Here is a 72089-nt window from a genome sequence, read left to right on the forward strand (position 1 = left end):
AAATAATGACATGAACATAATGGAATATTATATAGATGTTTCAGAAGTGAGAAAGTCCTCTACATACTGATATAGTAGATATTTAACACTATACAGAAGATACATAATTCATATTATATGAAAGTGAATGGATTTTTTATAATATGTGATCTATATTATATATTCATAATGCACAATATATAAGTTTTTTATATATACATATATATATGTGAGTAAGGCAGCTTGGAGAGAGGTTAAGAGCACAGACTCTGGAGCCAGACTAAGTCAGAAGCCTGTCTCTACCTCTTTCTATCTGTGTGATCTTGAGCAAGTCACTTAATCTCTCTGTGCCTTGACATAATCATCTATCAAACAGAAATAATAATAATACTTATCTCATAGAGTTGGTGAGAGTATTAAATGAGTTAATATGCACAAATGCTTAGAACTGGGCCTGGCACACAGCAGAGAAGAACCATATAAGTGTTAGTTACTTTTATATTCCATTAAGTGAAAACAGCAACGTTTGGAGGTGTATAATATGCTACATTTAGCATATGATAAAGAAATGAGAGAATATAAGAGGCCCTATTTGCATTTGCTTTTCTTTGCACAGAGCAGCATCAGAAAGATACTTATGGGAGGAAGGGGAGTGGTGTTAGACATAGATCAGTTCAGTTCAGTTCAGTCGCTCAGTCGTGTCCGACCCCATGAATTGCAGCACGCCAGGCCTCCCTGTCCATCACAAACTCCCGGAGTTCACTCAGACTCAAGTCCATCGAGTCAGTGATGCCATCCAGCCATCTCATCCTCTGTCCTCCCCTTCTCCTCCTGCCCCCAATCCCTCCCAGCATCAGAGTCTTTTCCAATGAGTCAGCTCTTCGCATGAGGTGGCCAAAGTACTGGAGTTTCAGCTTCAGCATCATTCCTTCCAAAGAAATCCCAGGGCTGATCTCCTTTAGAATGGACTGGTTGGATCTCCTTGCAGTCCAAGGGACTCTCGAGAGTCTTCTCCAACACCACAGTTCAAAAGCATCAATTCTTCAGTGCTCAGCTTTCTTCACAGTCCAACTCTCACATCCATATGACCACTGGAAAAACCATAGCCTTGACTAGACAGACCTTTGTTGGCAAAGTAATGTCTCTGCTTTTCAAAATGCTATCTAGGTTGGTCATAACTTTTCTTCCAAGGAGTAAGCGTCTTTTAATTTTGTGGCTGTAGTCACCATCTGCAGTGATTTTGGAGCCCCAAAAAATAAAATCTGACACTGTTTCCACTGTTTCCCCATCTATTTCCCATGAAGTGATGGGACCAGATGCCATGATCTTCGTTTTCTGAATGTTGAGCTTTAAGCCATAGATAGGAGAAACTTTTTAAGTGCAGATCTTTGAATGTTCTTCTGACTTTTTGAGGCTCATGGATTCAATGCCTATTCAAAAAAAAATACGTTGTTAGTTTTTGTTTTGTCTTTTTTTAAGGAGTATGAACCTCAGATTCATGAGAGTCTGAACTCTGGCTCCACCACTCACTAGTTCCAAAGCCTGGAACAAAATTACAAAAGTTATGACTTCACCAAGGCTGAGATTTCTTTCTCCATAAAAATCATACCCATCAGTAATTGAGATATACCAGTAACATGTCTGATGTAAGGCAGGCTCATGATATGTGTTCAGAAAGTGTTAAAGGCCCCTGATTACACTTGCTCTTCACTTCTACTTTCTTCCAGGTGCCCTCAAAGACACTGATTCTTCTCCTCCAGCTGCTGGCTTTCCGGAACTAGAGACCAAATTACATGGGGATGGAAGAGGAAGGCCAGACTCGGGAGTGAAATTAGAGCAGAGTTCAAATCCCAGCTAAGCGGATTATTACCAACAGCATGGACTTGAGCAAGTGGCCTCAGTTTCTTCACTTGTAAAACAGAGACCATAACAATGTCTGCATCTTGTAGGGTTGTTGGGAGAACTAAAAATGATATTTGTGAAGCCCCCAGCTTAGCACAGAGGAGGCACTGCATCCATGGAAGTGATTGTGAAGCAGAGGGTTGGAGAGGCTGGGAGAGATGGGGAATGACTTTTATTCCCAGCTTCTGCTTTTCCAGTGTTGTTGGTGGCTTAACTACTGAAGGTCCATTACTAAATCTTGACCTCTTCAGCCTCCTGGGGAACCAAGAGCATCTGGGTTAAGTGGTCACATTATCATTCTCAGTGATGCCAACAAGGCAGATGAGGCCCCAGTTCTCAAAAAGTCTGTACTCTGGTGAACCACAAACAAGCAAGCACAGAGGATTAGGATCGTGTTTCTGGGGTAATGCCAGAGTGAGATGATTACGAAGTTAAATTGGGGAGCTCAGGTCATTGGTTTAGGGTTTGACTATGCTTTTTTCATACTGAAGATGTCTTAGTCTCCAGTTTTTTGAAAGATTGAGGACTTCGGACATGATTTTCATCTAAGGAGGGGGAAGGGAGAGGTCAAGTTAGAAGGCCATTTAAATCCTGTCTCCAAAGAGACACATGAAAAGATGTTCAACATTGCTAATTATTACAGAAATACAAATCAAAACTGCAATGAGATATCACCTCACACTAGCCAGAATGGCTATCATCAAAAATTCACAAACAATAAACACTGGAGAGGGTGTGGAGAGAAGGGAATTCTCCACACTGTTGGTGGAAATGTAAATTGGTACAACCACTATGGAGAACAGCATGAGTTTCCTCACATGTATACCTGTGGTGGATTCATTTTGATATTTGGCAAAACTAATACAATTATGTAAAGTTTAAAAATTAAATAAAATTTAAAAAAAAAGAAATTAAAATAAAAAATCTAACAGTAGAACTTCCATATGACCCTGCAATCCCACTCCTGGGCAAATATCTACAAACATGTTCCGAAAGGATACATGCACCCCAGTGTTCACTGCAACACTGTTTACGATAGCCAAGACATGGAAGTAACCTAAATGCCCCTTGTCCATCTACAGAGGAATGGATAAAGAAGATGTGGTACACATATACAATGGAATGTTATTTGGCCATTAAAAAGAGTGAAATAATGCCACTTACAGCAACGTGGATAAGCCTAGAGACTGTCATACTGGGTGAAGTAAGACTGAGAAGGAGAAATATTGCATGACATCCCTTCTTTGAGGAAATCTAAAAAGACATGATAAAAATGAACTTACTCACAAAACAGAAAGAGACTCACAGACTTAGAGACCGAACTTATGATTACCAGGGTGGGTGGTTGGGGGAGGATGGAGAGAAAGGATAAGGAATTTAGGATGGACATGTACACAAAGGGCCTACTAAAGGGTGTGTGAAACTCTGCTCAGTGTTACGTGGCAGCATTGCTGGGAGTAGCGTGTGGGGGAGAACGAATACAGGCATATGTATGGCTGAGTCCTTTTGGCACTGTTCACCTGAAACTATCGTAATACTGTTTGTTAACAGCTATACATGAATACAAAATAAAAAGTTAATAAATAAAGAAATCCTGTCTCCACCTTTTGCCTGGGCCTGGTCTCTCAACTGATGGAATAGCAATTGGGCTGCAAGGTGGCTACTTTTCCAAGTTCTGACACCGGGATCCCACTGCTCAATTTAACATTAACCATAATATTGATGTGATGTCATTGCACAATATGATTTTTATGTCTTTGTGGACTTCTTATTTTTTTTACTCTTCCTCTTGCTGAGAGCCATGTGCAGCTCCATGTATCATGGAGTCAGGTTTTTACTATCCTGAACGTGAAAGGTCACAATTTTGGCAAGAGGTGGATAAGCAAAACCCCATGTGTGTCTATAAAACTAAACAGTAATTCCAAAGTATCTCTTAGCATGAGCCTGGGATGTTTCCCAGGTTTTAAAATATATAATTTAAAATTCATGATCCTTTTGAGAAAAAATGCAGGAAAGTCAAATAAATCTTCTCTTTTATATACACATACCTCAGGGAAAACAGAATTTTATGTAAATAACTGCAGGTGGTGATGTAACAGTATTACAATAGCCCCTATAAATTCTGGAGTTTTTCAGCTGTGCTCTGAGCAAAAGCTCTGAGTCTCTGCAAATTCTGTTCCTTCTCCCTGGAGTACCCTTTTGCTTCCTCACTACTTATACCTAATTCACCTGAAAATTTTCTAATTTTCTTTTAGTTACAAGGGAGACAACCCTTTGTCTGGGAAGAGGTCTTTCTGTAATCTCTCTAAGACTGGTTAGTTGCCCCTCCATTGTGCTCTCTCAGCTACCTGAGTCTTTATGAAATGACTTAAATAATCTTCACCACACTATTTAAAGTTCTTTGCCCTTGACTTCATAGGCACAGTAATGGTTGAAAAATAATCCTTGGTTTGTAATGCATTATCATTGCTGGTTTGTACTTAACCCTGTTTTATCATCATGTTCTAATTTATTTTATTTTTGACCACACTGCATAGCATGTGCGGAGAAGGCGATGGCACCCCACTCCAGTACTCTTGCCTGGAAAATCCCATGGATGGAGGAGCCTGGTGGGCTGCAGTCCATGGGGTCGTGAAGAGTTGGACACGACTGAGTGACTTCACTTTCACTTTTCAGTTTCATGCATTGGAAAAGGAAATGGCAACCCACTCCAGTGTTCTTGCCTGGAGAATCCCAGGGACAGGGGAGCCTGGTGGGCTGTTGTCTATGGGGTCTCACAGAGTCGGACACGACTGAAGCAACTTAGCAGCAACAGCAGCATAGCGTATGAGATCTTAGCTCTTGGACCAGGGATCTAGCTCATGCCCCCTGTAGTGGAAGCCCAGAGTCTCAATACTGGACCACCAGGGAAGTCCAACATGTGTTTTGTTTTTTCTCTTTACTTATTTATAACCATACCACCTAGTATAAATATAATGGAAGATACATATGTAGCTTTAAATTTTCTAGTAGCTCTATTTTAAAAAGCATAAAGTAACAACTGAAATTAATTTTAATAATAAATTCGTTTAACCTAATACAGCCAAAAGATTATCACTCCAACAAATAATCAATGCAAACATTACTAATGAGATATTTACATTTGTTTTTTTTCCCACATGAAGCCTTCAAAACTTGGTTTGTATTTTACATTTAGAGCATATATTAATTGTTTCTAGTCATATTTCAGATGATCAGTAGTTATACATGGCCAGTGGCTACCATATTAGACAGCACAGATTTATAATATAGCCAAATTCCACACACACATGACCAAAAACAAGAACTAAAATATTGCCAATAACTTATGTCTACCTATAGATGCTTCCCTCATCCTGCTTTTTGTGAGCTGCTCAGTTGGCCCAGCTAGAGGTTAAGATCATGGAGGACAGAATATGTATTAATATATTATATAGATGTTTATGTTTCATGGTCTTCTCAAAATGTGATCTCTAGACACAGAATTCCCAAGACACTTTCAGTTCAGTTCAAAGTGTTTTTATAATAATATTAAGATGTCATTTGTCTTTTTCATAGGCTGACATTTGCACAAATCATGAAAGCAATGGTGTGTAAAACTGCTGGCACCTTAGCATAAATCAACATAGTAGCCGCATATAGTATAGTATTACTATACCACACTGGTAGTCCTTGTAATCATCAATGCCATGCACTGTTGGCTTTTTTTACAAAAAGAGAAGTTTCACTTTAAAAGTCCTTAAGCATTAAAATGCATTTAATTTCATTAAATCTTGACCCTTTAATGACCATCTTTTTAATGTTTTGTGTAAGTGGTGATGTGCATAAAGCACTTCTGCTGCACATCAGCGTTCAAGTGCTGTCCCAAAAAAGCATTTGTGCAATTGTCTGAGCTGTGAACTGAGCTAGTGGCTTTTTTTCATGTAACACCATTTTGACTAGAAATAACAACTGACAAACCATGGCCATTCAGAACTGAGACTTCAATGGACACTTTTGTCAAAATAAACAAAGTAAACCTGTCATTTCAGAGAAAACAACTTGCAATGTTTATTGCCAATAATTAAAATTTGAGCTTTCAAATGAAGACTCAAATTTTGGAAAATTTGTATCTACCACTGTGAACTTCACAGCTTCTCAATATCTAAACACTTTTCAGAAGAAGTTAGGGGGGATATTAACAAATGTGAAAATTTTTTTGGTTGTTATATAAAGAAGTAGCAACATTAGGAAGACAGGTATAGCTCAGGGTGCCAATATTTTCCAAATGACCAGCATATAATGTTAACAAAATCATGCATGGGTAACAGATCCAATCAAAGTACAATATAAACCAGAATTTTAACCTAACAGAGAACAAAATGTTCACTGATATGGTTTCAAGTTTCATACTGCAAATGCCTTTAAGAAATTATACTCATTGAGTTTTAGTATAGTATCAAAGATTATCCAAAATCAACTGAAAAGGCTACTAAGATACTCCTTCCTTTCCCAACTGTGTATATATGTTTTTCTTCTTCTTCATATACTTTAAGCAAAAAACATCCTGTAAAAAATTGAATCCATTGTGCAAGGAGATATGAAAATTCAGCTGCTCTCTATTAAGCCAGACATTAAAGAGGTTTGCAAAAATGTATAAGAGTGACACTCTATTTATTTTTATGCTTGGGAAAATATAGTTATTTTCATAAAATACATATTATTCATGTTTCCATGTAATGGGTTCATTATTATTATTTTAAAATGATAAGTCAATATTTTTAAATTTCTGTTTTAATTTCTACTACAGTAAGTATTGATAGACATAATGAAAATAAACAAAAGCTCTTTGAGACTCTCAATAAATTTTAAGAGTATAAACTATTTCTGAGATGAGACCAGAAGGTTAAGAATAATGAGCCTAGCACATTTCCTATTATATTATACTAAACTATATTTTGCTTACATATTCTTTTTCACTTAGATATTATACTTCTATATTATACGTGTTAATATATATTTTATAGTTTTCACACTATGTTTACTATTATCTTAAGTTATCGAAGTTAACACCGCCAGTGATGGGACAAATCAACATCACGTGCTTTCCATGTAATGTACTGAGAAAGACACAACATCATTTCTGTGGTATTCTTAACAAAAATGCACATCCTGAATCTAATCATAAAGTAACATCAGACAGACCCAAGCATTGACATTCTACCAAATATTTTACTTGTATTTTTTTAAATATGTCAATATAAAAACACAAAGCTAACAACAACAAAGCAAAACCAAGAAATGGTTTCGGTTAAAACTAACCTAAAGAGGTATGACAACAGAATACCATCTAAATCTGCTGGTAATATTAATGGCAATTGGAAAAATCTGAACAAAGTCTGTAGATAAGAAAATAATAGTCAAAGTTAATTTCTTGATCTAGCTCATTGCACAGCGATTATGTCAGAGAATGTTCTTGTTTTTAGGAAATACACAGTTAAAGGGGGAAAGGTATCATTTCTGTTATTGACTCAGATGGTTCAGAGAACAATATGAGAGGGTGAAGAGAAAAGAGCAAACGTGGTAAAACAATATTTGGAATTTGGGAAAAGGAAGTTCAGAAATTCCTTGCCTATTTTTGTCATCTAATGGCTCAGATGGTAAAGAATCTGCCTGCAATGTGGAAGACCCTGGTTCGATCCCTGGGTCAGGAAGATCCCCTGGAGAAGAAACTGGCAACGCACTCCAGTATTCTTGCCTGGAGAATCCCATGGACAGAGGAGCCTGGCGGACTATATATAGTCCATGGGGGTGTAAAGAGTCAGACACAACTGAGCAACTAACACACACATGGTTGTCGTTCAGTCACTCAGTCGTGTCTGACTCTGCAAGCCCATGGACTATAGCATGCCAGACTTCCCTGTCCTTCATCATCTCCAGCAGCTTGCTCAAACTCAAGTCCATTGAGTGGGTGATACCATCCAACCACCCTCTCTCAGTTGTCCCTTTCTCCTCCTGCCTTCAATCTTTCCCAGCATCAGGGTCTTTTCCAATGAGTTCTTCACATCAGATGGCCAAAGTATTAGAGCTTCAGCATGCTTCCAATAAATATTCAGGACTGATTTCCTTAGGATTGACTGGTTTGACCTCCTTGTTGTCCAAGGGACTCTCAAGAGTCTTCTCCAACACCACAGTTCAAAAGCATCAATTCTTTGGTGCTAGACTGGAAGAAACACAAGCTGGAATCAAGATTGCTGGGAGAAATATCAATAACCTCAGATATACAGATGACATCACCCTTATGGCAGAAAGTGAAGAGGAACTAAAAAGTCTCTTGATGAAAGTGAAAGTGGAGAGTGAAAAAGTGGGCTTAAAGCTCAACATTCAGAAAACGAAGATCATGGCATCGGGTCCCATCACTTCATGGGAAATAGATGGGGAAACAGTGGAAACAGTGTCAGACTTTATTTTTTGGGGCTCCAAAATCACTGCAGATGGTGACTGCAGCCACGAAATTAAAAGACGCTTACTCCGTGGAAGGAAAGTTATGTCCAACCTAGATAGCATATTGAAAAGCAGAAACATTACTTTGCCAACAAAGGTCTGTCTAGTCAAGGCTATGGTTTTTCCTGTGGTCATGTATGGATGTGAGAGTTGGACTGTGAAAAAGGCTGAGCGCCGAAGAATTGATGCTTTTGAACTGTGGTGTTGGAGAAGACTCTTGAGAGTCCCTTGGACTGCAAGGAGATCCAACCAGTCCATTCTGAAGGAGATCAGCCCTGGGATTTCTTTGGAGGGAATGATGCTGAAGCTGAAACTCCAGTACTTTGGCCACCTCATGCGAAGAGTTGACTCATTGGAAAAGACTCTGATGCTGGGAGGGATTGAGGGCAGGAGGAGAAGGGGACGACAGAGGATGAGATGGCTGGATGGCATCACTGACTCGATGGACTTGAGTCTGAGTGAACTCCAGGAGTTTGTGATGGACGGGGAGGCCTGGCGTGCTGCGATTCATGGGGTCGCAAAGAGTCAGACACGACTGAGCAACTGAACTGAACTGAACTGAACAGCCTTCTTTATGGTCCAGCTTTAGTTCAACTTTTCTGTTAGTCCAAAATTATGTCAAAACAAGGAGTTAAACAGAAAAGGTTTACTCAACAAATACACGAGTGGATCATTTTCTAGATGCTCCACTTTCTTTAGTTTCTGGATTTAGATGTAAGAAGGATTATATGAAGGAAAATCTTACAGATACAGAGAACAGACTTGCAGTAGCTATAGGGGGTGGGAGTTAGGGGAAGGAGGGATTGGGAGTTTGGGATTAGCAGATGCAAACTAGTATATATGGGATGGATAAACAACAAGGTCATACTGTATAGCACAGGAAACTATATTCAATATCCTGTGATAAACTGTAATGTAAATAATATGAAAATGAATATATATATATATAACTGAGTCATTTTGCTATTCAGCAGAAATTAAAACATTGCAAATCGAATATATTCCATAAAAACTTTTTAAAAAACAACAAAAATCAAAAAGCCTCTTAATGATTATTATATCCTTAATTTGCTTTAACAATGTGTGCTAAAAGTACCTCCCAAATTTACCTCCTTTTGTCATTTTTTCTTAAAAGGGCCTTTGGATCCCAGAAATTGAGGTTTTCATTACATGAACTGCAAATCATTTTTCTCCTACTTTGATGTGGAGGGAAAGAGGATCGTTTGCCAGCCTTTAACACAAAATGAAGAGTAAAGAGTAATTAGAAAATTACTCTTGAAATAAACTAGAAAGGCGATTGAGTCCCATGTTAGCTTCGGCCATCAGGAGTTCGTACAGCTGGGAGGGAACTTAATCCTCAGCGGCTCTGGACAGCAGGGCCAGTGGGTGGGACGAGGGAATCCGTGAATCTTCGTTCCACTCCTCTGGTCTGAAAGTGCATCTCTTGTGGCTTGACTGCTCTTAGGGTGAAAAAGGAGTCTAGGCCGTCTAGGATTGGCTGAAACGTGTGTGGTTAAGAGTCTAGCCCAACGGATAATTAGAAGCAGATTCTGGAAATGAGCAGAGGATTTTTTTCTTTTTAAAACAACACACCCTCCGTCTTTTCTTAATTCAATTCTGCACAGGTTGCCTCGCCGGACTCCCTCTAGTGGCCCCGAGGAGGATAGTCACGGCAGGAGGAGCCTTTGTGTTTCCGACCGTGGCTTCCCTGTTCAGACAAGAGTCATGAGACTTGGTTTCTTGTTTTAAGAGGAAGAGCCTTATAAATTAGTTAATTCAACCTTAGTTGAGGATGTTAAATCTAGAGAGGTTAAAGAAATGTCCTGAGGGCACAGCAAATTAAAGGGGTAACCCAGGACAGGAACAGCAGACTGACTGCTGTCCCTAGCCTTTCCCAGGACAATTTGAAGAGGAGCCCCACTGGCTTCCCACATGCACGGAGAATCTCCAAAGCCATACTTAGAAGAAAATACAGAGCCCTTATCTCCTTATCATTTAGGGCCTGCAGAGTCCTGCACACCTTGCCCAACTTGTTTTCTGCCCTTCTCCCAGGTTGCATGGGCTCCCACCAATGGCTTTAGTGTAGAGCCAGCAGAACCCTGACATTAGATTGTTCATCCATGTATCTGTTCATAATCTGTGTTCCAAGGTAGAATGTAACCTCTACAAAGGCTGCTTTTTCTTTCTTGCTGTTTCCCCAACACCAGTCACAGGATACGTATATTAGATTCCGATGACTGACCTAACAAATCACCACAAACTTGGTAGCCTAAGGCAATAGAAAATTATTCGTTTACCTTTCTGGAGGCCAGAAGTCTAAAATCAATTTCACTGAGCCAAAGTCAAGGTTTTGGCAAAGGCCACACTCCCTTCCAGGGGTTGTATGGGACAATCAGCTCTTTTTCTTACAGTCTCTGGTGGCTGGTGGCAGGTCTTAGCTTGCGACTCTATCATCCAATCTTCAAGGCCATCTTTAAGTTTCTCTCTATCCTTCTCATAAGAATACTTGTGATGACATTCAGGACCCACCCAGTCCCTTCGCAAGGCAGGAAATTGAGGTTCCTGGAGACTTAAGTGATGGCCCTGGTCAGACAAATAGGAGTCGCAGACGGGTTTGAACCAGGCAGTCTGACCCCAGGGCCCCTCCACCACCCTGTCCAGGAGTCTGAGGGCACCTTGTGCTTTTATAGTTCCTGCTTTACAGTTAAGCCCAATCAACTATCCTAAGTCCTATTCTAGACTGCAGTGATACCAGGAGATCTAGGGTCGGTCCTTATTCTCCAGGATATATCCATTTATGCGGAAAGAAAAGGCATTAAGTCAGAGTGGCTACCCTTGTGTGGCAAAGTGACTAAAAGAGCTTTAGAGGGCTTTGAGAGGGCTTTAGAGGCACTTTGAGAGGGCTTCTGGGAACCTGTAATGTCGTTTCTTGCCCTGGTGCTGGCTACAATAGCGTGTGAAACTGTTTGGAAAAGTTGATCACTGTACACTTGTAACTTACGCACTTTTGTCAGTGTGTGCTATATTTTGAAAAAGACCAAATGAGGGCATAAAGTCAGGGCTCTAGGAAATGTCAAGAGAGGCCATAGGCAGTCTCTCCCACAGCGCTGGATATCTAGGCCATTTCTTAGCCTTCTCACTAACTACCTGACTAATAAAGGGCTGTGAGGTAGGAGGTAAGGAAGTGAGGATTTTTCAGGGTCTTTCCTATCAAAATTCCCAAGGTCAGCCCACCTCAAATTCAGTTTGGCTGTAAAGCAGAAATGAACAGACATTTTTAAATAACATTTAAAATGTTGCCAATAAGGATTAACTCCTCTCCCCAAAGAAATCTGTTAATATTAGGACATAAACTTTGACAATCCTAGGCTAAACAAATTTTGATCCCTTTTTGACTGCAGGACTTATCAGAGCCTTTAATATATTAACATGAAATGTAAGACTATCCCTGGGTCAGGAAGATACCCTAGAGTAGGCAATGGCAACCCACTCCAGTATTCTTGCCTGGAAAACTCCATGGACACAAGGGCCTGGCGGGCTACAGTCCATGGTGTCACAAAGAGTAGGATACGACCGAGTGACTGAGTACACATGCACATGCAATGTTCAGTCTCTCAGTCGTGTCCATCTCTTTGTGACACCATGGACTGCAGCACGCCAGGCCTCCCTGTCCATCACCAACTCCTGGAGCTTGCTCAAACTCATGTCCATCAAGTCAGTGATGCCATCCAACCATCTCATCCTCTGTCAATCCCTTCTCCTCCCACCTTCAATCTTTCCCAGCATCAGGGTATTTTCCAGTGAGTCAGTTCTTCATATCAGGTGGCCAAAATATTGGAGTTTCAGCTTCAGCATCAGTCCTTCCAATGACTATTCAGGACTGATTTCCTTTAGGATGGACTGGTTGGATCTCCTTGCAATCCAAGGGACTCTACAATGCCACAGTTCAAAAGCATCAATTCTTTGTTACTCAGCTTTCTTTATATGTGAGAGTCCAACTCTCACATCCATACATTACTACTGGAAAAACCATAGCTTTGACTAGACATACCTTTGTTGGCAAAGTAATGTCTCTGCCTTTTAATATGCTGTCTAGGTTGGTCATATCTTTTCTTCCAAGGAGCAAGCGTCTTTTAATTTCATGGCTACAGTCACCACCTGCAGTGATTTTGGAGCCCAAGAAAATAAAGTCTGTCACTGTTTCCATTGTTTTCCCATCTATTTGCCATGAAGTGATGGGACCGGAGCCATGATCTCAGTTTTTTGAATATTGAGTTTTAAGCCAACATTTCACTCTCCTCTTTCACGTTCATCAAGAGGATCTTTAGTCCCCTCTTGTGCACATGCAAGAGGGAGATGTATTTTGCTTTTTTCACAGACTTATTTTACTATGGAATACTTTATTCGTATTCTTAACATTTTCATGATTAATGTTCTAAGGGACAAATTTTGGGAAGTTCTATTGTAGAATCCTAATTCATAGATCCAGTTCACCCAAAGATTGTGCAGACTGATGTTTCAAAGTATTCCCTGAGGCCTGTCTAGGTTACTCTCACTGTCCCTCCACAAGCCAAAAGTGTTGCTTCAAGTGACCAAATAAAATATCCCATAACCTAAATGTCTGGATAAATGATGGGGGGCAGAAGACAGCTGGAGGGCAGAGAAGGATTGGAGTGCAAAGAGAAAGAATTACAATGACTTGAGCTCCAGATTATCCTGAAGAGTCATAAGAGTGTTTTGAACAAAATGATTATTTACTGGGAAGATGCAGGGTGTTCTCTCATTAAAAACAAACAAAAAGAGTGGACTCTGGACTCAAGGACAAGATGGAACTGGAAACCTACTGGAAACCTGGATGCCACCAAGGCTTCCTCTCTCTCAGTGGTCCTCAGGATCCCCTTCATCATCCTCTCTCTCTCTGTAGACTTCTGATTTTGCTTCCTGGCTGGCAAGATGGAAAATATGGTGACCAACATTTCCAGAGTTTGTCTGTCATTGTCCAGTCATTAGGAAAGAGAGTCAACTGACTTAATCCCAAATTCCTAAGAAAGGGATATTGGTCAGGCTGCTAGCACTGGTGAGAACACTGGGTGGGTCACAGAACACGCCAGTCACACCATGACTGTGGGGTATCGGGTACAGTGTGGATGCCCATATACAGGTGGGGAGCTGGGCAGACCACCTAAAAGATGGCTGTTCAAATACAAGATGTGTTCTGTGTACAGCTGGTTTTTAAAAGCACTTTCTCGCTTTCTATAAATAAATAAACAGGATTTTTTTTTAATATAATTTTCCGTTCTTCAGAATCATGATCCAAAGCAGTGGCTCTTCTCCGCTGACCTGTAGATGTATCCTATGGAGGGGATGCTACAGTCTGTGCTAGCCATTTCTGAAAATCATTTCACCCAAGAAACATGAGAGATTGCATTTGTTTTAAATGATTTGTTTCTTTCCTCTAAAATCTGAGTCCATGGAGGGAAATTTGGTTAATTAACAATATTTGTTTTGAGAAACTGGTTATTTAAAGCTTCACTGGGCAGAATTTCAGTTGTTTTAGACTATTACATCCTCCATATTTAATGCCATCGTTTCGAAAATGGATTGACTTCAGAAGTACTTTTCTCTTGCTTTGGAGATTTTGCACATTGGCCCAAATGGGTTTTATTTTCCATTTTAATTTATACAGTATAAATAAAATGTTGGACTTCTTTGGAGTTAACAGTTTCACTGTGCAGATGTTTCTTGAAAGCCTTTTCAATTCATGTGTTGGTTTAAAAAAAAATTTTTTTTATTAGCCTGGCAGGCAGCCAGAAAAAAAGAAAATTCCATTTTGCATAGAACTGTAAGATTTTCTTCCTTGTTCTTTTCCCACCCCCAGCCAGCTACAGGATTATGAGGATTAAAGATGCCATAGTGACATCTTGTGGTCAACTGCCAGAGACACAGCAAAAAGCGGTGGGATGACAGAAGTGATCTAGTTCATTCTCCCACAAGTATTTCTTGATTAATGTTGTTTGCTTTTTATTTACTAGTTGGCTGAAATCACTCTAGAGTTCCAGGTTGTTTTGCTCTACGGGAACTACTCAAATTTACCCCATAGAAAGGATAAACATGCTGTGTTCTGGAAAGGAAAAGGACATAACTCTTGCTTTTGCCTTTTGTTGGACTCTCTCATGCAAACAGTATTACACAAGCTACTCAGTAATAACTCTGAAAAATACTCAAATCTTTTCCCAAAAAAGAGACGAGAAACAGTGATTCTAAATGAGCTCTCATTCTTTCTAATTCTAAGCTTTCAGCAACTAACAGATTGTTCATTTAGCTTGTTTAGTATTTAGATGAAATGTATAAATAATAACCCTCCAAACTTTATTTCTCCACCCAAACTAGTGTCAATGGAGATTAAAAACCTGCTTGCATAATTCTTGACTTTTAAAAAATAAATATAGCAAATAATATACAATAAAAAAATTATTACTGGAAGCTTTGTAAAATATACCAAAAAAGATATGATATAGTGTTAAAAAAGCAAAACACCAAGTTATATATCAGCTGTGATCCTATATGCACATCAGTGTGACAATCTGTAGAGTGTAGCAGTCTACACAAGTAAGGATGCAAATGTCAGTATCAAGGTCTATGTGGAGAAGGGTGTAGACACAGAAATAAGCCCAGAAAGAACACATATACTAATAAGCATTTCCTGTTTCATGATACTATTGTTGTTGTTGTTTAGTCGCTAAGTTGTGTCCAAATCTTTGAGGCCGTATGGAACTGCAGCAAGACAGGCTTCTCTGTCCTCCACTATCTCCTGGCGTTTGTTCAAATTTATGTCCATTGAGTTCACATACTGCTGAAGCCTAGCTTGTAGGATTTTGAGCATTATCTTGCTACCATGTAAAATGAGTGCAATTGTATAATAGTTTGAACGTTCTTTGACATTGCCCTTCTTTGGGATTGGAACAAAAACTGGCTTTTTCCAGTTCTGTCTGAAAAAAAATAATAATTACCAAATTTCCTCCAAAGCAGAAATTAAAGCATGTTATAAAACTATAGTGATAGGCTTCGCGGAGAGTCGCCAGGTTGTTGCTTCAACAGTGCTTGAACCCAAGCGGCTGCTCATCCCCCGCCCCTGCCGGCCACTCAGAGCCAGCCCTCCTCACCGCCTGACAGGGCCCTCCCACCGCCCACGGTCCCTGCGGCCACTCCAGCAACGCGCAGCGCCGCAGGCCACCGCCGCCTCTTCTCAGCCACCCGCCCTGACAACCGCATCCCCCTTGCAGGTGCGCTAGAACTACCACCAGCACTTGGAGGCCTCCATCAGCTGCCAGATCAACCTGGAGCTCTACACCTCCTGTGTCTGCCTGCCCATGTCATACTATTTTGACCACGATGATGTGGCTTTGAAGAACTTTGCCAAATACTTTCTTCACCAATCTCATGAGGAGAGGGAACATACTGAGAAACCGATGAAGCTGCAGAACCAACGAGGTGGCCGAATCTTCCTTCAGGATATCAAGAAACCAGACCGCCATGACTGGGAGAATGGGCTGAATGCAACGGAATGTGCGCTGTGCTTGGAAAGAAGTGTGAATCAGTCACTACTGGAACTGCACAAACTGGCCACTGAAAAAAATGACCCTCAGCTGTGTAATTTCACTGAGACTCATTACCTGAATGAGCAGGTAGAAGCCACAAAGAATTGGGTAACCACATAATCACATTGTGCAAGATGTGGGCCCCTGGGTCTGGCATAGCAGAGTACCTCTTTGACAAGCACACCCTTGGACACATGAGAGCTAAGCCTCAGGCTGCCTTCCCATAGCCACAGGGGTGACATTCCTGGGCACCAAGGCAGTGCATGCATATTTGGGTTACCTTCACCTTTTCTATAAGTTGTACCAAAACATCTACTTAAGTTCTTTCTTTAGTACCATTCCTTCAAATAAAGTAATTTGGTACCCCCAAAAATAAATAAATAAAAAATAAAACTATAGTGATTAAAAATATATAGTGCTGATACATGAACAGATTGAGAGACCAATGAAAAAGAATAGAAAGTCCAGAAGAGACCTAAGAATACATGGGAATTTAGTATGTGATAAATTTAGTATATCTTAAAGAACAATATCGCAAATCCACAGAGAAAAGGTAGGTTACTCAATTAAAGACTTTAGGCTAGCTGGATGGCCATCTAAAAAGAAAGTTGGATCCCATACCGCACACTTTACACCCAGAAAAATTCAAAGAGGTACAAAAATTTAAATATAAAAAAGAATAGTGTATTATAAGTGACATAAGAAACCATGAGAGAACTATTCAATAATCTCAGAGTGCAGAATACCTTTGCATTTATGCACACATGAAACACAGAAGCCATAACATTGTGCAGAAAAAGAAAAAAATCAAAGACAAACGACAAAACTGGAAGGAAGAAATATTTGTAATAGATAGCATGCTCATTTTTCTAAATATATAATGAATTTCTAAAAATCAATAAGGAGCAAACCAATGACCCAATTGAAAAATAGGCAGTGATGTGCAGCAACATGGATGGGCCTAGAGATTATCATACTAAGTGAAATAAGTCAGAAAGACAAATATCTTATAATATCACTTATATGTGGAATTTTTTTAAGTGATACATTCATTTTTTTAAGTGAACTGGTTTACAAAACAAAAATGTACTCACAGACCTAGAAAACCAACTTATGGTTACCAAAGGGGAAAGGTGGCGAGGGATAAATTAGGAGTTCGTGATTAACAGATACACAATACTATATATAAAATAGAGAAGCAACCAGGACCTAATGTATAGCAGAGAGAACTATATTCAATATCTGGTTATAACTTATAATGAAAAAGAATCTGAAAAAGAATGTGTATATATATACATATGTATAACTGAATCACTTCACTGTACACCAGAAACTAACACAACATTGTAAATCAACTGTACTTTAATAAAATTAATTTTAAAAATAGACAAATGATATGAACCAACTCTTCCCAGCAAAGAAAACCCAAGTAAGTCTTAAAACATGTGACATGGAATTCAACATCACTCACAACTGGAGAGATGTACTTTACTATCTGATAGATGTAGCTATCAGAAAATGCCATTTTGCATCTAGCCCATTGGCAGAAATCAAACTTTGATAGGAGACTGTATTGGTGGGGGTGTGGGGATAAAGGCCTTCTCCTACATCACTGGTGGAAGTGGAAATTAGAACAATCCTTGTGAAGGACAGTCTGTGAATGAACATATCCTTTGATATAGCTATTCCACTCCCAGGAATTTATAGAACAAAAGATGCTTCCATATGCAAAATGACTTATGTACATGGTCATTCACTGCAGCAATGTTTAAACAAAAAGTTTAAACAGCAATGTTTCAGCAAAATGCTGAAAACATCATCAGAATATCGGTTAAGGAAATTATAATACATCCACATAAAAGAATACTGTGCAGCTCTACAAGAAGAAAAGGGTGACATTCTTTATGGATGGATGCAGATCATCTCAAAGATATATTGTTAAGGTGAATGTCAGGGCTTAAAAATGTATAGATTGTGCTATCGTTTATCTTACAAATCAAAAAAGAAATACACTGAATACACATATCTGCTGATGCTTACAAAATCTGTCACTTGAAGAAATCCTAACAATGTTTAACTAAAAATCCAGAAGGAATGACCTCTGAATGTCCAGACTCACTCAACATGCTGAGACCTTGGTTATGCTCAGGGCTATACACTCTTCACTGGAAGGTCAGGGAAGACTAACGGCAGAGATGTGAAGAGAACCCTCAGGGAGGCCTGAGAGCTCCCTGAAGGTGTCCTCCCCAAAATGGGATTGTTTCAAACCATGTGAATTCTCATTTTTTTCTTAATCAATTGATATAAATCTGACATTCTCATCAACAACATATCTACATTTGTTTTAAGATAACAATGATTTCTTTTCCCCCAAGGAAGGTGCACTGTATCGGGCTGAGGGCTCAGACACCCAGATACATAGTGGCCTTCACTCACCTTTGGCAGCAAGAGAGATTTACCTAGGATCATACTCACATCTTTAACTATCCAACTTGTATGCTTGGTCTTTCCTCCAGAATTCCAAATAACAACAAAAATAACAGATTTGTTGCACACTTGGCATTCTACTTAAATGCTCACAGTGATCCTAGAATGTGAAGATGATTAATATCCTCAGTTTAAAAATGCAAAAGCTGAGGCTCGGAGGGTTAAATGGCTTGTCCAGCATCACACAAGCTAAAAAGTAGAAAGGCTAACATTCTGCCACAAGTGAATCAGACACCAGCATTATTTCTCTTTCTCTATATCAAGCACTTTCCAATTTTCTCTGCACTCTTCTTCAACACCCTCTTTATTTGGTTCTCTTTCTAGTGCGCCTCCTTGATTTATTAAACATTATAATTTCCTCTGGTTTCAGAGTCTACAAATTCTAGTGATTCTCAATCCTAGCTGCACATTGGACTCTCTTGAAGGGATTTTAAAATACACCCATGACCAGAGAATTCCTGGCGGTCCAGTGGTTAGGATTCAGCACGTTCACTGCTGTGGCCAAGGTTCGATTCCTGGCTGGGGAACTAAGATCCTGCAAGCCACCCAGTGAGATACATACATACATACATATATATATATATATTTATATATATTTATATGTGTGTGTGTGTATATACACACACATATCTCCATACCTATGACCAGAACTCACCCCTAGATAGTTTGTTTTCATTTGTCTGGGATGAGATCTAGAAACAGTGTTTTCAACCACTTATCTCCACTCCTAGTGTCTAGTAGACATTCACTAAATATTTGTAATCTGAATGAATGAATGGATGATGAAAGAATAAAATAAAATTAAAAAATAATTTAAAAAAAGAATAAATGAATGAATGAATGAACTCTTGAGAGTCCCTTGGACTGAAAGGAGATCAAACAAGTCAGTCCTAAAGGAATTGAATATTCATTGGAAAGACTGCTGCTGAAGCTGAAGCTCCAATACTTTGGCCACCTGACACAAAGAGCTGACTCACTGGAAAAGACCCTGATGCTGGGAAAGACTGAATGCAAAAGAAGAAGCGGGTGGCGGAGGAGGAGATGGTTAGATAGCATCACCAACTTAATGAACATAAATTTGAGCAAACTCCAGGAGATAGTGGAGGACAGAGAAGCCTGGCATGTGGCAGTCCATGGGGTCGCAAAGAAGTGGACACAATTTAGCGACTGAACAACAAGATGCCAAAATTGTTTTTGACGATAAAGCAAGAGCAGTTTTGAAAGCCCTAGGCTAGGTGGTAAATACAGAATTGTTTTTCCGTCTCCTTCTGGGATGCTGGGATAGAAGGAAGCTGCATCCCTGTAACCCACTCCATTTCCACACAAAGGAAAACTATAAATAGGAGCTCTGAATCACATGAGGGTTATGTAATACAAAGTTCACAGAGCAGGCTGCCTTTATCACTCAGGCTTAAGTTGCACTGAAATGGAAACTCAGCTGATGCCCTATGTATTAGTTTCTCCAAATGATGAAAGTCTGCGACATTTGTCCAGACCATCTATTTCCATCGCCCAGGTTTGAGGCTAGTCGCCAGGACCCTTCTTGCCAAAGAATTCCTTCTGTCTTTCCAGATAACAAGTAGGCAATTTCAGCAGAATTATTTTTATTTGCAAAGATAAGGCCAGAATTTCCCCTGGTCAGATGAAAAGGCCATGAACATTAGCTCTTCAGACACTTGGGAACACTAGATCACAGCCTCCAGTGAGGAGGTAGATATAACACACTTCTGATTATGGTTCCAGAGAGGTCACCCCTGCTTGTTTCTGTAGAGATTTACTGATCATCTGAAATCCTTTGGTGAAACTCAAATCCACTGTGCACCATTTAGAAGGGGTTTGCCATCCTCTATGAAACAACAGGGTTACCAGCCTGCGTAGGGAAAGGATTCCACTACCTCTGAACACACATTTGACTCTCACTGGCTGATACGGGGGACTTTGGAATAAATGTTTCCATGAGTCAAAACGCAAGTATTCAGTGGCAGAGATGGGTACCCACATTCTCCTTTTCTTTTTTAATGCCCAACTAGCCCTTATTTCCCAGCCTGGCTTGCAGTTAGCCTGGCCATGTGACAGTGTCCTCGCTGATGGAATGTGAGAACTGAGGTGTACTACGTTCAGACCTCTCCAGGCACTTTGCTCTGATTTTATCTGCCTTCTGGACAGTTGGTATGGAGATGCCTCCTAGGCAACTCTGGAAGCCATGGGTTGAAGATGCTAGAGCATCACCAGTCTGGGAATTGATAAGCTCAGAATTCTTGTGTGAAATTAGGTGAGGATGTTTGCAAGGGTCACCTGGCTTATCTTTACAAGGATGGGCAATTTTTCCAAATTTCATCTCAAAACACAGACACTCTATTACAAGCCAAGGCCTGAACTGGAGGAAAGGGATACTTCAAGTAAAATTCACACTATATTATGGATGGGTCTCTGAAACAGTTGATCAAAATTGAAATCTTTATCAAACTGTAAGTCAAGAAGATAAAAAAGAGTCTTTTAAGACCTTTCTGTAATTCAAATCATAATCCACATTCCCGACCTAAGTACTTTTTAAAATATCACAGACTAGTAATTCTTTTAATAAAACACAATTTATATTTTTCAGAAGCTGTAATGACTTCCATGATATCACTGAAGTGAGAGCATAGGAAGAATGGGGAAAGAAGAAAATACTAATTGAACACTTAGATGAAAATGAAAAATAAGCCTCAGCCTAGACATTGACTATGGTACAGCCGAAAGGATTCCTGGGCAGAAAGCAGGCAGAGTGTTCAATGCACAGACAGTGAGTAAATAAGCAGAACTTGTTGGTGAAGTTGGTAGAATGCTCTGGAATTCTATTCCAGAGACAGAATGATCATGATAGATGATGCTTGCTTAACATCTATTGTCAAATGTAGATGTCTGGCAACAGAAGAGAGGGGAACTCTGTCCCCAGTCGATGCCCTTCCAACCCATATCAGGGGCAAGGAGTGAAGGGGGTTGATAAAGCTTGGTGCTTATTTGGGAAAATAAGTGAAAAGTCACTCTGGAGAAGAGCTCCAACATCAAATAAACATAAAAAGAATTCTTCAAGTATGAGGGGGGGAAGTAAACTCTTAAAACTTAAGATCTTGGCAGGAAGGAAAGACTGATTGAGCTAAGAAGAAATCTATCCTTCCTTTGTCTGCATTAGAGAGATTTGGCACAGACTAAAGGACCTTACTCAAATTTTACCACTCGCCCTAGAAACCTTGTATGAAGTCTCTCCTCAGCCATCAGGACAAATCTGAATGCAATGACTTTAAAAAGCTTCCCAAATGAGCCTTTCAGCAGTTTTATATACTGTTGAGAAAGGAGAGGGAGAGTAGCTATATGGCTAGAGAACAAAGAAAACCAAATTCTTGACTGCCCACTCCATAGATAAAACACTATCAAGCACATGTATAGCTATGAATTAAAGTATATATGTGCACTACTGCATATGATACTATGCGGCTTCCCAGGTGGCTCAGACGGTAAAGCATCTGCCTGCAGTGCGGGAGACCAGGGTTCGATCCCTGGGTTGGGAAGATCCCCTGGAGAAGGAAACGGCAACCCACTCCAGTACTCTTGCCTGGAAAATTCCATGGACTGAGAGGCTCCTCAGAGCCTGGTAGGCTACAGGCCATGGGGTTGCAAAGAGTAATACTAACATTAATGTTTTCTTCTTGCACTCTATATGGGTTGTCTTATATATGTTGGACACCAACACCTTCTATCTTAATACTTAAAGAGACTTCTTTGTAAGAGTGGCTGTAGTATCAAAAAAAGATGAAAAACAATTCTTGGCTTGGGCTTTAGCTAAGCGATACTTCTACAGAGCTGTCCCTTAGTCGTGTCTAGGTTGAAAGTACAGATTGTGTGTTATCTAATAATGCCTGAGCAACCAGAAGAATCATGTGGAAATGGAGCTCCTTAAGGGTATAACTCGTGTTTTATTTATCTTGCTCTCCACTAGGGCTGGCAGGGTGCCCTAGGACACCAAGGACATGCTGGTTCCTCAGTGATGCTTGTTGAATTCAAACATGAGTGAGTAAATGATTGAACAATCAAATGAATGCATGATAATATTTTTAAGCTACAGGAAAAACACAATATTTAAGTGTAACTCTCACTTGTCAGTGAAAAAATCTCCATTGCTGGAGGAATGCACATTTTCTGCCTGGCCTACAGTCTGATAATCTCACAACCGGAATTTAGCTAAAGTTCTACCCAATTTCTCCACAGGAGCTCTTCTGCAAAGGCCTCTGAGGTCTAGGTAGGTACCACAGAGTCCAGAAGAAGTCCAGTAAAGCAACAGGGAGAAGTGATGGAAACTGGCAAAATGGAGGATGATGCATTGGGCCTGATGAGGGTGACCATTTTTGCCTCCATTAGGCCAGCTGTTGTCTTCTCTGGGTGTCTAAGGGTTTTGTGACTTGTCTCATCAACTACATTGTAAACCTAAAGACGTCTGGGAATATGAGGTGTTCCTCCTTTCTCCTTTCTGTCCCCACCACAGTCTGGTGGGATAAGAACTAGACTTGGAATCCAAACTTGCAAGTCTTCAACTCAATTAGCTAGGCAGCCTTAGATAAGGAACTTAACTCCTGTGACCCTCAGTTTCCTTAGCCAGCCAATAAGAATAGTACTACCTCACTCAACAGGCTGTTCAAAGAGCAGACAAGACTTTTGCCAACTGTAATACTGTACACAAATGTGAGGATTACTATTAATTTTATTATTAGAGAATGAATACTTATTGAAACCCATTGAACTGAATAGAGAGGTGATGCAATTCTATATACTTGGCAAAAAATCAATATCTGCCTCTACTTAACTCCTTTTGAAAACAACATGTATAGAGAATACTAAAAAATATATGTAGAGAAGGCAAGCTAACATATATATCAACACATCACATTATTGTTACTGCACGGTTGGAAATAGTGAACACTTGTAATTTTATGATAAACAAGTATTGGGCTTCCCTGGTGGGAGTCCACCTTGCAATGCAGGGGATGCGGGTTCAAACCCTAGTCTGGGAAGATCCCATATGCCTTGAAGCAACTAAGCCAGACTGCCACAACTACTGAGCCCGCTCTCTAGAGCCCCAAGCCACAACTATTAAGCCCATGCACTGCACTACTGAAGCCCGAGGAACTAGAGGCCATGCTCTGCAACAAGAGAAGCCACCGCAATGAGAAGCCTGCACACCACAACTACAGAGTAGCCCCCACTTGCTGCTACTAGAAAAAGCCCATGCATAGCAACGAAGATCCAGCACAGCCGAAAATAAAATAATTTTTTTAAAAGTATTGATAAATGCTTTCCCACTTTACAGTTTAAAATATATTAATTGTACATGTGCTTTATTGGGACATGCACTGTATCCATTATAAAATGTATCCTAAGCACTATAATTGTTATCACTTGAATATTTCTGTGTAGTAGAATTACTGTTAAATTTTGTTTTCTTCTCTGTGCTCTTCTATATTCTTCAACTTTTCTTTAATAAACACATCACACAACATTTTTTCTGACTCTGAAATATTTAAAAAGAAAAAAATTGCCCAGTTTATTCCTGACTTACTTCTGTCTCAGATTGGTGGGTGACCACAGATGTTCATAAGAATATTTTTAAACTGTGGTAGGAGATTAGGAAAAATTTATCAAAATAACAGAGTTATTCATAGGAAAGATCTAATTAAATAAAATCTGATTTTACAATTCTTTATCTAATGCCTCCTAGATCTGTGGTTTAAAAGAAAAAGCTGTCTGTATATGCTATTTTTGTATAAAAATGGAGACGTATAAGAGCATACATTCACACCTGCTTATTTGTATAAAGAAAACATTAGTGGGGAGAAATGGAGACCGGAGTGAAAGGTGGGAATTTGGATGATGAGAACAAGAAAGAAACAGGACTTTGTGTACTTTTTGTTATATTGTTTGAATTTTTAAAATGTCATACATATATCATTGTAAATCAACTATATTCCAATAAAATTAATTTAAAAAAATAAAATAATAAAAACATAATGTGCAAGTAATAACAAGTCTAATATGCAAATGTTACAAGTGCTCCTGACCTTTGTTCTAGGGAGTCAGGCCTCACACTGGGTCTGGGCTAGAGGCCGCCCTCACCAGTGGAGAGATGGATGTGGACGCTTATGTGGCCAGGGAAGCACGAGGCTGGTCCTGGGCTCACTCTCCTCAGCCTGCTGTGTCGTCCTCCTTAGATTTATCTGCTTCCTCTGGCAGCATGAAACCCTGGCTGCACACTGCCTATGTTCTCTGCTCCAATCCAGGAGGGTTCTTGGTTGCCAGTTGGTCACATTGAGCATAGCCGGTTATGTTTCAGGGGCTCTCTCTGTTCAACAAACTTTATAAACCAGGCTCAGTAAACTGAAAACAACACATGCCGATTATAGTCTTGTGTTCAGTGGAGTCTGAGATACAGTTGGGCGAGAAAAGCCCAGAAGGTGTCCCCTAGTGCAACCAGGCCCACTCCATGCTCCCAGCTAGGATCTGCATCAAATGGAGCCTCAGACGGCCTCTCTTGAGTCCATCCATTTATTCTAATGGGAAATGCTAGCATATGGTTCCTTGATTATCCAACTGCAAGCTGCCTCATGCACATGTTCTGTGGAAGGGATCTGGGTTGCAGAAGTTTGTCAAAACAGGTAGTCTAGGCGCATAAGTTGGCTCACAACTGATTAGCGATGTTCCATGCAGCTCAGGGAAATGTTAAAACTTGGTGAGAACTACCTTAAAATGAGAAACTTCAGCTCACGAGAACATACTACTGAAAAAAAGACAACACAAGGAATGGAAGCAGATATTTACCGCATATATAATCAACAAAGAATTAGTATGTATAACATAAGTAACTCCTATAAATCAAAAAGACCCAACCAATCAATCAATAAACAGGCAGTGTGCTCTGCAGTTCTGCAGATCTGTCTCTTCAACAGTATTTGGATGGCACAGACCCAGAGATACCCCTTGCTCCAACCTCCCACCACCCTCCAACCCTTTTAACAGTCGAAACCTTCAGAATGAGCCACTGAGCTATCCCAGGCCACTGGGACAAACACCATTTTTTGAGTTAAACTCCTTAATAATGATCAACCATGAGCTCCCAGATCATCAGAATTATTCCTGAGGTGGAAGCTGTCATCAGCTGCCTGGTCAATATGCATCTGTGGGCTTCTGACACCTACCTCTTTCTGGGTGAGTGTGTGTGTGTGCATGAGTGTCTATTTCCACTGGGAGGATTTGGCTCTGGAGGGTGTGAGCCACATTTTCTGCGAACGGGACCAGGAGAAGCAGGAAGGCGCCAAGTGTCTCTTAAAATGCAAAACCAGTGCTACAGCTGAGCTCCTTCCAGGATGTGCAGAAACCACCTCAAGAATGAGTGAGGTAGGGACTTCCCTGACAGTTCAGTGATTAAGAATCTGCCTTCCAGTGCAGGGGGGATGAGTTCAAGCCCTGGTTTGGGAAACTAAGATCCCACATGCTGCAGGACAACTAAAAAGCCCAGTCTGCAACTACTGAGCCCCCTCACCACAACTAGAGAGACGCCAATGTGCCACAGTGAAAATCCTGCACCCCAGAGCTAAGATCTGATGCAACCCAAAATAAATAAATATTTAGGGAGGGAAAAAAAAAAAGAGTGGGGTAAAACCCAGGACGCTACGGAAGCCGCCATTCTCAAGGAGAACCTGAACCAGGCCTTTTGGATCTGCATGTGCTGGGTTCTGCCCACACAGACCCCCACCTCTGTGACTTCCAGGAGAGTCGCTTCCTAGATAAGCAGGTGAAACTCATCAAGAAGATGGGCAACCCCCAGATCAACCTCCACAGCTCAGATCAACCTCCACAGGCTGGTGGGCTCCCAGGCTGGGCTGAGTGAGCGTCTCTTGCAAAGGCTCAACTCCAATACAACCAGGAGCCGCTGTAGGCCGGTGGACTTGGAGGTGCCCCTCTGGTGTCAGGGCTTCTGCTTGAAGCCCCTCTCTGCAGCCACCAGGCAGCTTTTCAACCACCCTGGAATCCTTGCCCAAACCTTGGACCAAATGGAAACAATAAAGCTTTTTGAAGAAAAAATAAATAGGCAAATAATTTTATACCTCTTAGGTAGTTAGAGGTGGTGTTACCAAAACACAAGTCCATGTGCCCGCTGCACACTGAGGCCAAACAATACCAAAACATCAGAGTTTGGAGAAGAGAAAGGTTTATTGAAGGCCATGCAAGGAGACAGGTAGCTCCTGCCTTAAAAACCCCCAAAGTCCCAAAAGCTCTCAACAAAGCTCTATTTTAGGAAAGGTGAGGGAGGGATGTGCTTAGTTGTTGCAAACTTCTTGGTATCAGATCCTTTGTTTCTGAGGTCTGGTCACAGGTCCTCCACCAAGAAAAAAAAAAAAAAAAAATGTTATTCTCTGTTCTGAGAAGAAAGGGCAAGGTCCCAAGGCTCAACTTTCACCCTGTGAGGTCCAGGTCCTGGCTAAGAGGAAGCAGGTCTCAGTTGGCAGCTCCCTCAGTGCCAGATCCCCAGCCCCCCACCCAGCTGTCATCCCTGAGAAAGCCAGGAGCCCAGGACCCAACTGGCCCTCAGGCTCCTTAGGCCACCCAAATCGCAGAGGCTGGTCCCAGGCAGACTGCTGCTGCCTTTGGGTCACAGAGGCAGGGATGGGGAAGAGCTTCACCGCTGCCTCAAGGCCTGGACCTGGCCAGAGGGCAGCCTTGGTGAGGGCTCTGGAGCCCTGCAGGGCACAGCCCCCAGCCTGCTCGCCTGGCCCCAGCTCAGCTCACCCACTGGCCAGAGGCTGGGTGAGCTGGAGGGTCCCAGGGAGAAAGCCCGGATCTGCCTCTTACCTCACCTCCACCTGAGGACCTCCATCCGCAAACAGTTGGCCGACTGACGCACCAACGGTCGCTCATTGACAGTTGGCTGCTTGGGGGAGGGGCCCACTGGAGCGCCAGCCAATGGCTTAGCAGGACCACTAATGGTCTGGCGGTAACCCTGCCTGGTAACCGGGTTGGAGGGTAATGGAACGCGGGAAGGCATACGAAGGGTCGCGCAGAGCGGCCGCACTGGTGTCTCCTGGGTTGAAAAAACTGAGAAGCAAAGCCGCAGACAGTGAGACAACCAATGACCTGCCGCTTCAGGAGCCCACTGCCACCCCAGTCTATAGAGACAGAAGAGTGAGGCTGTCAGAAGACCAGGAGTCAGTTGAAGTATCTGGGTAGAAGCTAGAACCAGGGTGGACCTGTGAGGTGGGAGCTGAGGTGCAGAGGCAGCACTATCTGAGTGACAGAGAGATAGACACTCTGACCTCTCTCTCCCCTCTTTCCTGCCAATGCCTCCCATTGGCTAAGCCCAGAAGCCAGACAGGGAACACAGGAATCTGGGAAATGCAACATGAGATACAGAACAGAGCAGGGGAGGGACACGGAATGGGTCTGTCCCCACTGCCCCAAAAAAGCCCTTGCACGGGAGCAGATGGAGACATACATAACAAAACTTATAGCACCACTGTTCATAACAGCAAGAGAAACAAGTGTCTATTAATAGGAAATGTGAATAAATTATAGTACAGTCATACAATGGAATATTCTACTACGGTGAAAGCAAATGAGCAATAGCTACATTTATCAACATGGATGAGTCTCACAAAGCCAAACAAATAAATGTTAGAATTTTATATATTTATATAAAGCATAAAAGCGTACAATGATGATGATGATGATGAAGAAGATAGATATGTTGTAAAAGTACACAGAAAAATTGAAAAAAGTATAAAGGAATGCATCTTTTGGAAAAAGAAAGGGAGATGTGAAGAGAAAGAGACATGCCGAGAGTTTCAAATGTAGTAAAAATGATACTGGGTGATGGGTACACAGGACCACTGTATATTGCTATTGATGGTTTATACAAAATTTTTTCAGAGTATGCTTAACTTTACAAAGGCGCTTGAAGGACTGTGAGTCAGAGTGGCTATTCTAAATGTCAGGAAGACTCCATTCTTTGTCTGGAGACAGAACTTGATGCCATCTGGCAAATGCAGATTGGCCCAAGAGAAACCCCCTCCTTGCCTCTCCCCCTTGGACCCAGTCCAATTAGGCAAACACCACTTGCCCCATGAGTTCTAGACCCAGTGGCATTCTCCTGACTGTTCTGCAGATATCGTGGGTAGGAGCTATGCACCTGGTCAGTCTTCAGTGTTAGTTTCTCAGGCCTCCAAGAGGCACTGGTTCTGTGTCTCTTCATGACAAGAAACACATTTCAAAGCTCTTCAAGAGTCCCTTTGAACCACTTCCCCACTAGACTTGGGTGAGTTAGATAGTAGCATTCCCAAAGCAAAGCACAGTTTTCGGAAGATCATAATCCCCCAAATCCCTCTTCTCTACTCTAAGCTTTTCTGTTTTTATTTTTTTGGCTAAAGGATCTAAGCAGGGCCAACTTCGTAGGCATGTGACCTGTCAGACAAGCCCCCACACTTGGAAAGGCCCTGTGCCTGATTTAATGCTCTGTTGCTGTTGTCTGGAATTCAATAGTTTAACAGGAGGTCCCACATTTTCATTTCATTTTGTACTGGGCTCTGGAAATTGTGTAGCTTATCCTGGACCTAAGACTTGTGGGACAGGTTCTTAGAGTCATTTCCTTGTAAATCTGCATACCAGGTATGGAATTCTGAGAACTACTCTGACAACTACTTTAATGGCCAAAGTAAAAACAGGGAGAGTCCCTTCCTAATATCCCATTACATTTGTTTACTTGTTTGTAACCTGTCTTCCCAACAAGGGGTTGTAAAGTCCACCAAGGTAAGATTATTTAGCTGAACACTGTCCTCATGACATAGTATCTGGCTTATAATACCTTTCAATAAATACTCATTGGAAGAACAAACATTTACAGAATCATTAAAACTGTGCTTGTCCTAGACTTGTTTTCTAACAACTGTTTATATGAAAAGCATATACCATATTTTAGAAGATATGTTCTTAAAGAACATGCATAACTCAATACTGATTTTTCCACAGAATGAGACATGCTTCCTCAAAATGTACAACTATAGTACATTTTGGCTTTCGTGCTGCTTTCTATTTTCTCAAGACTAACACTAACATTTTACTCTAACTAGAGACTTGCTCTAAAATGTGTCATAGGCACTGTTTGGCCTTCAAGACCATTAAAGCCCATCTAAAGTTCATTTCAAAAACCAAAGTTTCAGTCCGTTTTTCAGCCCTAACATTGTCACTCCCATTTAATGAATGCTCAGATAAGATTGCCTCAGAATGTAAAAATATCTAAAATTATAAAATGGCCAATGTGAGGGACCTCCCTGGTGGTCCAATGGTTAAGAATCTGCCTTCCAATGCAGGGAATGCAGGTTCAACCCCCAGTCCAGGAACTAGGATCCCACATGCCTTGGGGCAGCTAAGCCCTCATGCACAACTACAGTGCTGGGCACTGCAGCTAAGACCTGATATAGTCAAAAATACATATAAAATTTTCTTTAAAAAAGGCAAAGAAAACAACCTCCCAAAGTCCCATCCGTTCCTAGTTAAGTTCAACTGCACAATTAAAATACAACTATATAAGGAAATACTATGCAGCCATTAAAAAACTGACAAGGTATGTGTTAATGATACAGAACATATAATTAAGTTTAAAAAATGGTCAATGTGAAAATAAGGAAAGTCCTCACCATAGGCACCTACCCACAGAAGCTCTAACTCAGGGAAGCCACAGCCTGGTTGACAACACTGACAAAGGGCTGCAGGTCTTTTGTTTTCCGGCCAAACTGCCCAACAGCAATGCATATGCCAGTGCTACAGTCCGCATGGCCTGCCAACCTCAAACGAATTTTCAAAATCTGGTGGTATTTCCATTACTTCTGATCTACATGTGAGCTTAAACACACTTATATTACCTGACATTTGCATAATTTAACTCCCACAAATGCCACCACTCCATGTGTCACTAGGTCACCTGTGTTTCAGTGTGTCTATAAACACACTGCTTTACACCAAACAGAACAACTCATGGATGGTGAAGCAAGAAAGCAATGGAGGCTCCGCAGCACCAGATGACCTCAAGTGGTTCTGGCAGCAAAATCAAACACAGGGATACTTTAATGCAATTCGCTCCACATGGCAAATGAGTGAGGAAGTGAAATATCTGACTAATACCTAATATTTAAATCCTAGACAAAACATTTCTGTGCAAATAGGGAAGTGCTTTATTTACTCTGATCCAAGTCAAAGGTAGCTGGATAATTAGTTTTCTTTAAACAACATTCAGCTTTGCTGACATCTCATTTTCCAAAAGCAGCTGTTAGCCAAATATAGTATTGTTTATTTGCTCCCTGGAAGGCTGTTTTTAAAAAGCACTTCTTCTGGTAAAAATATTGCATCACATAATTGGAGATAACAGGAAAAGTAGGAGTTGCTGTTTGTATTTAAATAAACATTTGCTCAAAGGTCCAGTTTTCTGTTTGTGAATACCTCCTTTATTTTGTGCCATTAGGCACACTGAATTATTGCTGTTTATTCCTTGCTTTTCAGCCTTGCTAGGAGATATTCCAAACATGGTAACACACGAGACATTTCTCTAAAAAAAACAATATAAGAGATAAGGCTGAAGTTCTTTGCCTTTTTCCTTTATACATGAGCCAGCTATTCCATTGACAGAGACTTATGAATATATAATACTAACATCACAATGTTTATTATCTGATATATACTTTTATACAATTGTATTTGGATAAAGTTTACTTTTGGGTTATGTTTCAGAATGTGACTATTTAAAATACCTGTAGATCTGAGTTAAACTCCCTATTACCCTCTGAGGGGAAGTGAAGAATGGAAATCACCATTGCTCTTCCAAACACTCCATACATCTTACAATGTGCTTGGCTTGCATGTGCTGCATGTACTGTTAGCTATTACACTTTTAATTTCTAGGAACTGAAAATCTATGCAGCATTCCCTGATCTGACACTTCTCTTCACTGATCACTTGGGTTCTCTCTTATATGAACATTTTATAGTTGGAGTGGTTTGCCATTTCCTCCTTCATGGGGCTTCCCAATCCAGTGACCGAACCTGCATCTCCCATGTCTCCTATATTGTTCAGTTCAGTTCAGTCGCTCCGTTGTGTCCAACTCTTTGCAACCCCACAGACTGCAGCACGCCAAAACTCCCTGTTCATCACCAACTCCCGGAGTTTACTCAAACTCAAGTCCATTGAGTCGGTGATGCCATCCAACCATCTCATTCTCTGTCGTCCCTTTCTCCTCCTGCCTTCAATCTTTCCCAGCATCAGGGTCTTTTCTAATGAGTCGGCTGGCTCTTCACATCAGGTAGCAAAAGTATTGGAGTTTCAACTTCAGCATTGGTCCTTCCAATGAATATTCAAGACTGATATCCTTTAGGATTGACTGGTTTGATATCCTTGCAGTCCAAATCTCAAGAGTCTTCTCCCCCACCACAGTCCAAAAGCATCAATTCTTTGGCGCTCAGCTTTCATTATGGTCCAACTCTCACATGCATATATGACTACTGGAAAAAAGCAAAGCTTTGACTAGATGGACCTTTGTGAATCATAATGAATGCCAAAATCTGGGGTGAAAGAGGTGAGATGTGTGCCCTTTATGGTTATCGAAGCTGCTAGAACTTTCTGTTAGCATGGGTAAGAGCTCCCAACATATAAATAACATTGCATTTGTCATCCAGTCCCTGAGGCTTCGGATTGATGTTGACTAGTCTAAAAAGTTTTCTGCTCACCTGGGAAATCACAAGCCTTTTATGTTCTGAACCATTTTCCATTAGTGCCTGTGCATGAGAAGTAATTCAAACAAGAAGCCAAAAAGCATTTATAAAACTATGTTCAAATTTTAGCAAGATTTAAGATAGAGCAAATGTTCGGCTTCCCATTTGGATCCTTGAAGCAGTGAACACAGTTCATGAAGAATAGATTTATATTTTCTTGCACATAAATATGTTTGTCATGATACCAGAACCATTGAGACAAATGGCTGTGTTCCGTTGGGAAATCTATCTTTTCTGTCCTTATTATAAAGTGTATATTATGGTATAATTATTCTTGTGGTTTTATAGTTAAAGGCATTTTTATAGTATAGGAAGCTTCTATTGAAATAGCATAGGCTACTTAGTTACTACAAAGCTCTTTACAAAAACTAACACTCATTAGGAAATTCTCCCCATTCTGCTTCTGTTATTCCATCATTTCCTTAGCAGAAAATAGCATGGTTTTGAAATTGTATCTCAAGAAACGACTGCCTGTGGAAGTGTATTTTATAGATTTCTACTCCTAACTGGTAAAAGAGTAGGTACATATACATAAACATTCCTCAAGTTTGTAGGTTCTTTGAAACAATAGGGATACATTTCTATCAGTACCATTTTACACAATCAAAACTAGAAGCTACAGTTAAAACAATGATTATGAACAATAGAGCTTTTAAAGGGAAGATATTTAATTATGTAAGGATTATAACTATAAGGGTGCTAAGTTAGAGGTTCCTTTAAAAGTATATGACTGTTATTTTAGTATGGATGGCTGTGACTCTTTGGGGTTGGAATGACAGAACCCCAACTCAAACCAAATTAAGCAAAAACAAAAAACCCACAACTCCTACACCTACAAGGGATACTGAGTAGCTCCAAATGTTAAGGTAGCCCTGCCAGAACCAGGCTTGAGGACCAGAGTCCAGGGACATCAAACCCCCAAGATTCTTTCTCTATTCATCACTTTTTGGCAGAATGGGGGAGATGCCTCAGGCTCCTAGCCCTGTCATCCCAGTTTAGCAGTGTCAGCAGAAAGACTTCATTCTCTCAGGGTTTCCATAGCAAAATGGACCCTCACGGGTCTTATTTAGGTCACTTGCCCACCCCTTGAACCAATTACTGCTGCTGGGTTATGGTTTATCACTCTGATCCAATCTGGGTCATCTGTATGAAAAAGAAGCCAGGATTAAGAAGCTCAAGAGGACCACATGCAGCATAGTAAAAGTGGGACGGGGAAAATGAACATTGATTGAAAACTATCTCGCCTTGGTCCTTTCAACCTTGAAGTAGAGGTCTCACGAGCTTTGGGGCTCCATGGGGAAGCCTGAAACCTGGGGGGCTGGTTTGGACCCTGAGCTGGGAGGGAACTCCTTGGCACCTGGGCTGCACTGGCTTTACTATTTGCCTGCCTTCTTGAGTTCTTCTTAAACTTTAGAAACTAAATACATTTTCTATCAATTTATCTTGGGAACCAACACAAGTCCATGAAAAGAGAACATTGTGAAGTCAGAAAGCTCCTCAGCCATTAAAAAGAATACATTTGAATCAGTTCTAATGAGGTGGATGAAACTGGAGCCTATTATACAGAGTGAAGTAAGCCAGAAGGAAAAACATAAATACAGTATACTAACGCATATATATGGAATTTAGAAAGATGGTAACAATAACCCGGTGTACGAGACAGCAAAAGAGACACAGATGTACAGAACAGTCTTATGGACTCTGTGGGAGAGGGAGAGGGTGGGAAGATTTGGGAGAATGACACTGAAACATGTAAAATATCATATAAGAAACGAGTTGCCAGTCCAGGTTCGATGCACGATACTGGATGCTTGGGGCTAGTGCACTGGGACGACCCAGAGGGATGGTATGGGGAGGGAGGAGGGTTCAGGATGGGGAACACATGTATACCTGTGGCAGATTCATTTTGATGTTTGGCAAAACTAATACAATTATGTAAAGTTTAAAAATAAAATAAAAAAAAATTAAAAAAAAGAAAGAAAGCTCCCAAGTCCTTGCTCCTGCTTTTAACTAGCCTTGCAATCCTTAGCAAATTACTTAAGCTCTATGAATCTTAGTTTCTAAGATGAAGATGGCCACTCCCTTACAAGATTGCTGGGAAAAACAGGAAGTGTATGTGAAGCAGTGGCTGCTCACCAGAGATGTTCAGTTATAGTTGAACAGAAGGTACCATAACCTATGAGCAAGCTTAAAGGCCTGGGATTAGTCTAGCACTTGAGGTTCTAGACAGAGGGCTGTGGGGATGAAAGAACGGGACATGGCCCCAGCCCTCAGTAAGGGAGAAAATAACAGTGCTAAGAGTAACATAAGAAAAAAGTGGGAGACTTCAAAGGAGAAAGGAATTACCATGTACCAGGAACCCATATTCCCCATCTAGTGTACCTTGTAATGCCATTGTTAAATGCCATCTGTTAAGATTTAAGAACCGATTACTGTGACAGAAAAATAGCTTACTGCCCAATTTTTGCAATGTATTGAAGAGAACATTAGGGGATCCTGACAAAGAGACATGTACTATATCTGTATGCGTATGTCTGTGTGTATGCATGATGCCTGGCCGCCCTGTCTATATCCCTAACAATTTTACAATCCTACTTATGTATTTATATAAATAAATGCCATTTATTATTTCCATTGTACAGTTAAGGAAATAGATTCAGAGACTCTGAGTGACCTACCCAAAGCCACAGATGGAATTGGCAAAACTGGGAACCAAGCCCTAACATGGCTCTAAAACTGCAATCTTTATATTACGCGGTTCACTTTTCTCAATTCTCAACAGTGACAATGTAAGATTTAGGTTTAAATTCCAATTCAACTTCTACATGTATACTGACTCTGGGTCAGTTTTTCCTTCTGCACCATGCTTCCTCTCATAACAAGATGACTAAGTTTCTGTTCAGTTCTCCAGATTTCTGAGAACTACCCATGCAGTGATTCTCAAAGTGGTCCTTGGACCATCATATCACCACCTGGAACTTGCTAAGAAATTGTATTCATGGCTATACAGGACCTGCCGAATCTGGGGATGCACAAGAAATCTCTTAGAAGCTCTCCAGATCCTAATTCAAGTTTGAAAATCAGACTTTTCAGTATTCTAAGGAATGCAGGTATTGTGATACCTTTTTCCTTCTCAACAAACAAGTCTATGACTCTCAACACATTTCTTCTAAAGTTTTTAAGGCATCTTAGAAACTCAATATTCAAACTACTAAATAAATATCCAAATATTCAGTATGGGACTGAAAAGGTCTACTCTTGCTTCCAATTATATTTAACATCACTCCTTTCTCCAAAGGTCAAAAGTTACAATCCTTGTCAGTACCATTACTGTCCCACCTGAGCCGTTTCCTAGACATTATTTTTAAGTCAGAATTTTCTCCCTCTTCAGGAACTTTCACACTTTATCCCTCCATCCTTTGCTTTCTCTTTAGTCATTCAATACTCTATCCATCTTGCCCCAGACCTATTCAAACAATGCCCACTACTCTCAAGCTCTACAGCCCACAAACATATCTAAATGTCTCTATTCTGTCCACAAAATGCAAAATGATCCTAGGGTCCTAGGAATAAGGCAACTATTTAAACAGGGATGGGGCTTAAGTTGACCTGTTATTAAGTACAGTTTGCGAGAAGCACTAATGTAGAAGTATATTTCACCAAGAACTTTCAAGTTTCCTTTTTTTACTAATTAAAAATTATTTCATTGTTAATCCAAGTCCCCAAAATACCTTTTATTCACTAAAAAAAAATGTTTTTTTCAAACATTTAATTCACACAGGCCATGTCCACATATAAATTAATGATTTTATTATACATTATGTATTAACTTCTTTGCATCATTACTGCCTTTGTATTTTATGTTTAACAACAACAACAAATCCTTCTCTAAAGCCTACAGACAATAAGATACAGCATTAGTCACAGTATATGGAAGTCTCCTACTGGTGATAAAATACACAAACCTCTCCCCTCACCAAAGAACTTTGTACAGCCTAAAATGGAAATAGAACAAGTTAGAGATAATGCAAGATAACAAAGTTTTCAGACAACTAAAACTAGATGTTGGCCCAAAGTTGTTAAAGTCACCACCAACTGGCGATAACTGGCTGCATCAGAATCATCTTGGGGGACTTTTAACTGTTCAGGGTAGGAAGAGAGTTAGTCTCAGGTGTTTCTAGCACAGAACAGATTTAAGAGCTACTAACCCACAGACAAGATCCACTTTAAAATCAATCAGAAGCGCCACAGCACAAGCCAATTTAAAAATATGCATGCGATGAGGACCCAATTCAGTGGCTTTTCAACTAGTCACTGAAGCTGACATAAACACTTTACTTAGGACTACACAGAGAGCTGGAGCAGAACAAAATGTATGTCTGTTTACAGCAACTGATGGCAGGGTTCTTCCATCTCATTTCCCTGGTCCACCAGGTAGGTTCTAAACTGATGAATTACTGACTTTTCAAACAATTAGACTGCACTGAACAATAGCAATGAGCATGCAGGCAGGCTGCTGCTACCAAAGCCACAAGGCCCCAAACACTGGTGACACCAGTGCATCTACATGTTATTGAAACAGAAGGACCAAGAAATAATTTATAAGACACACTGATAGTTTTGTGGGGGCAGAGGGGTAGCGGCATCAGTTATCAGTGCTGATTCTACACCGCCAAAGGTCTGTAATGCACAATTGAAAAGTAGACCCATTTCAATACTTCATAGACAATCTGCAGATACTCCATTTCACCATTTCACCATCTCAATTAACTCTTTTGTGTGACTGACCTTTCACTTACCAAATTCCCACCATGAAATCTCTCAACAGTGTGACCTCAAATGACTTCCATCTCTAGTTGCATTCCCTTACTGCAGGCTGGCTTCCACTGAAAGACCTAGAAGGCGGCCACCAAAACTCTCACCTTATGCCCTGTTGCCAAAGAAAGTGACCCATACTTTCTCCTCAAGTGAAAAAATTAGAAGACAACAAGATTAGGTAGATCACCCATTACTCAATCAACTGGATCAGCCACACAAGAAGGCTCATTCTGGTCACGGGCTATCAGCATGAAAAACAGAGCATATGGGTGACCAGTGGATAGCTGTACATTAAAAATGATAAAAATTATTTTTAGAGACACTTCTTTTGGCTATAACAATCTAAATTAGGCTAATTACAGGTAAAAATCACAATGAGCAGCATTATTAAACAATTCCAAAAGCTAGTGATCTTGGCTAAATAATTATACATTAGAACCTTCTAAGAAGGCTGCTAATAAACTAAACTATGTCAAAATTTGCAAAGAGTTTAGTCAGACTTGAAAGCCAAGATAAGCAACTCCTTTGTATGGTTGTTACCTCTGACCAAAGCACAAGAATTCACTCAGACAAATAACTTTCATAACCTACCTAAAAATAGGATACCTCATAAATTTTCTAAACTGTTCTTTCCTGCTGTGGACAGCCCTTGATCTCTGACTGTAAAACTTAGCAAGCTTTGGCATATACTAATGTTAGTTTTACAAGTTACTAAAAACCTCTATAAATTAAGCATCGTCTCTCAAATCTGGATAGTTCTCTCACTCTGAATGCCTAAACATTTAGGTCACAAACTGAAATACCAGTAGAAAAATATTCATCTTTAGGCAGGGTGTATAGTTACCACATAACAAGAAACTGACAAGAAAATTTAAACAGAGTATAAAAATACTTCAAAGCATTATGAACTTTGAACTTAGCACTTTCCTAAATTTTAGTATTTCCAATAAGAAAAGAAGACTGGGGTAGCATTTTAGATGGTTTAAGCTAACTCAAAAATTTCCTGATTCCTGACATCAATACTAGATTTATAAAGTTTTATTATAGTAACAAACAGCTGTTACAGTGGAATCTACAAACATATACAGAATTATTATATTTAAATTCATATAGAACAGTATTTACATTTTAACTTAGTTTTGAAATCAGAAGATGAAGTACAGATTAAGTTTTACAACAAAGAAAAGAAAAATATACAAGACAAAACCAGAGATGAACAGTAAAAGTACAATTATCTGTTCTTGACACAACACAGGGAAACTGTCAGAAAGCTACATCTTCTTAATTTGACTGTCCAAATCATTAAAGTACGGATGATTCAGTGCCATTTTGCCAGAAATTCGTTTGGCAGGATCATAGATTAACATTTTCTGTGTGAGGAAAAGATATTTTAAAAGGTTATTTATTTAAGGAAAAAAAAAAAAACTCCCCCCAAAGCCTTACTTTTCTACCAATAAGCCATATGCTAATAATTTTAAAGAAAAACTACTAAATGAATGTTCCCATTAGTTTAACACCAAACCACATAAATGTTTTACCTCACCCTCTAGCTCTAAAATGATCTATTCTTTAAATCACAAATATCTTGATAACCTTTTTGCTATAAATTACATTTTAAGACACAAGCATTCATGGATAACTTTAAAACCAAGGCATAAATTTAAGAAAGATTATCTAGTTAATTATATTTACTTTGAGAATTAAAAGGCCCTCTGAGTTATTTACAACATTCCTGAAACTGTGGTTAGTAACTATAGAGGTTTCTAATGTAGCTTTCAGCAGTTTCTAATAAAAACAAAGCCAGCAGGCACTATGCTATAAACAGAGTTAAAATGACTCACTAAATGAACTATGGTCAGAAACCTAAGTGTTACAGTTTATTTACACATCAGCAGAAAAGTTAAAATGTGTCTTAAAGAAATCTTTAAATCAATAAGCCAACCTAGAGATACTTCTCCTCTCTTGTTACCACCTAAGCTCTTATTCTATAGCTGGCACTCTACTTTGTTCATTTCATGTTACTTAATCCTGACAACAAAAGGTAGGAATTAGTCCCACTTTACAAATGAGGATACTGAGGCTCAAAGAGGTTAAGGAACTTGCCGAAGTTCACAGAGCTAACAAGTGAGAAAGATGAAATTTGAAACCAAGACTAACATATGGTGTACAGCAGTGATTATCAACCTGGTGAGACTGACCCTAAGGGGATATTTGGCAATGTGTAGATACATTTGGGGTTGTCACAACTGGGATGAAAATGTGTTAAAGGCATCTACAGGACACAGAAATGGGATGCTGTTAAGTATCTTAACAATGTACAGGACTGCCTCCAGCAGCAAAAAATGATCCAGTCCAAGATGTCAATACTGGCTAGAATAAGGAACCGTGATTGACAACATAATTTTCATTTCGTTAACTAAAGTGACATTCTTTGAAATGTTCAAGAATCCCAGACTGGGCCAGGAATACAGAGGGCCTTTTACATCACGTCATCAATACTGACGTATAAAATATCTGAGTGGCAGTAAAGGACCCTGGACTGCACTGTAAGCATTTGGGAAATCTGAGCTGGAGTTGGTGGCATGATTATAACCTGTGAAAGAGGCCCAAAGACCAATTAGAACACACGTATAGATGATACAGCAATAGATTTCTTTCCTTTGTTTAGTAACCTACCAAAGTTTCTTTTTTGGAATTACATTACCTGAGATTCATAAGATTTAGGAGAAGACAATGGCACCCCACTCCAGTACTCTTGCCTGGAAAATCCCATGGACGGAGGAGCCTGGTGGGCTGCAGTCGATGGAGTAGCTAGGAGTCAGACACGACTGAGCGACTTCACTTTCACTTTTCACTTTCATGCATTGAAGAAGGAAATGGCAACCCACTCCAGTGTTCTTGCCTGGAGAGTCCCGGGGACGGGGGAGCCTGGTGGGCCGCTGTCTGTGGGGTCGCACAGAGTCGGACACGACTGAAGCGACTTAGCAGCAGCAGCAACACCTCAGTATTTAAATACTGTTCTAAAATAAATTTCCTGGGGCAGGTCTAGGACATTTTTATTTTATGCTAACAAATTATTTTTTGTCTTATTTTTAAAGAACACAGCTGTTTAGTTGGAACAGCAACGTAATAGAGGGGAAGGTGTTAAGAACTACATTCATCCCTTTGCTAACCTATCTGATGTGGAAATGAGGCACAAGGTGAGAAATGGAAATTCATGCAGCAAAGGCTTAAGTAACTAAAAATATGAAAAAATAAGGAAGACACCTATGTCTAAACTAAAAACCAGTAAATACCAAGACAAAAAAGCTGGAAAGGGGGGCCACTCCAAGTCAGTCACTTACAGCGTTATTATTAACCCTGTCCTCTCCTTCAGAGTATCTATAGCTATCTATCAGATTAAAAACAAATCAACAAGGACAACAAAAAAATGCCAAACTCTCCTCTCAAAACCACTAGTGTTTTTCATATCTAAAATGGAACTAGTAATGTGCTTGCTTCAGTAGCACACATACTAAAATGGAGCTAGTAATATAATAAACATAACAGTTATGTGTCTAGGTCAACAAATATTGGTTTTATTCCTATTTCCTAGGTAAAGACAGAATTAAGTATATTCAGAATTAATTATCCATGGTATTAAAACCAATATAAAGGGCATTCCTTACCGAGAGCAGATCCAAGCCATTTTCATCCAAGTTTTTGACATGGGATGCTAAGCTTCCTGGTTTCCACTTGGGAAATGTACTCTTATAGTCCTGTAAAGATTCCACTTCTGGCCACACTTCATTATTGGGAGTGCCCAAAGCTCTAAAAAGCCAGAACAAAACAAAAACTTACAAGTTAAAGCATCAACATAATTCTTGCTATCTACATGTAAATTTTAAAGTTCTTAACAGCTCAAGCGTAAATCAAAAATACCTGAAAATTCTGAAGAGTTGATCAATTTCTGAATCCCCATGAAAAAGTGGTTTCTTCGTTGCTAATTCAGCAAATATGGTACCTATACTCCAAATGTCCACTGGAGTTGAGTAGCGAGCTGACCCCAGCAATACTTCTGGAGATCTATACCAGAGTGTCACTACCTATTACAAAGAAAACGCCTTACTTGGAATAAACGTGGCACATTAAATTACCTAAATGTAAACATTTATATTAGGACTATCCTTTAGAATGCTGCACGATTGTCTCTGATACTGTTTAAAAGTCAATTCACTATACACAATACTAAATGTTAGATAAATACTTCATTTGTAAGTTATATTCACTAAGGAAGGAAAGATAAAAGCATACCAAATCTTTTCAAATTAGTAAAACGCAAGGATCAAAACAATCAAGACAGCCTTCACTTAAGAACAAAAGCACAATGATGCTGGGTCTGGGCTGACACCGTGCTGCACAAGCGCACGCATCGCTCGCGTGCTAGAATCACAACCAAGGCACACAGCAGCTTATCAGTGGTCTTCACCAATCTACTATTTGAGCATATCTCATTTGTCACAGTGCAGGGCAACAGCATCTATTTAAACCAGTGGAAACCAAATAATATATATTTACAGATCCATGGGAAAAATTATAAAAAGGAATGATTAAAAAGGAGCCAAGACACCTGACCAGAGGTGCACTGTCACAAGTTTTGATCAAGAGGAAGTCTTTGAGCACAAGAGTAGACAACTCCACAGAAGACAAGGTTTCCCAACAATCCTTAACTGTGATTCAGCATTCCCTTTCCCTCCAGAAATAGCAAACAAAAAGCCAAGTCATCAATATAACAGGGACAAAACTTGGTTATATTTACAAGCTTCTAAAAGCATGGCACCCCACTCCAGTACTCTTGCCTGGAAAATCCCATGGACGGAGGACCCTGGTGGGCCGCAGTCCATGGGGTCACTGAGTCGGACACGACTGAGCGACTTCAATTTCACTTTTCACTCTCATGCATTGGAGAAGGAAATGGCAACCCACTCCAGTGTTCTTGCCTGGAGAATCCCAGGGACGGGGGAGCCCGGTGGGCTGCCGTCTATGGTGTCGCACAGAGTCAGACACGACTGAAGCGACTTAGCAGCAGCAGCAGCAAAAGCATCTGAAATAATCGTACTTAATCAACAAAACCTTTTAACTAGTCTTTTTCAAGACAGGATCCAAACGAGACAGAAATCACATGTAACTTGCACAGGGAAGGTTTACTATACAGGATTAGTAACTGTAACAGAGGTTTGTAATAATCGGAGACTGACTTGTGAGAATAAATGACTGCTTCCTGCAATGCCTCTCTAGCACCCTCTACTGTCAAAGGTAACATCCCAGCATCTGGCAAAGGAAAAACACTCAAAAGTTCCAGATGCATTTTCACATAGCAGACAATGAAGTTTGGACTACAGAGGCAATAAACTGATACCGGCAGATTGAAAATCTTTCTGAGTATTTTTTCTTGTCTTAAAGAATACAGAAAACAATCCCTCAGTCACACATAACAAAAGTACCAAAACAACATACCTCATGCGTATATACTCTAATAGGAATCCCAAAAGCTCTGGCAAGGCCAAAATCTGCCAACTTAATTGTTCCTTTATCATCAATCAATAGATTTTGAGGTTTTAAGTCCCTGTGGAGAACTCTTCTAGAGTGACAAAACACAATCCCTTGTAGGATTTGGTACAAATAACTCTGGAAGGAGGAAATATAAATTAGAAACTTAACCATATGATGAAATGATTTTCTAAATAATCTTGGCAGGTTTCTTTCAAAGACATAAGAAATTATATTGCAGAGAAATAAACAATTTACCAAAAAAGTTCTCAGGCCTTAGTTTCTTAGTTGAAACTAACAGGAAGTATCTGGGGCGTGAGAAGCCCATTTATATCAAGTATTATGTTTGTACAACTAAGACAAAGATATTCACCTTATGGGAACATCTATAGATACTCATTTCATTTTCTTGTACTTATTCTGGTCCCTAATTCTTAAGTAATAAGGTAATTTTCTATATAGAAAGTTTCTTAAACTTTTGTTTTATATACTTATAGCAACTCTAGTTCTGCCCTGAGTAAGTTTAGTCTTTTCCATTTCTGTCTTTTATCTTTATATATTCACTTCCTCTTTGGAAACACTGGTCACAAGGAAAAAAAAAAAAAAGAATATTATGACTGTATTTAAATAGATATAATTATGGCAAAACACTGTTTAGCAGTTCAGAGAAGTGTTTTGTAAGATTCCTGTTGCCAACAAAATGTAACTGACATTTGAAGCAACATGAGTACTACAGAAATATAAAATATAGTATTGACTATAAAGTTCAATATTATAAAATACATAAAACCAATCAGTTGGAACAACTGGCTAGCCATTTGGAAAAAAAATTAAGAACCCTAATTCTGACATCAAAATAAACCTTTGATTCATCTAGAATTTAAGACAAAAGGAGGAATGGTAATCTACTGAAACCACTAGAAAAACACTGTCATGTACTGTTCTAATACATGTGATCTTTGCATGAGGAAGACTTAAATAAGACATAAAAATCTCCAAAAGTCATGTACTGATATGTACAAATATGTTAAATTATAAAAATAACTAATGGTATATACACACCATTAACAAAAGACAAAAAAAAAAAGCAATAAAAGAACTATTATCAATACATTACCAATAAAAGGCTCTTAAAAACCAGTGAAAAAAGTATCCTAACAGAATCATCAGTGAAAAATATGTAGTGTTTATAAAATGGCTAAGAAATAAAAAATGTTAAATGAAAGAAAAATGATGTTAATGTATTTTTCATAGTACTGTTATCAAAAAGATTAATCAAAACAAGTTTTGACAGTGATGTGCTAAAAAATATACATACACCATGATATTGGTCTACTTTTTTAGAGGGTTAACCAGCACTATCAAGATTTTAAGTGTAAATAAATAACTTCAACCCACTGATTTCAGTGCTGAGACTCCTATAAAGATACACAGGAATATAAAAATATTCACTGCAGCACTGACCATAAGGACATGAGTCACCAAGCTGGAAAACAACTTCAGTGTCCACCAGTGTGGACTTGGTTTACGCAATTATATCAGACAGTAGAAAGATGGGTAGACTAACATTTTACACAGTAAAAGGGAAAGTAATGCATATATACTAATATATATAAAATCCCATTTTTATAAAAAGTTTCTGTATATACACATACAAAGTTGACATACAAGTATCTCTAAGATTACTAATAAAACAAAGGCTACCTCTGAGGAGTGGTTTGGTAGAGACGGTATAAGGATAATTATTTTAAATTTAAATGAAACTTAATCTCTATACCACCTGACCTGCCTCTTGAGAAACCTATATGCAGGTCAGGAAGCAACAGTTAGAATTGGACATGGAACAACAGACTGGTTCCAAACAGGAAAAGGAGTACATCAAGGCTGTATATTGTCACCCTGCGTATTTAACTTATATGCAGAGTACATCATGAGAAATGCTGGGCTGGAAGAAGCACAAGCTGGAATCAAGATTGCCGGGAAAAATATCAATAACCTCAGATATGCAGATGACACCACCCTTATGGCAGAAAGTGGAGAGGAACTAAAAAGCCTCTTGATGAAAGTGAAAGAGGAGAGTGAAAAAGTTGGCTTAAAGCTCAACATTCAGAAAACAAAGATCATGGCATCTGGTCCCATCACTTCATGGGAAATAGATGGGGAAACAGTGGAAACAGTGGCTGACTCTATTTTTCTGGGCTCCAAAATCACTGCAGATGGTGACTGCAGCCATGAAATTAAAAGACACTTACTCCTTGGAAGGAAAGTTACGACCAACCTAGATAGCATATTGAAAAGAAGAGACATTACTTTGTTAACAAAGGTCCGTCTAGTCAAGGCTATGGTTTTTCTAGAGAGTTGGACTGTGAAGAAAGCTGAGCGCCGAAGAATTGATGCATTTGAACTGTGGTGTTGGAGAAGACTCCAGAGAGTCCCTTGGACTGCAAGGAGATCCAACCAGTCCATTCGAAAGGAGGTCAGCCCTTTCGAATTCGAAAGGGTGTTCTCTGGAAGGAATGATGCTAAAGCTGAAACTCCAGTCCTTTGGCCACCTCACGCGAAGAGTTGACTCATTGGAAAGGACTCTGATGCTGGGAGGGATTGGGGGCAGGAGGAGAAGGGGACGACAGAGGATGAGATGGCTGGATGGCATCACTGACTCGATGGACGTGAGTCTGAGTGAACTCCGGGAGTTGGTGATGGACAGGGAGGCCTGGCGTGCTGCGACTCATGGGGTCACAAAGAGTCGGACACGACTGAGCGATTGAACTGAACTGAATCTCTACAATAAGTTAAACAAAATATATATTCAAATCCAGAATAAAGTGAAACTGCCTGCCAGCATCACCCTGTCCCAGGCTTTTGTTCTTTTATTTTGCACATATCTGACTGACAAAGAACAGAATACCCTAGTTTCCAACAATACACACTTAGTACTTTTCTGTTTTTTCAGGCAGTACTTTTCACTTTACAACCAGAAGCACTATCTAGTAATAAAATACTTAACTGTTAACAACCTATAGACTATGTGAGAAAAAACAAAATATTCTTTAATGAAACATTCTTTTCTTCCTTGTTCTACTTTCTAACGCTTTTTCCAAGTATATTCTCATGAAACACAAGCACTTCTAAAGTGTAGACCCTTTACATTCACAGAGGATAAACACTAACAAAATTAGGCAAGATTCTTACCTTAACAAGTGAAGAATCCATGAACTGACCAGGAGGGATAGAATCCAAGTATTTCTTGAGATCCATGGAAAGGAATTCAAAGATGAGATACAACCTGGAATCCTGCATAAGCACATCCTGAAGACTGAAAAATAAAACAATTACAAATCTTAACATTTTTGATCTCTCACAAAGTAAAATGGCTTCTATACACATACATCATAGTTGCTATTAGAAAAAGCAGGCCATAAGAAATTTCTACAGTAACAAATACATGCTATACTGTTTTGGAATAGAAGAGGTGGTACCTTCCCTAGTAGTGAAACCATAGTATTAAAATAGAATTTGAGAAAGGAACCTCAGGGCAGCAACTGAAAATTAAGTGATATTACAGGTGTTAACTTGGTAAATCGCCTGCAGTCCAGAAAAATATTTCTAGGCTGACTGCTTGTTGCTTAGAGCTTGTCTCTCCATTGAGGCAACTTATAGAAATAAACTTTTTAAAGTATTATCTAACCTTACCAGTTGTTCACCATCTCAAGCCCACAAAATGCAATTAAATCCTAGCTTTCACCTGACCTAGCTACCTATCTCAGGTCGCTGATTAAGGAGTCCTTAAAGACCAGAGCTCTCAGAGTTGGAACAGTGACACAGCTTTGTGAAAAAAGACTTCCTTGTCTCCCTTGACCAGTTTATCCTGATTTTCCAGCCCCACTACTAATCTCTATCACCAAGCCCCTCTAACTCTATTCCTGCTTTAAAAGCCTATGTTTTTCTATGCCCAGCATTGTCAATGAACAAAAACAGTAGGGTTCTATTCCACTCAGAAAGGTTCAATCAGAAATTAAGCAACTGTAAAACTTTTCACAATGAAATTCACATGTGAAATAGCATGCAGAAAATGATTCAAATTCAGATATTATACCATACCTGACTATATTTGGATGACGAAGCTCTTTTAATAGAGATATTTCCCGAATTGCAGTACTAGGAACCCCTTCCTCTTCACTTTCTAGTCTGATTTTCTTCATGGCTACCACTTGGCCTGTAGTTTTGTGTCTACCCTTATACACAACTCCATAGGTACCTGAAATAAACAAAGTACGTGTGAAATAGACAAAGTGCTATGTGACAACTGCCACAAACTAAAAAAATTTTAGAAGATGACTGAATTCCATAAGGTGTCACATGACAGAAACATCTGCTGTGGCCACAAAGAAAGCATCTCATTCATAATTATACTCTCATCACTTCCAAAAGAAAAGAGGCTAATTACAACCTAACCTATCTGCAGTTTAGAAAATCCATATAGTCATCACAGGTTCCCTATACAATTCAAATTACCAGTAATTTTCCAACACATTTTAGAGAAAAAGGATCATTTGTAAATTGGAATGTATGTCCTGTCAAATATCCTCCCCAAGGTAGGCATAAAATAAATGCAGGAAGCCTCACATCCATTTGGAAGTTGAGAACATGGATTCCGATGTAGGGTTTTAGCTAGTGAGCAATAATTTCAATATAAGGGACCCTGGGGTGGTTGGGTGCACGGAACAGAAAAAGCAGTAAGTGAGACGGACTAGTCAGCTAAAAACAAGTTCATGTGCATGATATGCTGAATCCCCTGGGTAAGTGATTTTTAATCTGGGGTTGGACAATTTAAGGGAGGTCTTGACTCCCTTAATTATAAGAAAATTTTCTTAAATAGCTTTACTATTTTTTTGTATGACATCAGTGTAACTTCAAAAGCGATTAGGAGGGACTTATATCTAGGGAAGTCTATTTTACAGTTTTTTAAGAGCTTCTCCAAAACTAGTAGTATTTCAAAAAAGGATAAGAACCACTAACAAATAAATGATCTACTTGTTTGATCAGAATATTAAGGATGGTTTGCTCAGTGACAAACTGATGCTATATAAACTCTCTTTTTTTAAATAGAGAAATTCTATCCAATTGTCTATGTCATGGTGTCATTTTAAAAACGTAAGTTAACATAAAATCCATTGTATATTATTTTGACGAAATTTGGAGTAACTGTGCTTTGGGTAACCAGTTGATCTGGGAATTCCCTGATGGTCCGGTGGTTAGGACTCTGCACTTTGACTGCTAAGTGCCTGGATTCAATCCCTGATTCAAGGAACTAAAATCCCTTAAGTCGCACTGTGAAGTCAAAAAAAAATCAAGGAGAACTGATCTTGTTTGATCTTCACCACCATCCTTCATGGGTGGACCTTCTGTACACTTAAAATCTGTACATTTTTCAGATGTAAATTATACTTGCATTAAACACAGAAGTAGGTAAGCCAGTAGCACCCTCCCCCAGCACACTGTTAAGATAAACTCAGGAAGATCAGTAATTTACATAATATAGTCAAATAAGTAGTTAATGGTAAATTCAAACTTTTTAAAGTATTCTTACCTCTCACTCAAGTGTACAACATTCACCTGGTCCTAAAATTTACTCATAAGAGCCACTGATTAACTTACAGTGAACACTCAATATATACTGAATTGAGTTTTAGACATCACAAGTGCTCTGTCTCTCCTGACTTGCACTTTGAAATGAACTAAGCATTATAAAATTTAAAAATCTTCAATACAGGCAAATTATGGAGACTGAATAGCAACCCACTCCAGTATTCTTGCCTGGAGAATCCCAGGGACAGGGGAGCCTGGTGGGCTACCGTCTATGGATGGGGTCGCAGAGTTGGACACGACTAAAGCGACTTAGCAGCAGCATGGAGACTGAACAATAAACAGAAAAACTGTTTATCAACAAATGGTTATAGAGTGTCTGCTAAATGCCAACTAAAGTTCCACATCATGCATATAGTTATGTTCTCTATGATCTAAAAAGCCAGAAAGGGGTTCAAATTATAACCTGAGTTCAATGAATTATTTTTGTTAACTCAGAAGAAAATCACAGAACAATTTGGTAATAATTGAAATAAGAGTTGATATATTTTAATCAAAAGACATTAAGAAGACATTAACCACTAAATGAAATACATGACCCTGACTAGAACTTCAGAGAGTATATGCAGACGTACTTTAAACTAAAGCACATAATTTCACTGCCCTAACACTCTCCTCAACACACCTACAAAATAGCAATAGTGTTTTTTAAAAAATATATAGATATATTGCTTTAAGTGTTTAGTATTAGAAGAATGTAAGATTATTGGAGGGATGCTGGTAGGGAGACATGTCAGAATAATTTCAATTCTCTTGAAAGGTTAACTATTTTTTTTTTGCTTATGCTATTATGTAGAAAACATATATATTAATGCACTAATGTACTGTTAGATACTTTAAAAACTGAATTTGAATATTTACATGTCAAAGATGTCAAATCATTAAATCATTTTTTAAAAATCCTTTAATGTTATTAAAACCACTCACCTTCTCCAATTTTCTCTATTTTGGTATAGTCTTCCATAGTTAATCAGTGGGTATGGTAGACCCTAAAATGAGAAGAAAAGCTTATTTGATTACATGCCACTAAGTCAAAGGGTGCTTTTAAGTTATTGATAAGATATTACAAGTAAAGAATTTCCCATCATGCCTAGAGCAGTATTAACTTTCCACAATAGGACTTCCCTCATGGTGCAGTGGATAGGAATCTACCTGCCAACGCAGGGAACACAGGTTCAATCCCTGGTCCAGGAAGATTCCACATGCTGGGGGCAACTAAGCCCAAGAGTCACAAGTACCGAAGCCTGCACACCCAGCTGGTGCACGGCAACAAAGAGTAGCACCCACTGGCCTCAACTAGAGAAAGTCACTTGTGGCAATGAACATCTAGTGCAGCCAAATACAAATAAACTTTCAAAAAATTTTCCATAAGATTAGCTATTCTATTAAAACAATATTTACAAGGGGAAGAACTCGAGACTCTCCCACCTTTCTTAGCTTCTGAAACATTGGAAATATTTGTATATCCTATACCTGGATAACTTTGGTATACTAAGTCACTTCAGTGTCCGACTGTGTGATCTTATGGAGCCTGCCAGGCTCCTCTGCCATAGGATTCTCCAGGCGAGAATACTGGAGTGGACTGCCATGCCCTCCTCCAAGGTATCTTCCTGACCCAGGGATGGAAACCACTGTCTGTTATGTTTCCTGCACTGGCAGGCAGGTTCTTTACCACTAGAGCCACCTGGGAGCTTCTTTCAAAATTAACCTTCAAATTCAGACATCAACTTATCTATCCGTTCCAAACAAACCCTGATGTTCTTTACATAAGACTTCTAAGGCTCATCAATGTGTGCCAATTATACCCAAATAGTTTAACAATGAATGCTACTTGAATTTGTAGCTTCATGATACTTTTATGAAGTTAATAAACAATTTTTAAAGACATGAAGTAGGGAGCTAAAACGTGGTCACACTGTTCAACCATTAGAAAACATTTAAAGAAGCCAAAGTATATTCATTTCAACTTGCTCAAATGACAGTTTTAATCTTTCTCTTGTTGTCAGGAGTCACGTAACACAAAGATGATAAAAAATTTTCAAGATACCTTTTGTAAAGTGGGAAATATCACTAAGCACTCTAAAAGAAAATGGGCAATTCCATACATAAAGTCTATTTTAATTATACCCCATGCAATGTCAAGAACAAAGAATGTCCATATACTTGAATCACAAAAAAAAGAATGGTTAAAAAAAAAAAAAAAAAGCCGAAACCACAACCAGATACTCAAGACTTCCTGGTAAGTTTGCCACGGAAACATTAACTTCAGAGGCCCAAACCATCGTTTTATATCACTGATAAAATCATAAAGGTCACTGAACCTTAAGTTAAATTTCTCACATTCTTTTTCAAAATCATTCCAGACATAAGCAGAGATAAACTTTTTTAAATAAACAAAATTGCACTACACTGGCCATCTTAAAAATCAATTTTACAAATGGCAACGGATTAGGATTAACTAATCTTTTCTTCAATATCCAGCTGTAATATGCCCAAATCACAATGAAACTGTGGAGCTTATTTTAAACAAAATCACTGAAAACTAACTCAATTTCAAAGCTGGGTTCAATTACTCTTCCACCTTTTCCTGGTTGCAACTATTTTAAATAAAGGATGTGGCTTCGTAATGCCTTTTGAATGCCTCTGTTCCTAGTGACAGGATGTAAAATATCAATGGCTTCATCCACCCAGACACCTCCAGGTCTTTAAAGAAAGCAAGACCTGCATGTTAAAACTGATTAAAGGATTTAAAAAGACACGTTTCTAACTCTCGGCGTTTCTTAGATTTCCAGTTTTTGCCAATTCCACTGTATGTAACAACCACCAAGCATAAAATAAAATCCAAAAAATCCAAGTTCTCTTGGGGTCTATGCCCAGGATAAGTGTTCTTAAAAGCTCTAGGTAGGCTAGGGTCATGGGAACAGAGAGGCAAGTTGAGAAGGCCCACAAGTTAGTTCTTCCGGTCAGTTTCCTGGGACCACCTGAGATTAGAAGCAGGCGCGAGCACCTTGCTGAGTTGCGGTCTTGCTTTCCACTCCCAGAGGCGAGGCTAGGAGCTGCAGGGCCGAGCCTGGCACTCCACAAGCGCTTGGCACAAACCTGCCTTCCATCAAACCCCGAAAGCCTCCTCAGCCACCCGCGACCCCAGATTGCAATTCAGAGGCCAGAGCAATGCCAGCCCTGCCTGAACAACCCTGGCCGGGCTGGGCTCCCCCAAGCCTCCCACTGAAGCCGGGGTTGGCGTCGCTTCACGCGCAGGCCCGGGGCCTCCGGTTAAGGCCGGGCTTGGCGGTACGCAGAACCCCACTGCCCGGAACCCAGCCTCCCAATTATCACCTGCTTCATTAATACTCCCCCTCCAAGGTCCGCAAGACGGCCCTTCCGAGTCGACACCCCATAGGCAACACCCTGACCCCACCAACGCTACCCGGCTTTATCCCGCGGCGAATGCTGCGGCGGCTACCAAGTCGGCGACGCTGTCCCTAACTTCCAAGCGCCAGCTTTGGAGCTAAGTGCGAGCAGTTTCAAACTCACCGCGCTAAAGGGTCCTGGATTCACCAATCAGATAGTCCGTAGACTTTTAAAGGAGCCAATCAGAGCCTAGCTGCCCTTAACGCTGGGCTTCCCGGGTGGCTAGAGCGCGAAAGGTGGAGGAAACGGCGGCTGGAGAAAAAGCAGAAGGGCGGGCGCCAACTGAGTCTGGGCGCAAGCGCTTTCCAAGACAGGGTCGTCCCATTGTTTCTAGTCATAAGAAATCTACTGTCCTCTCTGGGTTGGGTTTTTTTCTCTCCCAGTTCAGGCACAATAAAAATTGGAGGTATTCAAATAGTTCATCACAAAAGTGGTACTACACGTAATCCAGATCCCATTACTTTTATTTCTGATACTTAAAGCTAATGTATATTTATGCTTTTCCAAAATAATGAATCTCAATCTGGACCAAAGGAGCATGATTCTGCATGTCCCAAGGGGAAGATCCCACATGCTCAACTTAAGACTCAAGGCAGCCAAAAAACAAAATAAATAAACTTTGTTTTACTAGAAAGAGGGAATAGAAAACTAGGAAAGATGTCCTCAACAGGGTAAAGAAACTTTTCATATATATTTATGAGTATAAGTTAGATACATTTTTGTCACATTTCACACACATATATGGCTGTGCTATGTTTTCACTTCACTTTTTTTAATTTCAATTTTTTAATCTATGTAACATTTTAATTAAAAATTAAAAAACAGAATTTTTCTTTTCTTAAATGTTAAAATATTCTCACAACAGAATTTTAAATGTTCTTGAAAAAACAAAAATTCACACTTCCGTGGGAGAAGAAAAAGATCTAAATTATACTTTAAATAATCCAGTATCCCTAAACTCTTTCATTGCCCTACACCATATCCTAAAGAGATTTCTGCACCTGAACATCATTCTTAAGTCTTTAAGAAAATAAAAAAGTAAAATAGAACTGGGCATAGTAAGAGTCTTTCCACTGACTGTATTGAGATATGGAACAAATATTGATTACCATGCCCTCTACAACTGTGTATTTGATGATCCAGATTAGGATAAGGAATGGAATAAGTTTATCACATGGCCCCCTATATGTGGCACAAACACTCAACCTTGGCAATTTTGTGCTCCTGGGTGACAGAATATTTTGAATTCATAGTAGAAGTAGGAGATTTGGGAAATCTTGGCCTGAACCTAATAATTTTTAAAACTTATTTTTAAAATCTAAAATTCACATTTTAAATGAAAACTGCCTTAAATTGCCTTAAATAAAATGAAAATTGTGTTCTAGAGAAGACTATTTTCTGCTAGTTTAGGGTACTAATTTTAAAGAATAAATATATATAGCTTTCTCTCTGAGAAGCTTAAGCAAAGGATTTAATTTATATCATCTAAAAACAGCTAGTAATTCATTATATACATTTGACATTCAGCATAAAGAAGACCACAAGCTTCCACACTTTCATGCTAGATTTTTATTTAAATTTAACTCAGTTTAGTTCAGTTCAGTCGCTCAGTCGAGTCCGACTCTTTGTGACCCCATGAATCGCAGCACACCAGGCCTCCCTGTCCATCACCAACTCCCAGAGTTCACTCAGACTCACGTTCATCAAGTCGGTGATGCCATCCAACCATCTCATCCTCTGTCATCCCCTTCTCCTCCTGCCCCCAATCCCTCCCAACATTTGGGTCTTTTCCAGTGAGTTAGCTCTTCGCATGAGGCAGCCAAAATATTGGAGTTTCGGCTTCAACATCAGTCCTTCCAAAGAACACCCAGGACTTATCTCCTTTAGAATGGACTGGTTGGATCTCCTTGCAGTCCAAAGGACTCTCAAGAGTCTTCTCCAACACCACAGTTCAAAACCATCAATTCTTCAGCGCTCAGCTTTCTTCACAATCCAACTTTCACATCCATACATGACCACTGGAAAAACCATAGCCTTGACTAGACAGACCTTTATTGGCAAAGTAATGTCTCTGCTTTTGAATATGCTATCTAGGTTGGTCATAACTTTCCTTCCAAGGAGTAAGCCTCTTTTAATTTCATGGCTGCAGTCACCATCTGCAGTGATTTTGGAGCCCAGAAAAATAAAGTCTGACACTGTTTCCACTGTTTCCCCATCTATTTCCCATGAAGTGATGGGACCAGATGCCATGATCTTAGTTTTCTGAATGTTGAGCAACTCAGTTATCTTTCTCTATTTTTGCAGCTTGTTTTTGTTTGTTTTTAGTTATCTTTTTAAGCTTCAGGTGGGGTGAAGTGAAGTGAAAGTCACTCAGTCATGTTTGACTCTTTGCGACCCCATGGACTATACAGTTCATGGAATTCTCCAGGCCAGAATACTGGAGTGGGTAGCCTTTCCCTTCTCCAGGGAATCTTCCCAACCCAGGGATCGAACCCAGGTCTCCTGCACTGAGGGGGGATCTTTACCAGCTGAGCCACAAGGGTTCAGGGGATATTCTAAATTTAGGCTCTCATCTTGGCAAATACAATTTAGTGTTCATTGGGTCAACTTCTATGCAGTGCCACAAAAATAAGTCAGATATTTTCCTGCTTGAGATGTTGGGAGTGGGAGAACACAACCATTACTTGTAACTTGCTTCTGGCACTTAACGCTGTAACTTATGCTCTAAGGTGACATAAGAATATAGAGGAGGAAATTATTAATTCAAAAAGAGGATGTGACATTTGAAGAAATATTGGATGTGACATTCTCTAGGAACACTGGAGAAGGAATGGTGAAGCAGGCCTTCCAAGCAGAAGTTGTATGAGTAAAGCCCTGAAGTCTGCCCATATAATTCAGGGTGCCTTGATCAGAGAGTAGAGGGCCCCTTAGGTGTTAAGCAGGGAAGGGAATTTGGAGTCAGAATCTAAAAGAGCCCTGAATGCTCTTCTGAGAAGCTGCTCGGAAGAGGTTCAGCTTTGCAACAGTATTTTAGAACTAGGGGACTTTCTTGGTGGTTCAGCGGTTGACTCCTTGTTTCCACTGCAAGAGGCACAGGTTTGATCCCTGGTCAGGGAACTAACATGCCTCAGGGAGGGACCAGAAAAGTAAAAATTTTTAAATGTATATAAAGTGGCATGGGAAAAAAAAACTAAAACAGAGAGGATAAGAAGGCATGTGCTCCCCAAACTTTCATATTCATATTTTGGTGACCTCCATTTAGAAGAGGGGGTGTGCAGAGATCCATTGGCATTGCACAGAAGTTTTGTTTGGCTTTGTTTTGAGATACAAGTGTTGCTATGGACTGAACTGTGTTTCTCCTCACCCCTACCCCTTTCATCTGTGCACTGCCACCCTCTGGTGTTAACACACCTCTAAATATGGTGTTATTTAAAATGGGCCCTTGGGAGAGTAATTACATTTAAATAAGATCATGTGAGTGGAGAGCACGCTGTGGGATGAACATTCTTATAAGGCCTTATAAGACCTCGATCACTCTGTTTCCTCCGCGTGAGGACACAGAACAAATCACCATCTTCAAAGTAGGAAGAGAGTTCTCACCAGATCGCACCCTGCCAACACTGTGACCCAGCCTCCAGAATGGTGTGGAAATAAATTTCTGTTGTTTATCTCACCCAGTCTGTGGTATTTTGTTATGGAAGCCCAAGCAAACACAAGTATTTTTTCAGATAAAAATGTTTGAGAAACATTTGCTTGTAAATACATAAAATACCTGGAAGGAGATGCAAGAAACTAATAACAACATGCCTGTGTGGAGTTGAAGAATGCCTGGGGCACAGAGATGGGAGGAAGGCTTTGGAGCTTTTGAATTTTGAACCATTTGAGTGTGTTGCTGCTGCTGCTGCTGGTAAGTCGCTTCAGTCATTTTCGACTCTGTGCGACCCCATAGACGGCAGCCCACCAGGCTCCCCCATCCCTGGGATTCTCCAGGCAAGAGTAGTGGAGTGGGTTGCCATTTCCTTCTCCAATGCATGAAAGTGAAAAGTGAAAGTGAAGTAGCTCCGTCGTGTCCCCGACTCTTAGCGACCCCATGGTCTGCAGCCTACCAGGCTCCTCCGCCCACGGGATTTTCCTGGCAAGAGTACTGGAGTGGGTTGCCATTGCCTTCTCCATTTGGGTGTGTTACCTAGCTCAAAAGTGAATAAATGGATAAATGGATGAATGTATGAAGAAATGCATGTATGAGGAAATGAATCTTGCCAAGGCCTCTTTTGCTATGGGATAAAATTCAGAGCAGTTTTTAAAACACGTATCCAAAAGGAAAAGACTGTTCCTTTTCATTAATTCAGAAAGTAAAATAGTAGATAAAGTAAGACACACAGTTTCGAAACCTTTTTTTTTTTTAATTTCTTGGCCATGCTGCACAGCATGTGGGATCTTAATTCCCTGACCAGGAATTGAACCCATGCCCCCTGCATTGGAAGAATGGAGAGTTAACCACCAGACCACCAGGAAGTCCCCCACCACCCTTCCCCCGCCCCCCTTGCCGAGGAAGGTCCCAAGATCTTTTAATCATGACTGAAAACACTGAACTATCATGACTGTTTCTCAGTTAGGCATTTATCTGATAACAAAAGTAATGTGTTTTTTGGAAGTGTTAGATACCACTCATCCTAAACTACCTGTATCTTCAATTTAGCATCTCCTGAGCTGAATTTCAACAGTGTTCACGGACAGGTCACTGGGCAGGTGGGGAAGTGTAACTGACTGGGAATTGAAGTAGGAAAAAAACAGCAGTGTGAACAAACTGTGTTTAAAATATCTTGTTATACATTTTACAAAGACATGACCATGTGAACACCTCTTTCAGAGCCCAGAAGGGGCTGCGCAAAGGCAGAATCCTGACACATAAGTTCCATGAGCTTCATGGAGAATTGAACTCTGAAACTGGCAAGCATTTTCATTCATATTTGGAGCCAGGAGAAACTATCAGGCCTGTTGTTTTAGCTGAATATCTGAGATTCTTTTACTAATTTGAATGAATTAGTAATGTCTCTTAAATTTTATCACAATACCATTAATACCTAGTATAAGGCTTTCTCGGAGAAGGCAATGGCATGCCACTCCAGTACTCTTGCCTGGAAAATCCCATGGATGGAGGAACCTGGTAGGCTGCAGTCCATGGGGTCCCGAAGAGTCAGACACGACTGAACTACTTCACTTTCACTTTTCACTTTTCACTTTCATGCATTGGAGAAGGAAATGGCAACCCACTCCAGTACTCTTGCCTGGAGAATCCCAGGGATGGGGGAGCCTGGTGGGTTGCCATCTATGGGGTCGCACAGAGTCAGACACGACTGAAGCAACTTAGCAGCAGCAGCAGCAGCATAGGGCTTTCTGCCAGAGCTAAAAATTTATAGTGAGAAGTAATTATTTAAATCATTCTCTTTGAAAAGTCACTTCGATAAACCCGGGCAGTGGATTGTAACTATATCTCTAATCAGTAAGTTAAGGGATTAATGTAAAAGTCTCTTTTCTAGTGGTGTTAACGAAATGAGGTTCTATTTTACCTAAATAAACTGTCATCTGGACTGATACAGACCTGCAATTTCATACCATGAAATATCCTGCTTCATGCAAAATGTTTACTATAATTGGCAAGTTTCAAAGAGCAAAGTTAGAGTAACATCCTCTTACTGCTAAGATATTATGAAACAAAATTTACTGTATCCTTCAAAATGAGATAGGCACTTGAGAGCCTTGTAGCACCCGAGGCTTTCCTCTCCACCATGAACATTAGTTGTTTGGCTCTTGGCTGTGCATCAGTTTATACCAGTGATGTGAGAATGAAATATGACAGCAAACCAAACTCTATCAGCTCCACTCACCAAATATTTGCGTTTCTTCAGTTTATCTTGCATAATTTGGTGGCAACCAAATATCCAAAGATGAATTCGATACCTATTCTCATTGAGCTTGACAGGAGAGGCCCAGATAAGAAAAATGCAGCAAGTGATCATGCTTCTTTTGTGCTAATTAATTAAATATTTTCCTTTAGCTGGTACCTTGAGCCAAGTACTGAGGAAATACAAGGTAAAGTGATGTTATTAATATATTCAGTTAAGACAAAGAGGCCGCACTCAATATGCCAGCAAATTTGGAAAACTCAGCAGTGGTCACAGGACTGGAAAAGGTCAGTTTTCATTCCAATCCCAAAGAAAGGCAATGCCAAAGAATGCTCAAACTACTGCACAATTGCACTCATCTCTCACACTAGCAAAGTAATGCTCAAAATTCTCCAAGCCAGGCTTCAGCAATACGTGAACCGTGAACTTCCAGATGTTCAAGGTGGTTTTAGAAAAGGCAGAGAAACAAGAGATCAAATTGTCAACATCCATTGGAACATCGAAAATGCAAGAGTTCCAGAAGAACATCTACTTCTGCTATTTGACTATGCCAAAGCCTTTGACTGTGTAGATCACAGCAAAATGTGGAAAATTCTTATAGAGATGGGAATATCAGACCATCTTACCTGCCTCCTGAGAAATATGTATGCAGGTAAAGAAGTAACAGTAGAACCAGACATGGAACAACAGATTGGTTTCAAATTGGCAAAGGAGTATGTCAAGGCTGTATATTGTCACCCTACTTATTTAACTTATACGTAGAGTACATTATGCAAAATGCCGGGCTGGATGAAGCACAAGCTGGAATCAAGATTGCTGGGAGAAATATCAATAACCTCAGATATGCAGATGACACCACCCTTATGGCAGAAAGCAAAGAAGAACTAAAGAGCCTCTTGATGAAAGTGAAAGAGGAGGTGAAAAAGTTGGCTTAAAACTCAACATTCAGAAAACAAAGATCATGGCATCCAGTCCCATCACTTCATGGCAAATAGATGGGGAAACAGTGGAAACAATGACAGACTTTATTTTTTGGACGGGCGCCAAAATCACTGTAGATGGTGACTGCAGCCATGAAATTAAGATTTTTGCTCCTTTAAAGAAAAGCTATGACCAACCTAGACAGCATAGGTAAAGCAGAGACACTACATTGGCAACAAAGGTCCACCTGGTCAAAGCTATGGTTTTTCCACTAGTAATGTATGGGTGTGAAAGTTGGACTGTAAATAAAGCTGAGCACTGAAGAATTGATACTTGTGAACTGTGGTGTTGGAGAAGACTCTTGAGAGCCCCTTGACTGCAAGGAGATCTAACCAGTCCATCGTAAAGGAAATCAGTCCTGAATATTCATTGGAAGGACTGATGCTGAAGCTGAAACTCCAATACTTTGGCCACTTGATGTGAAAAATTGACTCATTGGAAAAGACCCTGATGCTGGGAAAGATTGAAGGCAGAAGGAGAAGTGGACCACAGAGGGTGAGATTGTTGGATGGCATGACTGACTGGATGGACATGAGTTTGAGTAAGCTCCGGGAGTTGGTGATGGACAGGGAAGCCTGGCATGCTGCAGCCCATGGGGTCACAAAGAGTCGGACACGACTGAGGGGACTGAACTGAATTGAAGACAAAGAGAGAAAGATACCTGCTGTCTCAATAACATTTGATAACTTTATGAAGCCTTTATTATGCCCCAAGCACTAACTTAAATAATTGGCAAACAAGCAAGAATCAAATGCAAGCCCCCAAACTTCAAAGTCCAGATGGGGAAACATAAAATGAAAAAGAGGAAAGTAGAGCTTTTCATTCAACAAGACAAGATAAATACCTTTTCCTACCCCAGAAATTGTTTTTTATTTCTTCCCAACCAATCCCAAACAGCACACTCAAAACGAAAAGGAGGAGGAGGAGACACTGTACTGACAAAAAGCCCCTCTGGAATGGCTAGCTATACCATCACAGTTAAAGCTCAGGGTCCCAATGTTCATAGCAGCCCTGTTTACAGTAGCCAAGACAAGACAGACGAGCAACCTAAAAGTCTTTCAACAGAGGAATGAATAAGGAAGATGTGATACATATATACAAAGGAGCATTACTCAGCCATAAAAAAGAATGAAATAATGCCATTTGTGATAACATGGATGGACTTAGAATCATACTAAGTGAAATCAGTCAGATGAAGACAAATATCATACTATATCACTTCTACATGGAATCTAAAAATGATACAAAGGAATTTATTTACAAAATAGAAATAGACTCACAGATAGAAAACAAACTTATGGTTACCAACAGGGATAGTGGGGAGGTAGTGGTAGGGGAGTTGAGATAAATTCGGAACTGGGGATTAATATATACTTACTCCTATATATAAAATAGGCAAACAATAAGGACCTACTCTATAGTCTAGGGAACTGTACTCAATATTTTGTAATAGCCTATAATGGAAAAGAATCTGAAAAAGAAAAAATATGTATGTATGAAAAACTGAATCACTTTGCTATACATTTGAAACTAACACAACATTGTAAATTAACTATACTTCAATTAAAAAAAAAAAAAAAAAGCTCAAGGCCCAAAGATCACCTGGGCTCAAATCCTTTTAAATCTTGGTTCTTGCCCTTAACTTTGCTGTGGCTTTGGGCAAGTCACTTCAAGTTTCTGCACCTCATTTACTCAAATGCCAATAGTATTAGCAACCAACTGTGTTGCTTTGAACATGACATGAGGTAATCCATTAAATGTTTACTTAGCCCAATGCCTCACCCCTGGTAAACACTTCACATGCAGGATTTTTCCTGATTGTATTGATCACAAAAATAGTTCTGGTGGTAGGTACTGAAACAGAGACTTGGGTGAATTGCTAAGGTCACAGAAGAGAAGCAAAAAAAATTGTGGGAGGCAGGTCAGTCTTCATTAAATGACTTGACCCTTGCATTGGGTTGGGAAGGAAAGCCAATGTCAGTTTAAATGGGAATTGAAGGAGAGACACCTGAGGAGAACAACCAGGCAAAGAGAATAGCATACATAACAGGTGGCATAGTGTCAGAGATGTATCTGGCTTGCATGAGATTGATGAAGGGAGCTTGATCACGCTGAATGAAAGTGCGCTTGAGGGACGTCCCTGGGTGGTCCAGCGGCTAAGACTCCACACTCCCAATGTAGGCGGCCCAGAGTCAATCCCTGGTCAGGGAACTAGATCCCACATGCCGCAACTAAGACCCAGTGAAGTCAAATAAATTAAATTTTTTTTTTAAAGTAAGTAGTGACATTTGAATGAAGAAGGCACTGGTGACCCACTCCAGTACCCTTGCCTGGAAAATTCCATGGGCAGAGGAGCCTGGTAGGCTGTAGTCCATGGGGTCGCAAAGAGTCAGACACGACTGAGCAACTTCACTTTCACTTTTCACCTTCACGCATTGGAGAAGGAAATGGCAACCCACTCCAGTGTTCTTGCCTAGAGAATCCCAGGGACGGGGGAGCCTGGTGGGCTGCCGTCTATGGGGTCGCACAGAGTCGGACACGACTGAAGCGACTTGGCAGTAGCAGCAGCAGCAGTGACATTTGAAAGAGGTCTTCAAATGTGAGCATAATTCTGGCAAATAGAGTTGGAAGAAGGAAGTTGGTGGAGTGGAGATGACCACTAGAGTCATCTCCAAGGTAAGCAGAAAGGGAAAGCATAGGCCAGAAGTGGAGAACATCAAGCAGTGGGATTTGGCTGGAAGGTGGGGTGAGACAGGAGGTAAGGGGGTAGAAGAGAAGAAAGGAAAGCTGGATTCTTATCGTGAAGAGTTTCGGAGGTCACGGTGGGGAAGGTTACCAGCAGCACTTCAGAAAGCCCAAAAGGAAGGACTGAAGGTTTTCTCTCTCTGTTGAGCAGGGGAGTGAAAGTATCACATTTCTCCTTTAAACAGATTAGTCTGGCAGTGCTCCCCAGAAAGGATTAGTGTGGGAAGAGAGAGGAACAAGAAAGAAAGTGAAAGTGAAGTTGCTCGGTTGTGTCCGACTCTTTGTGATCTCATGGACTACAGCCTACCAGGTTCCTCCATCCATGGGATTTTCCAGGCAAGAATACTGGAGTGGGGTGCCATTGCCTTCTCCAGGAGATATTCCCAACCCAGGGACTGAACCCAGATCTCCCGCACTGTAGGCAGACATTTTACCTTCTGAGCCACCAGGAAGAGGAACAAGAATGCCAGTTAAAAGATAACTCCCTCCAGGCATTTCTCATATCCAAGGCTGGGACCAACTCTATAAGGCAGAAATTTATAAATCTCTACAGACACACACACACACTCACACGTGCACGCATGCTCTACACGCACACATACAAGCGTGCACGTGTGTGTGTGTGAGTGTGTGTGTGTGTTAAGTGTGTGTGGAGTGTGTGTGTGTGTTAAGTGTGTGTGGAGGCAATGCTGTAAGGCTATTATGACTACAGTTCCACTAGAGGGTAGTAGAGACAAATTGGTAAAGTAGATGAAGCTGTTATCATCTCTACTGGTTACAAGCCAAGTATTTTTCTTCTTGTCTATATTTTGGAATGGTTGTAAGCTTGATTCAGTTATTCCATGGCTAAGAAAAATATGACAAGTACATTTGGTAGATTGTAGCTTTAGACAAACCTAGACGGCGTATTAAAAAACAGAGACATTACTTTGCCCACAAAGGTCTGTCTGGTCAAAGCTATGGTTTTTCCAGTAGTCATGTATGAATGTGTGAGTTGGACTATAAAGAAGGTTGAGTGCTGAAGAACTGATGCTTTTGAACTGTGGTGTTGGAGAAGACTCTTGAGAGTTCCTTGGACTGTAAGGAGATCCAACCAGTCAATTCTAAAGGCAATCAGTTCTGAATATTCATTGAAAGGACTGATGCTGAAGCTGAAACTCCAATACTTTGGCCAACTGATGCGAAGAATTGACTCATTGGAAAAGACCGTGATGCTGGGAAAGATTGAAGACAGGAGGAGAAGGGGACGACAGAGGATGAGATGGTTCGATGCTTCACTGATGGTCCACTGATTCAGTGGACATGAGTTTGAGCAAGCTCCGGGAGATAGTGAAGGACAGGGAAGTCTGGTGTGCTGCAATTCATGGGGTCACAAAGAGTCAGACATGACTGAGTGACTGAACAACATCTTTAGACAAGTGAGTAAACTCAAGCTACCCATTTTTAAAAGGTGATCGAGCTGAGTTTGCAAGCCCAGAAAACTAGTCAGTATTTAGCTTCTTCACAATAACCAATATCTAATTATGGCCTTGAATGGAAAGTCTCTTTTTTTTTTAAATTGAACCTAGAATATTACATCCAAGTCTATTGATTATTGTAAAGGAAGAAGGAGAAAAAGAAGATGAAGAAGAAGAAAGAGGAGAAGAGAAGAAGAAAAGAAAAATTAGTAAAAGTTAATTTTGGTGTGTTCTCTTGGTTAAATAATTTAATTGGGAAAAAGTATATTTTTGGTATACTCATTATAGATAATATCCTAAAATATATGTTGCTGTGTTGTATTGCTGTATTTTATACACATACACACACCCCTTTGGAAAGTAATATAGCACTGAAGAGCTAAAATAACCAGGCTGTTTTTTTTGTTTCTGGACTCTTAGTATTTCCTCCAACGTTATTTTATCATAAGGAAAAAATTTTATATGAATAAAAAGCATATATTTGGAAAAGCAGATTGCAACATTTTCTATAATAACAAAAAAATTAGAAAAACAATTTAGAGCCAATCTAGAAGTCTAATAGGGAAACAGTTTAATCAGTAAATTATGACATTTCCCTTAATCAAATACCACAGACTCAGACACATATACTACGATAGCAAGTTTATAAAAGCATGAATTTATCCTAGAAAGAAATAGACACAGAATTGTTCTCTTAGTATGATGGAAAGTGTGGTCACTTAAAAGCATTTCCATCCAACTAGCTTGATGTTGTTTTTACAATGCTGCTGCTACTGTTTAGTCATGTCTGTCTCTTCAGCAACCCCATGGACTACAACCCACCAGGTTCCACAGTCCATGGAATTCTCCAGGCAAGAGTACTGGAGTGGGTTGCCATGCCCTTCTCAAGGGGATCTTCCCAACCCAAGGATGGAACCCATGTCTCCTGCTTGGCAAGTAGATTCTTTACCACTGAGCCACCTGGACAATGACCACACACTAAAAGGGAATGTACTGCTACTAAAAATTACTTGCAGTTTCAAGCTGCTGCCATTTAGCTAACACTTTCCAAGGCTTCACAGTGCAAAGATCACTATACATGAAAATTCATATCAGAACAACTCTCTTCAATGACCTTGTTTTTTTACTAAGAAAAAAAGAAAGGAAGGAAAGGAAGAAACCAAACTGGGACACCTCGAATGATTATGTCTACAATCAGTACATCTCTGGAGTAAAGTGTAGTATTTGAAAAGATTTATAAATACCTTCCTCAGCAGTTTAAGGAAAGGAATGCAAAGAAATCAGCAGAGCAAAGAGAAATTTCAAATGAAATATGGCATCAGTACTGTGGTTACTGAATATCAAAAATGCATGTCCTAGTGTAGGAGTAGACACTTTGTAAACTTGCCCGGTCCTGAAAATGTCTGAGTTGACCATCCTCTTTCATCGTTAAAAATATAATAAAACTCCAAAACCAAAACTAAGCTTGCTTTCCATTCAATGCCTTCTGAGCATGTGCAAAGGCAATAATCAAAGAATTTACAAGACAATAAAGTGTTAAAGCTGATGGAGCCTTAGAGATCACCTAATGAGAAATGAACAGTGTTAACGAACTAAAGTTTTTACATTTCCCCTATCTTCAGAGCTCCTAGGACTTATTTGTATTATTTAAATCCCAGACAATAAACAGTGTAACTTTGTCAGTAAGCAGGAAATACATGCTGCTGCTGCTGCTAAGTCACTTGAGTCGTGTCGGACTCCGTGCGATCCCAGAGACAGCAGCCCACCAGGCTCCCCCGTCCCTGGGATTCTCCAGGCAAGAACACTGGAGTGGGTTGCCATTTCCTTCTCGAATGCATGAAAACGAAAAGTGAAAGTGAAGTCACTCAGTCCTGTCTGACTCTTAGCAACCCCATGGACTGCAGCCCACCAGGCTCCTCCATCCATGGGATTTGCCAGGCAAGAGTACTGGAGTGGGGTGCCAGTGCCTTCTCCAAGGAAATACATAAACATGTATTAATACATGTACATGTATGTGCACTGTGTGTGCTAAGTCACTTTAGTCATGTCCAACTCTTTGTGACCCCAGGGGCTGTAGCCCTCCAGGCTCCTCTGTCCACGGGATTCCCCAGGCAAGCAAGAATACTGGGATGGATGGCATGCCCTCCTCCAGGGGTTCTTCCTGACCCAGGGATTGAAACTGTGTCTCTTACATCTCCTGCATTGGCAGGTAAATTCTTTAACCACTAGCACCACCTGGAAAGCCCATGTGTGTATGGAAAGAGATAAGGCAGTTTAAAAGTTTCAATATGAAAATATTAGCTACCTTCTTTATAACATTTAGACTTATGCCATGAACTGTGCTAAGACCTTTACATAGTCTTTCTTCAAAAATGCAATAGTTCTATTGGTACAGATTCAGCTTCAGAGGAGGAAAGCAAGATCTGGAGTGGGTACATAATTTGCCCACTGTCAGATAGTTGATAAGAGGTAGAGGGAGCCTTGAACCCAGGGTTTTCTGACTCCAAAGCTCAGCTTCTCTACTCCCATGCAATCTTCCATGTTCGTGTGAGAAAAAGAAATATGACACTCTAAGGTGATAAATTATTGGAAATGTTATTGACACTGATTCTGGTAAATAGGAATTCTGTTTAGCCCTCATACTGCATACCACAAGGATAGTTTCATTTTCATTGGTGTCTCCTTAAAGAACAGTAGAAGTATTCCGTTTTCTTTAAATAAGAATGTGATTAAACAAGGTTGAATCATTGGGTAATAATAGAGTATTTAAAATGGTTGTTCATTATTCTTGGACCACCACAGTGATTAGTTTCAGATGAAAGGGATGAAAAAATTCAGAGCTCATTCTCAAACAGCCGTAGGTCTGGGTTTTCTCTCCTTACTAGAATTTTCCACTCAAGATAGCTGGTTATTCCTTAGAAATGCATTCCAGTATACAGTAGGTGCAGACAAATACTTTTTGACTCCACTTATATGAGATATTTCAAATAGTTAAATAGATAGAGCCAGAAAGTGTTAACACATGGGTAGATGCCAGAGGCTGGGGGTGGGGTGAGGAGGAGGGGGAATGGGGACTTAGTGTTTAATGGGGACGGAGTTTCAGTTTAGGAAAACTTGGAAGATGGATGATGGAGAGTTGCACAGCCATGTGACACTTAGTGCCACTGAAATGTACAGTTAAATATGGTTAAAATAGTGTGTTTTATATTATGTAATTTTTACCTCAATAAAAAGTTTTTAGAAAGATATCCGGTAATTTTCAGTGTTTTTCTGGGCGTAGTAATCCACAAGGAAGTGGATTAATGGTTCATGACACATTTCCATGATTGGTGCCTCTTTAGCCATCTTTATTCATATAATTATTAATTTACAGCAATAATGTAATAAGCACTCATAAACCAGTATCAAAACTGGGATCTTAACAATAGCTTACACATATGTGATCCTCTGTGTACCATCCTATTCCAACCTCGAGTGACTTCTATCCTGAATCATATCTTGTATTTTTGTGTAGTTTCATCTGTACAATCTTAAAGAGTGTGCATGTATGTTTCCCCTCAACTTTTTATTAAAAATTTAAAATTTGCTTTATCCTAGGGCTTTATCTCTGTAGGTGTTGCAGAGATAAAGAATCTGCCTGCCAGTGGGGGTGACATGTATTCGATCCCTGGGGTAGGGAAAATCACCTAGAGGAGGAAATGGCAACCCTCTCCAATATTCTTGCCTGGAAAATTCCATGGACAGAGCCTGGCAGGCTACACTCCGTGGGTTCACAAAAAAGTTAGACATGGCTGACTGATCGAGCACTTTTATCTTTTCTCTCTCCTTCTCTTCCTCCTTAGACTGTGTAACTGAGCCCAGAAAATGTCAGCGGATAGTGGGGATGTGCTGGTCAAGAGTTGTCTGTCTGGGAATTCCCTGGCAATCAATCCAGTGGTTAAGACTCCAAGCTTCCCCTATAGGGAGGAAGTATGGGTTGGATCCTGGGTCGGGGAACTAGGATTCTGCATGCCCTGCATAAAAACAAAAATGAAAAACCCAGCTCTTCCATGCTGCCCTTTAGTCCAGCACTTTCCATGAGTCTCCTAGTGATTTACAGTTGTTTAGTTTAAGACAAGAATGCCAACTATGAAGGCCTGAAGACAGAGACAGGCTATCTCTGAATCCACAGGGATGGGACAGGGCTTAGCACATGGGAATGGTCCAGTAAATGATTCTGTAGTGAAACAGAGATAAGGGCAGGGTAAGAGTGGTATATACATGCTGATGACAAAGACATACTGGCTATTTAAAAAGATTGAAGATAGAAGGCAAGGCTATAGAAGGAATTTGGGGGAAAAAAGTTCTTTAGGTTATTTTACAGAAGTAAAAAGGGTGTGATTCATTATTCACACAGATACAAAAGTCAGACAGGAAGCATGTCTTGTTATACAGGCATAAATTTGTATGACTTCTGCTGCTGCTGCTGCTAAGTTGCTTCAGTCGTGTCCAACTCTGTGCGACCCCATAGACGGCAGCCCACCAGGCTCCCCCGTCCCTGGGATTCTCCAGGCAAGAATACTGGAGTGGGTTGCCATTTCCTTCTCCAATGCATGAAAATGAAAAGTGAAAGTGAAGTCACTCAGTCGTGTCCGACTCTTCACGACCCCATGGACTGCAGCCTACCAGGCTCCTCTGTCCATGGGATTTTCCGGGCAAGAGTACTGGAGTTGGGTGCCATTGCCTTCTCCGTGTATGACTTCTATGAGGTGTTCAATATTTTTGGCAATACTTTTTCTTTTGAAACTCTTTTAAAAACTACATCTTTCAAAAATTTTTTAAATTAAAAAAAAAAGACATATCTTTCTCATTACCACAAGAAAACTCTCTTGTGGTTTTCTTCTTACCGCTGGTTTCTGCTTTCCAGTCTCCTTCACTGGCTGATTTCCTTTCTCTCCATCATGGTTCCCAAGGTTCCACCTGGGTATTCACTTCTCACTCTATTCTCTTTCTTTGCAGAGACAGTCTCATTGAACTTGAAGGTGACCAAGTGCATATTTCTAATCCGCACTTCTCTTCTGAGTGCCAAACTCACTTCTACTGGACATTTCCACCTGGATTTCCCACTGGCATCTTAACCTCTAATATCTTTCTCAACCAGATATTGTTTCTCCATTTCACCCACTCTGAAAGTTGTGATGTTCTACATTCCTTCCTAACCATGTCTAATTCGACATGTACAGTCTACATTCTCTACCTTTTCTTTCCATTCCTATTGCTACTCCCTCAGCTTATGTCCTTATCACTTTTTTTTTTTTTTGGTATTTATTTATTTGTCTCCAGGTCTTAGCTGCAGCATGCAGGATACTCAATCTTTGTTGCAGTACCATAGATCTTTAGTTGTGACATGCAAACTCTTAGTTGAAGCATGTGAGATCTAGTTCTCTGTTGTCATTAGTCACTAAGTTGTCTCTGACTCTTTTGCGACCCCATGGGCTGTAGCCTGCAGGGCTCCTCTGTCCATGGAATTCTCCAGGTAAGAATATTGGAGTGGGTTGCCATTTCCTTCTCCAGGGGATCTGACCCAGGGATCTAACCCAAGTTTCCTGCATTGCAGGTGGATTCTTTACCACTGAGCCACCTAGGGAATAGTTCTCTGACCAAGGATCCATTCCAGACCCTCTGCACTGGGAGCTCAGAGCAACTGGACCACCAGGTAAAGCCCCCTGTCCTCATACTTCTTGGTTATCATTTCAATAACTGCCTGGTTGTTCTCCCTCCAGTGTCTCCTCTATCTCTATAGCCATGTTAGTACTTTCTTAAAAATTATTCAGTAGCTCTTTGTCACAGAGGTCATAGAGCCTAAATTGATTAGCCTGGCATTCTCCTTTCTTTACAGTACAATTCCAGTCTATCTAACCTATCACATCTCCTGATAGCCCTGATGCTTCATGCTGCGCTACATCCCGTAGTGTCAAACAACTTGGGATTCTTCAGCACATTGTATTGCATTCTTTCTGGAAGGACTATCTGCTTTTAAAAAAAAAAAAATTTTTTTTAAAGATTTATTCATTTATTTTATTTTTGGCTGTGTTGGGTCTTCATTGCTACTTGTGGGCTTTCTCTGGTTGTGGTGAGCAGGAGATACTCTCTGAGCTCTGGTGGGCAGGCTTCTCACGGCAGTGGCTTCTCCTGTTGCAGAGCACAGCTGTAGGTGCACGGGCTTAAGTAGTTGCAGTGCATGGGCTTGGTTGCTCTGCTGCATGTGGGATCATCCCAGACCAGGGATCTAACCCATGTCTCCTGCATCAGCAGATGGATTCTTAACCATTAGACCACTAGGGAAGTCCCTGGAATGACTATCTCTTGTACCTATAATTCATTGAATGAGAAAGGTCTACAATGTTCTGGCTAAGAGGAGGAAAAAGGCCTCAGTTTTAGTTGGTAGTAATGGCAGGAATGAATTCAGTAATTTCTTTTTCTTTTTTCTCTCTTTTTTTTAAATTATTTTTTAAATTTTTGGCTGCACGGTACAATAGCATGTGAATCTTAGTTCCCCAGTCAGGGATCAAATCCCTTATGTTGGAAGCAGGAGCCTTAAACCACTGACCATCATGAGAGTTCTGAACTCAGCCGTTTCAAGAGAAACTGAAAGTCAGCCAGAACACAGAAACAGCAGCCTTAAAAAGTTGAAGGTAAACCAATGAAAGGAAATAGAACAACTGGTTAAAGTTTCACTGTCCATTATCAGGTTCTGGTTGACCTTGGTGATAGGATCATGAATTTAGAGTAATTATATCATAATGAGAAAACTTACATGCAAATAAAGCAGTCATTAGGGATCTTGGCCTTGTTAGCATTCTTTGGAAGAAAGTCAGGGGATAGTTTTGGGAGTGGTCTGTGCTTTAAACAAAGAATGAAGTCATGGAGGAGAAGAAAAGGGTTTATGTACATACAGGATTAACAAGCCCATGCTAGGGAGAGTGTTCTGGTTCCATACACCTGTGTTTTCCTCACTGTTTTTGCTCAGATGCTGTAAACAAAGCATGTGGTTATAAATATCTTCAGAGTCTGTTCACATGTTTCTGTTTGGAAGAAAATCCTAGTAATCAAGAAGTTAGACTGGAGGAACTTCCCTGGTGCTGTAATGGTAAACAGTCTGCCCTCCAAATGCAGGGGATCACAGGTTCAATCCCTGGTCAGGAAGTAAGAGCTCACAGGCCACAAGGCACGCTCAAAATTTAAAAAAAAAAAAAAAAAAAAATATATATATGTAAGGAATAGATTGGAAAAAATGGTGGACACATGCTATCTCCCAGGAATCTGCAACAATCTAGGCAGTTTCCTGTGTTTCCCTGATGGCTCAGATGGTAAAGAATCTGCCTATAGTGCAGAAGGCCAGAGTTTGATCCCTGGATCAGGAAGATTCCCTGGAGAAAGGAATGGCTACTCACTCCAATATTCTTGCCTGGAGAATTCCATGGACAGAGGAGCCTGGTGGGCTAGAGTCTATGGAGTCACTGAGAATCAGATGCAACTGAGCAACTAACACTTTCTCATCACTTTCAGGCAGTTTCCTAGATTGGGTTGCTCTTTCTGTCCTGTCATTACTAAGCCCGGAAGGGGTGAAGGGGTGTAGAGGGCAGGGTTAAATTCATCTAACCCTATCCTTGGGGTTAGAGCAAGGAGACAATCTATGAGGAACAAATGATATCTCCACAAAGTGTAATCCTAATTTTTTTTTTAAAGAGAAGGCTGAGAGGGAAGGGAAGGGAAAAGAGAGTCAGTTTCTTATGTACCAAAATGGTATGATCTCCCATATACTGCTATATGAGAAAACAAGATGCAGAACTTAAGTATGCAATGCTAGTTTTGGGGTAAGACGTGGGAAAATAAGAATATATATGGAGCATTTGCTAATAGGTAGTTAGAATAGGGAAAAGGAGTCCAAAATGGCGGTGGCTAAAAGACAAGGAAGGGAAAAGCCTGCAAAAATAGAACAGAGGAAGGTCAAAGGAAGGTCCGAGGACCAGAGTGAGGACTTCAGGCAGAACGCACTCCTGGCTAAGCCCTATTTGCATAGGACAGGCCCAGGAGGAAGAAAAAAAAACATATAAAAAGAGGAGCCAAAGGGCTCTCTCTCTCTCTCTTTCTCCCTGCGTGCTGGGGCGCTCTTCTCTTCTTGTCTTTGGGTCAACATGCCCTCACACCTCGAAGATGGATTTTCCTGCTATTATCTAAACAAAATAGAGTTGTAACACAGAGCTGTAACACTGATTTGGCTAAGAGCTATAACACGGTCCGTTTGAGACCTGAGATCTATAACACGGTCTATCCAAGACCCGAGAGCTGTGACACACCAAGGGGGGCTTTAATGTCCATCACTCCAGATCTTTGTTGTGATGAGACAGAACCGAAGAGCATACACTGGCCTGACAAGCCTATAAAGTTACATAATAACATAATCAAAATGATTTTCTATGATGGGAGGAACTGAGAAACTAGATGGAGACAGAGTGTTAGCAAGGTATCTTACTTATGATTTCTATATGGTTTTGCTATTTGAAACATGCAAATGTTTTATCTACTGAACAAAGTAAAGTAGTAAAATAAAATTTAACTGTTGATGAGTAATTGTTCCCTTCAGAAAAATTATCAGACCATTGGCAGGAAGAGATGTTCATCACAGTGTTGATTCTAATAGAACAAAGGAAAATAACTCTGACAGGCAATCAACTAGATACAATGAATGCAATTATACAATGAATACATGGAACTGTAAAGAGTTATGGTGTAAATACGTAATTATTGAGAGAAATGGGAAAATATGATACCAAATAGTAAGCCTAATACGATCTCTTTACCAGGAAATAAAAAACTGTGCAACACTGTGTACCAAAGTGTTCATTTGAGGATATAGGTGACTTATGTTTAACTTTTGTTTTTCCTTTTTTTTTGAAGGTAAGAATGGATTTCTTTAGAGAGAAACACACTCCACAAACAGAATGTGGGCCGTTGCAGAGGGTGAGGCCTAATCTTTGTTTTCTAATGTGGTTAAGTAATGAGTTAGTTTTTTATGTATTAAAGAGGGGAGGAGAGATAAATTAGGAGTTTGGAATTAATTCATACATACTACTTTATAAACAACAAGGACCTACTGTAATAGCACAGGAAACTATACTCAATATCTTAAAATAACCTATGCTGTAGGGGAAAAGAATCTGAAAAAGAATACACACAGATGTATGTATAATTGAATCACTTTGCTGTAACTTGAAACTAACACAACCTTGCAAATTAACTATATTT

The 72089-nt window shown here is 40.1% G+C and overlaps 1 protein-coding gene across 7 annotated transcripts; it reads right to left on the reverse strand.

Annotated features, from left to right (window-relative positions):
• Window positions 1-843: 843 nt before the first annotated feature.
• On the reverse strand, window positions 844-51951 carry CDK1 (cyclin dependent kinase 1). Of its 7 annotated transcripts, none has more exons than XM_070364572.1 (8): window positions 51729-51831; window positions 49229-49290; window positions 46757-46913; window positions 45848-45971; window positions 42623-42793; window positions 41048-41211; window positions 40795-40936; window positions 844-1409 (listed from the first exon to the last, which is right to left on the reverse strand). In XM_070364572.1, the coding sequence occupies exons 2-8, from the start codon at window positions 49263-49265 to the stop codon at window positions 1395-1397; spliced, it is 810 nt and encodes a 269-aa protein (XP_070220673.1). In that variant the 5' UTR covers window positions 49266-49290; window positions 51729-51831; the 3' UTR covers window positions 844-1394. The 7 variants fall into 7 exon arrangements, with proteins under 7 accessions (XP_070220673.1, XP_070220674.1, XP_070220671.1 ...); XM_070364573.1 differs by lacking the exon at window positions 844-1409 and adding an exon at window positions 26733-26874; XM_070364570.1 differs by lacking the exons at window positions 844-1409; window positions 51729-51831 and adding exons at window positions 27261-27590; window positions 51836-51951.
• Window positions 51952-72089: the final 20138 nt, after the last annotated feature.

Source organism: Bos mutus, chromosome 28 (genome assembly GCF_027580195.1).
Source record: "Bos mutus isolate GX-2022 chromosome 28, NWIPB_WYAK_1.1, whole genome shotgun sequence".
NCBI classification, from domain to species: Eukaryota; Metazoa; Chordata; class Mammalia; order Artiodactyla; family Bovidae; genus Bos; species Bos mutus.

Coding starts and splice junctions, on each gene's coding strand:
- CDK1 (XM_070364570.1), bottom strand. CDS start 49,265: ATGGAAGACTATACCAAAATAGAGAAAATTGGAGAAG. Junction 41,212..42,622: donor TTAGAGTATATACGCATGAG/GTATGTTGTTTT, acceptor TCTTTGTAATAG/GTAGTGACACTCTGGTATAG. Junction 27,591..40,794: donor ATGGCTTGGATCTGCTCTCG/GTAAGGAATGCC, acceptor TTTGCTTCTCAG/TTTTTTCAACCCAGGAGACA.